Source organism: Hydra vulgaris, chromosome 12 (assembly GCF_038396675.1).
Source record: "Hydra vulgaris chromosome 12, alternate assembly HydraT2T_AEP".
In the NCBI taxonomy this organism is placed as follows: domain Eukaryota; kingdom Metazoa; phylum Cnidaria; class Hydrozoa; order Anthoathecata; family Hydridae; genus Hydra; species Hydra vulgaris.
In genome coordinates, this window is record NC_088931.1 from 72,918,599 (window position 1) to 72,990,687 (window position 72,089).

The 72,089-nt window shown below is 27.5% G+C and overlaps 2 protein-coding genes and 1 long non-coding RNA gene across 4 annotated transcripts in view; 2 read left to right on the forward strand and 1 right to left on the reverse strand.

Moving 5' to 3' along the window:
* Window positions 1–11,599, forward strand: part of LOC100192253 (uncharacterized) — a 36,622-nt gene extending 25,023 nt beyond the window's left edge. Inside the window, exons 16-22 of the mRNA XM_065814358.1 lie at window positions 1,227–1,271; window positions 3,705–3,725; window positions 3,953–4,039; window positions 5,285–5,392; window positions 5,488–5,556; window positions 11,182–11,220; window positions 11,369–11,599. Of these exons, the coding sequence (XP_065670430.1) occupies window positions 1,227–1,271; window positions 3,705–3,725; window positions 3,953–4,039; window positions 5,285–5,392; window positions 5,488–5,556; window positions 11,182–11,220; window positions 11,369–11,409 (410 nt within the window). The 3' untranslated portion in view covers window positions 11,410–11,599. The remainder of the gene's footprint in view (window positions 1–1,226; window positions 1,272–3,704; window positions 3,726–3,952; window positions 4,040–5,284; window positions 5,393–5,487; window positions 5,557–11,181; window positions 11,221–11,368) is intronic.
* A 12,055-nt stretch (window positions 11,600–23,654) lies between these two features.
* On the forward strand, window positions 23,655–41,733 carry LOC101236188 (uncharacterized). The gene is made up of 2 exons (XR_010642686.1): window positions 23,655–23,920; window positions 41,532–41,733. It is a non-coding gene; the product is annotated as an uncharacterized LOC101236188 (long non-coding RNA).
* Window positions 41,734–64,848: 23,115 nt separating this feature from the next.
* On the reverse strand, window positions 64,849–66,130 carry LOC105850153 (uncharacterized). 2 transcript variants are annotated; one of them, XM_065814359.1, is made up of 2 exons: window positions 66,005–66,130; window positions 64,849–65,777 (listed from the first exon to the last, which is right to left on the reverse strand). In XM_065814359.1, the coding sequence occupies exon 2, from the start codon at window positions 65,734–65,736 to the stop codon at window positions 64,894–64,896; it is 843 nt and encodes a 280-aa protein (XP_065670431.1). In that variant the 5' UTR covers window positions 65,737–65,777; window positions 66,005–66,130; the 3' UTR covers window positions 64,849–64,893. The 2 variants fall into 2 exon arrangements, with proteins under 2 accessions (XP_065670431.1, XP_065670432.1); XM_065814360.1 differs by having other exon boundaries at window positions 64,849–65,805; window positions 66,005–66,058.
* Window positions 66,131–72,089: the final 5,959 nt, after the last annotated feature.

Here is a 72,089-nt window from a genome sequence, read left to right on the forward strand (position 1 = left end):
TCTTGCTCTCTGTATTTTTTGAAAAACTTTTTGTTTGTACTTTTTGTCTTCTGATCCCAAAATAACTCTTTCTTGAGATTTAACTGTTGTAAGAAATTCAACATCTTCTTTTTTTTGCTCATTATCACGAAGCCGGTTCGTTTCTATTTTGTTTTGAGCATCTTGGTGAACAATATAAAAGTATTTTTTCATATCTTCAATAAACAGTTTTTCCTTTGCTTCATTTGATTGACATCCTTTTTTCTTCTGGAGTGTTCTATAAATATTATAGAGATCCAATATTTTAGCTTTAACTTTGTCTTTGCGTTGTATTGCAATTCCAGCTTTATCCCATTGATTTTGAATTTCCACTACAACTTTTTCAGCTATAGCACCATTACAACTGACATGTTTGGTTTGTTTCATCGACCTGTCCTTCAAAAAGAAAAAGAAACGCAGCACATCTCCCTTCAAAAGAATTCTTGTTGGTAGTAATTCAGTTAATGGTTTTCTCAATAACCAGATGTCAATATCTTTCCTCAGAACAGGTCTATTCATGATCGTTTTTAACAGTTCAAAACTAATGATTCTGTATTATAGTGTAATATATACACTATACAGCGCTACAAAATTTCACATAATATGTTTTAATCAAATCTGTTTGTCATATATTTTGTTGAAAAATTTTAAAATAAACAAAATATTTTTCAAACAAACAATACAGTCTGCTTCTGTCTGATGAGTAATTCTTGTTTAACTTCTTTCATTAAATTTTTTTCCTAAAAAAAAATTTAGAAAAAGTTTAGAAAAATATTTAGATTAGTTTAGAAAAAGGACTAACATAACTTTTAATAAGAAAATTCAGGGAGCTGGTGGCAAGGCTTAAACATGACTAAATGACGTAATATTTTGTATTTTATCACAAAATAAATGAATGAGAAAATTGCCAGGGAGCAAGATCCTGAGAGAAATTTTTTTTCACCATGCTTCTCTAGTGCGCCCTAATATATATATATATATATATATATATATATATATATATATATATATATATATATATATATATATATATATATATATATATATATATATATATATATATATATATGTATATATATATATATGTATGTATATATATATATATGTATGTATATATATATAGTATAATGTAAATAATGTTTGTAAAATACATATTAAAATATGTAAAATTAATTACATTGAAAATGTAATGAAAATTTCTATTGTAGAAAAAGGCGAGAAAGATACTACCCTGGCAAAAAAGTACACACAAGGTATTTATATCTTTAAGTTTTCATTTAATAATTTTTTATTTGAAATGAAATAACTAAGAATTTGACAAATGCACATTGGTGTATTAATAAAAAATAGTGTCATTTTGATAAAAGTTATCCTTAATTAAAACTTTGAAAATACATTTATATAATATTTTTTATATATTAATATGATGGATTACAACTGATGTTGGGAAGACATGATCTTTTGAATCTCTTAGCCTAAAGAGCTGGATTTTTTGGTATCTGGTTGGTTGGACTGGCTGGAGCATCTTTTTTATCTAAGTCATGGTCTTCATCATCCACTTCTTATAAATAAAAATGAAAGCATGAAACATCTTTCAAATAATTGAACTTTTTTAAAATTATAGACAAGTATTATATCTGCATAAATGACATCATTATTGATGAAGTTTGCTTAATGAAGGTCAAAAGATTCAGCTGGCAGGATCTGATTACTTTTATGATTGGTTTCCACATTTGTCTGTTGATCTTCATTTGAATGATTAATAAATATCTAAGCTCAAGTGCATAAAAATCACTGAAATGACACACAAATTATTCCTATGTGATCATTGTGCTTCATATGAAAGATGTGTTGAGTTGCTACTGCTTTTAGGTTCAGATCCATTTTTTGAAGCCTTCAAAAAAGAACTATTCAAAGGGCACATCACATAATCAGTAATTGATTCAAGCAATCGGTTAGTGATTTTTTTCATTTTCAACATCATCTTTTCTAATCATTTTATTTTAATTCAATTGGTTTAAAAAAATAGTAAAGTTGCAATTTCCTTATCATCGTCAAAAATGTTTAAATTTTTCCAAAGATGCAATGTTTCCTTTAACATAAATCTGAAACTCCTTCACTGCGTTTAAATGTCTCTAATGAAACTGTTGCAAAATTTAGAAAAAAAAGAGAATAATTTTTGTGTTTGTTTTGCAAACACCAATCTTGTTTTATATAAATAATATTTAAGATATTTTCTAGTTTCTTTTTGAAAGTATAGAAGAAATTTTCTTTTTAGACTTATTAATGTATTAATGACTTCTTAATGTATTACTGATTTATTTTTTTTATATTTTGTTTGTTTTAAAAATGTGGAAAAATCTGATGCCAACCTCTAACAGATTATGGTCTGCAAATTATTGCTGAGCTCATTTTTATTAATTCCGAGGGCTGTGTATGTATATATATGTATTTATGTATATATTTCTACACACACAAACTTATCTTTGTCTACTTAGCTTTCCATAAAATGTCATTAATTGCTTTGAAGATCAAAATGTCGACAGCTTTATATTCCTTAAGCTTCTTTAAAAAGCATAAATCTTGATTTGGTGCCTTGCATCGCAAGACTACATCCAAGTCATGGGTTTCACATATATAACTGAGATGAATAACAAAAAGTGCTTGTTTATCCTTGGTACTAATTTTGAGATAGGATTGCAACAAATAGATTTTTAAAGAGTAAATAGCTCTAGCCGCTTACCTTGCTTAATGCATCCCTTTAAGAGGTCTGATTTTAATTTTAGTCCAAGTAAATAATAGTTGGTTTAATCAGTTCCAATAATCGTCACGCAATATTTTTTACAGTCCTTGATTATAAAATGTCAACAGTTCTTCTATTGCTATATTCACCTGGTTTTTACTGTGGTCACCTGGTTTTCTATAAAAGGCTGGAAAGTGTTTTCTGAGGTTAAATGTGACACCAAGAAAGTTTACAATTTTTAAGTTGGTTTTTGCTATTTTTAGATTAAACTTCTCCTTAAAAAGATAAACAATTTTTTGATTCTCTTAGATTGTGGTCCATTAATACCGTGAAACAACCATCATCTCTATATAATCTAATGGAATGGATTGTAACCCATAACCTTTACTTGTTGTATGTAGAATATATATATATATATAATATAATATATAGACCAACTAACTCACATACTTCAGCCTCATTAAAACTTTCCTTAGAAATGTCAAAATTAGAATCTCCATATTTTTTGACTCCTATTTTATGGTTTTCAGTAAAAATTAATGATTTTCTTGAGTGACTTATAAGTCACTTATATCTTATATCTTTTGTTTTGTTTGAAATTTTTGTAAATTACTTAGATATGAATAAGTGACTCTTGAAGTAATTCTTAAAAAAAGACAGATTTGTTATCTGCTTATTTTTATTTAAGCTAAAAATGTATTTTATTTTTGAATTAAATTTGTCGTTACAACTGTTTTTAATGTCTGATGATTGCTTAAAGTGTCAAATTTTGAGTCATGTTTCAACCTAATTCATATTTATATATATACTATATATATATATTATATATATATATATATATATATATATATATATATATATATATATATATATATATATATATATATATATATATAGTATATATATACACACACACACAATAATAGAATATGTTTTATTTTAGCTGCAAGTGAAGCTGTTAATGGCAAGTAATTTATTATCATCTATTAATATATCTTATTCTATTAATATATTTGTTAATATTTTTTATTTGATATTAATTTGCATATTTTTGTTTGATACTAAAAATTTAGTATTATAAATGTTAAAAATTTATATTTAAAAAAATTAAAAAATTAGAATTATAGTCATAAAAATTTTTATGCTTTTGAAACTTTAAAAGAAAACTTTTTTTTGAAAACCTCATTATAGCCGCAGAAAAAGCTTTAGACAACCTTGCAGCTATTGGATATCCTGATGTCATTCCTCCTGTTAATGAGGCAAAATCTCAGCCAACAAGTATGTGTGCAATTTATTTTATAGCAATTTACACTAAAGTTACTTTGTGATGTCATCATTATGTCATACGTGAATTGTATTTATAATAATTACAATCGGTACTTATTTTGGTAGTATAATTTGACAGAGGGCAATATAAAATTTTATTTTTAGAGTATTTTTGATATCTAGGCGGTTCTAAATCAAATTTTTTAAAATTTATATCAAATGTTTAAAGTTATTATGTTTTTGAATAAAGTTCTTAGATAAAACCTATTTCTGTACCTTATCAATTTGTAACAAATTTACTGTTATAAGTGGTGTTGTCAATTAAATTTTAAGTTAAAATTATTTAACTTACATCAAATATTTAAAATGATTAAACATTTGATGTAAATTAAATAACTTTCTAAATGTTTCTGAATGAAGTTCTTAGATAAAACCTATTTGTGTATAAGTGGTGTTGTCAATTTATTTGTAACAGCTTTTGTTATAAGTGTTTTTTGTTTTGGGGTTTGCAATTCTGATTTTTATTAATTGTTTATCAATGTTTGCTATATCCTAATTAATTTGAAATTTAATTGCTTTGATGATGGTATAATATAATATAAAGAAAAATACAAAAAAAAATTTTCCATCATTGAAATCTAATTACATCGGAAATTTGAGTATATGAGTAAAATGAATAATAATACAGATATAATTTTTTGTCGTTTTTTAAGATATTGAAGCTTATACAATCTGTTATGCACAAACTAAAGTTTTACCCTGTTTTTCGGTTTTTGAGGTAACTTCCTACATAAAGCAAACTCTGAACATTTAAAAGACATGCTTATGTCAAATAATGATACTTTGCAATAAATTGTGATGATATGAGTCTGGGAACGAAATAAACTTTAAAATATTGGTCCTAAAACAATCATAGTTATGTTAACTTCATGCAATCATAGTTATGTTAACTTGTAAAAGCTCTCCATAACTTTGAACAATGTTTTGGCAAAATTTAAAACTGTTCAAATGTTATCAAATAAATTAAAAAGACTTTTATTGTAATTAAAAGTTTGTTTAAATTTTATAAATAGCTTGCCAGGCCTAAAGTATGTCTTAAGTATGTATTTATTTCCAAGGTCATTTCCATGGTTACTTTTTTGGTCATTTTTATAGTAAATGGATATTATTTATATATCAAATTGTAAAATTTTTAAAATATATAATATATAATTTGTTCAAAAATCTTTTAAGAAACTTTTTATTATAAAATTATAGATGAAAATAATGCAGTTAAAAAACACGATGTAAATTTTATTTTGAATAAAGAAGATGGATCAAATGAAGATGCTGAAAGTGGATCTGGTGTTTCTGAAACTAATACTGGTATTTAATTTTACCATTTTAAGTTTTTGTGATTTACTTTTTTTGTTTGCTTGTTTTTAACTAAAACTAAAAACTATTTTTACATCATTCAACAGAGAATGCCCAAGTAAAGTCAATTATTGAAGCACCTAGTAAGAGAGACCAACAGGGAGAGTTTATTGAAGGTATTGTTTTTATGTAGCTTCGGTAATAACAATAAATAGAAATTTATATATTTTGTAACATTTAAATAGTTAACGATATTGTAAAAATATTTTAAGGATATCCATTTGGCATGTTCTAGGTAAAAGTTATAAAAACACTAAAATAACAACAAAATTATGACAAATACAAAGTAAAAACTTCATTGAAGTTAGATCTTGATTTTTCAAATATGTTGTTCATAATTTAATTCTCAAATTTATAATCAAATGTTCTGAATTTTTTTAAATTTTGGTACTTTTTAGTTATATAAATTTTAATTTTAAATTCTATTTTGGTTAAGTTAAAAATTAATCCATAATTTTTTTGTTAATTCAAGTTAGCATCAGGGCCGAATTTAACACCCTCAGGGGCCCTAGGCTAAATTCAATTTTGGAGCCCTCAAAAATATTTTGAATGAAAAACCATTATATAGTATATATAACATTAAACTTTTTGTTGTTTGCTTTTGTATCTTTAATTCTTCAGTTTAGCGCTACAACTTTTATATAGGTTGATTCTGGAATTCATTTTAACTTTTTTTTGAATTATTCATTGAATTAAGAAAAAGTTTTTGTAAGTATGTATAAGATATATTAGCTTCTACTTCAAAAATATTTTACTAAAAGTGAAAAAAAACTTTCCGAAACTAATATAAGAAATACTAAAGATTGAATTTAAAATAACTTTTTGTAATTTTAAATTTACTGGTTGTTCAAAAGACATTCTCAGACTAATTTAATTCAATCTTTATTAAGTTCAAGTTATGTTAATATCTCATTTAAGAGCTAAAAATAATTTTTTTTTTTCAATTTTTTATGCTACCAATGATACAAAAAATCAGTTAAAATTGTTAGGTTTTATAGCTTTTATAACAGTTTTAAAAGTTGAACTGTTGACACATTTGGTGGTTGACACATTTGGTGGTTGACACATTTGGTGGTTTTTGACAATAAGTTTTCAAATATTATTGGAATCACGCCTATGTATTTACTATTTTTATGTATTTCCATAGCAACAAGTTTACTATTTTAATCACATATACAGCAATAAATAATTTAACTAAGGTTTCAGTATATATAGACAAAAAAAAAGTGTATTTAAACATAAAGATAACATTTGTCCAAATATTTATTTAAAATTGTTTTTTAATAGTAATAATAATAGTCAATAATAATAATCAGGGAAATTAACATCACTATTTTGTAATTTCTGTATTATTTCACTAAAAATTGCTCTTTATTCTTTGGCCATTTCTTCCTCTCTTTCTTCTTGCTACAAGTTCTTCCTTTTTGAACTGCAATCTAATTGGCATAGAAAAAAAAGAATGATGAAGGTTTTTGATTTCTCCAAATTGAACTAAATGTCTCACAAGATGATCTCAATGTATTCTCAAAAATGAAATTAAGTAGAACAAATGTTATTGCAAAAATGTGCAGAGCTCCTCTAAACAATATCACTGTTTGTACATGCTTTGCCCAGATACACTGTCAAAGCTCTATTTGCTGCTTAGGACTTATATTTTGTCTAAAGGTTCAATTAATTTTTATGTTTGAGATTTTATATTACCTAGCTGCAGTAATAGACAACTTGTACAATTCAACAGATCTTGCAAAGCTACCTTGAATTTTAATCTGGTAACTGTTTTATTCTCAGGATAGCATAGACCAGCGATGTGCAGAATTTTAAAAGAATTTTAAGATAAAAAGATTTCCTTACGAAAAAATTTTTTTTAAAGTATTTTAAATTGAAGTTGCTTTTATTTGAATTGAACTTGCTTATTAACCACTAAGTTAATAATAGCATTTAGTTACTATTAGTTACAGCATTAGTTACTAATAGTATAGTTAGCATTAGTTACTAAATAATTACAAAATACTAAATAAATAAAAAAATTATTACAAAGTAAAACAAATTTTTTCAATGAATTTCAATTAAGTTCGAATTAAAGTAAAAAAAAAATTACTTAATTTACTTTTATTTTTACAATCAAAAAATAATTCATCATTCAGCAGAAATTAAGACATAGCAGAAAGAATTCTTTTTGTAACATCAATTGTTTTGTAAAAGACCATAAGAAATTTCTTCTTGCATAATTACTTGGAGATTTACTAAAAAATTTTTAAGCACTAAGATTCTGAGCGTTACTGGTAAGTTTTTAAATCTGGTTTCAAGCTTGTTGTCGATATTCTAAACTACTCTAACAAATGTCTACTAGTTAGATTGGAAAGATACTTTGATTTAACAAATTTCATAATCGAAAATAAAGGCTCACATGTACATGTCGAACCAAAAATTGAAATGAGATTTATACTAAACTATTTTAGTCGACAATACTTAACTTCAGGGAATATCTTTCAAAAATCATGCGGTAGTGGTGTAGTGGTAAAGCGCTCGCTTCATAAGCGAGAGGTTCCGAGTTCGAACCCCACCACGTCCCTGGTAGTACCGCGCTCAACTTGTTTCTCCGCGCAGCGGCCTTGTTCGTCAAGGTTCGTGTTTCGGAGTTATAGAGTTGGGAGAGGGTTATAAACCACTATTAAGTAGCCTCCTCATCTGTAGTGGCCTTCTCGGCCTTGAGGAGGTGAATAACAAAAAAAAAACAAAAAAAAAACAAAGTTTGTGTTCTATGAGGCCTATGAAGATTTTCATCTTCTCGAATATCTAATAGTTCTATTTCGAATTGAGATGTTTCTTCAAGCATGTTTCCTCGAATTAGACAACCATCACTAATATATCAATTAATAATATCAATTAAAAAAAGATTTACTATAAATGCTAATGATGACATTTTTTTCCCTGGTATGATTCAATCTTATGATAATAAGATTGATTCATAATCATAATGATACTGAATCATATGATTAGGATTATGAATTATCTTTGTTTGAGGAAAATGATTAAAAGTTTTTAATCATTTTCCTCAAAAATCTCTCTGAAATTTTTTTTTTGAAAATTAAATATAGTCTGAGCAAGATCAGATTTTTTTCTCCTTTCTGATGTGGCAAATTCAGATTTTGTAAATGTTGCATTACATCAATTAAAAGTAAGAGATCTTGCAAAAAATTCACATCGTCAATGATTTCAAATGTCTTTTGCTTTTCAATCAAAAAAGATTTAATTAGTTGTAATAGTTATACAAACCTATAAAAAACGTCACTACTTGAAAGCCACTTACAACACAGTAAAACGACAAGTTCCTTGGTTTGTTATTGCCATTTTTTGCATTTAATCAAGTACAATTTACAATCTCCTTCACTGGTTTAAAAATAATTGGAAAATTAAAATGTTTTGCTGCTAAATGTTCTTAATTAATTGCACAATGTACTGGGATAAACTCTAAAAACATAGGATCACTTTTTAGTAAACCAATAAACCCAACTTTTCCGACTTTTGCTGATACACCATCTGTTGCAACACTAACAAGCTTGTTCTTAGGGGCATTGGTATTCACCAGATCAGGGTCATGGGTTTCCATTAAATCAATTTAACGAGTTGTGTTTTTCAGCTCTACCAAATCTAGCAATTTTTCTTTCACAATACATCTGATGTTACATATTTAAAAAATAACTGCCATTTGAAGTTTATCTTGGATATCTATTGATTCATCCAATGCTAAACTGAATGCTTCACATATTTTAAGTTGTTTAACAAATACTGTTTAACTTTGATACTAATCTCAGATATTCTTCTTTTAGTTGTTGGTCAAGAAATGGAAGTATCTGAAATTAACCTTTTGAATTTTGCTACTATTAGGATCTAAAACTGAGATCACATCTAAAAGATTTTGTTTCACAAATTCTTCATTGGTGTGAGAATGTTTACTTCTCACAATATTCTAAGCTATAATAAAACTTGCTTCTGTTGTAATATTGGATTCTTTGCTCCAGCAGATAAAATAATTATTTCTTGTTATTTAAATACTGTTTTGGACATTTAAATATTATTTTTTCTATGACATGAATCTATTGGGTATTACTCATAAAAATACATCCGTTTTGTTTCATAGTGGCGTTTAACATTACATGTCTTTAATGAGCAAGTTCTTTATTGCAAATTAAACAGTTTTTTTTCTTTTTCAATAAATGCGTAATATTCTGTTCAATCACCATGAAGTAATTTGTTATCAACTTCCTTTATTCATTTTTGAAACATTTTTCAAGCCTTCTGGCAATGTATAAATCATCTCGATTAATATTAAGTAATTATAAATCATCTCAATTATTATTAAGTAGTTATAAATCTTATGACTCTATCGAAAAAACTTTTGTTGTTTTTAATGAGTCATCAAGAGAGCCTGAAATAGTAGACGAAAAAAGTCGGACATCATTAGTACAAGAAGGTCAGATCCATTAGTAGATAAAGATGTTTGTATGTCATTAGATCTTGCAGTAATCTACTTATTGATTAAAAAACCCTTTATCCAACTGGACTCGCTTTTTAAAAATGGTATATGCTTTGTTTCTGTTTGATCATTCTTAATTTCCATTGGTTAATGAAAGTAAAAAAACTCATTTTAAAATAGGGATTTTCTTTTGTTTTATGATCATAGTAAAATAATGTCTGTTTGTAAAGTTCTACATCCTTGATCGGCTTCTTGATGAAATCCTCTGTTATGTTCAAATGAATCAATTTTATTACCCTTTCTAAAAACCGAAATAATGTCAAAAATAATGAACAAAATGTTTTTAAAAACTATCAACTGTATCAACATGTTGTTAAAAACTATTAAATACATCAAAAATTCTCGAAATTTTTATAGAAGCTATAAAACTTTACAATTTCAAGTAAATGAAAATAGAAAAAAATATATATTATTAGCAATCCGATCGTATAAATAAAAAATGAATTTCAAATATTTAAAATTTAAAATATATCATAAATATTTTTTACAAAGGCAGCTTGTTTGGTTAATTGTTATTTATAAAAATGTTTGATAATTTAGCATTAGTATTTATTTTATACGAATTATAAACATTGTGAATTTTAACATCCCAAAAAAGTTGTAGCTGAAAAATTATCAAAGTGAATAACTATATTCAGCCGATTTTTTTAGCATCAGGGATTGTCTTTAAATTACGCAACGCTAAATTTATATAAAAAACAGAAGTAGGAGATCTTAAGCTCTTTTACGCGGCGATTTTTATAAAAATATAAAACTAGATTTCGCATTTTCTTATGGTAATTTTTGGATGTTTTTTTCACTTTAATTAAGTAGAAGTTAAAATATCTTATAAGTTTTTTAACATTTTTTTTTGGATTTATGATTAGTTCAAACAAACAAACAAAAAAAGTTAAAATTAAAACTTTCGTATTTTTTGAATGAAAATTTATCACTAAAATAATGTCCTATTAATGAACATAAATAACGGATCTATTTTTAGATAATATAAGTAGTATAATTCATTAAAAAATAATTATTCGTTATTGTAATGCATAATGATTTGATGCAGCTGAATGCAATTAGAAAGTATACTCACAATTTTTTAATTAATACACTAAATTCAAAAAATAATACACTTTATTATGGTATTTAAGTTGGGAAATTTTCATTCGTTCCCCATTGTTTCTTTCTTTTTTATATCTTTACTTTTAAATCTTTTTTTTAGTTGCCAATAAAGCTGTAGATGAAGCACACGAAGCTCTTAGTAAGATGATAAATTTTGGACTTTAATATTAAAACCAATATTTTTACAGTTTTTTTAAATTAGTATTTCTAAATTATATTTATATTGTTGTTTAAAGTTTGAATTAAATTTATATTGTTGTTTAAAGTAACACATATTTTTTATTCAGTGAATGCAGTTCGAAAATTACCGAACAAAAGAAGTGTCTAAGCGTTTTAAGTCATTTTGTAAATTTGTAAACTGAGAGTTTTGTAAAAAAAAAGAAAAAAATTTTTTTTTGTAAGAGTAACTTATTTTTATTTATAATTTTCGATAACAATGTTAATTTTTCATAGTTTTGTTAAAGTTAATAACAATGATGTAATTTTCATACTGATGAAAAAAATAATGTCAAAAATAACTTTTTGTTGTTTATAAATATTTATATATGCGGAACTTTGTAAAGAGACCAAAGTATCCTCCCACGGTCCTTGCGCCTTTGCCTCACAATTTTGAGGGCCCAAAAATGAAAAGCCTTATTTTCAGACTTGCAGCAATTAAATTTTTTTAATAATATTTTAGGGATTTAGTTGGTACCAGAAAATCCAAAATGCCATGACTCCACTTACTCTTCTCAGGGGCGGATCTAGGATTTATTTCTCCTTTGAGGAAATTTTGTGTGTAAACATTACTTTTTTTTTATGTACGTAGAGTTCTTTACAAAATTCGGGTCATTATCTTTTCTATAAAAAATATTTATAAATTAAAATTATACCTATTCTCGTTCTTGAAATCCACAATGCACACTACTAAAAGTAAACAAAACAAATTTGATATTCAAAATTAATTGTAAAATGATTCTTATAACCTGAATATTACTAATCTTTGAATACAAATAGTTCAGTCAATTATAGTTTTGGGAATAAATTTGAGAAATTTTTATTCATTGAGTATATATTAAATTCAGAATATACGCTGATGTAGAGCATGGGCGTATATTCTGAATTTAATTTATATATTCTCCGCAGTAAAAAGATTGAAAGAGTATTTGTCTGGAAGGTATTTGTTTAAAGCACATGGACCACATCAAGGTGCCTTACAATTCACATGAACAATTTTTTATGCAGAACGATTGAAAGCATATGACAGAAAAATACACCATCAATTAGAAAACTAATATACTTACTGAGCATAGTTCACATTTTTAGATTAATAACAGATTTTAATAATGCCGCCTACAAAATGTTATTAAATTTTTTTTTTACTTATCACTGCTAATTATAATTTGTTGTTGAAATAAAACGTCACATTAACATACAATTTTATTAAGGTAAGAACCCGTAAAACATCAACCTAAAAAATACTTTCCAACGATAGCTGATAATACTAATCTTTAGAGGTAGTTACCAGATAGACTTGATCTAAAATAAATTCAAACAATTCAAACAAACCATTTACAAACAAACCTCACAATCCTTTAGACCTTATCCTTTAATCCTTTTTTTTAAAATATAAATAAAGGTAACTCGCAGGTAACACATAAATAACTGAACCAATAAAAAACATAACTTTTAAACGGGCCTTAAAACTTCTAAATTTTGGCACCAACCATTAATTGTATAATTTAAATAATAAACGCCTGATTAAGAAAAAAAATATAACTGACAGTTACATCTAGACATCAAGTCTTATGCAACATCAATCAGTTGTATTTTTTGTGGGAAAAAAGTTGCTTTTATTACAATTAACATCATGCAAAATCTATATTAAAAATATATGTTTACATATGCAAAAATCACAACAGCAATATTACAAAACTATGTTATCAGTTTGAAATTTATGAAGACAAGCATATGTTTTTATAACATATAAAAAATGTATACCTTCATATAAAAAAGTATATACCTATATAAAGAATATATATATGTTTACATATACAAAGATTGCAGCAGCAATATTGTTTACATATACAAATGAAAAATAAATTTATTTTAGGCCGCTTTACTGTAGGATTTCCAGAAAAACAAATATTGTTTACTTTTATGCAAATTCATAAAACTCCAGATAAATCAACAAATTATTTTAAGCAAAAAACTTATAGCTTTGGCAAATATTTTAAGCTATTTGCTGAAGATAAAAATTTTATCCAATTTTGAGCTTTTAAGGTATGGTTTTGAACAGAAGTTTTGCTTAAGATGAATGCAGGTTTTCTTATACAGAAAATATAAAGAATAAATGAAACTACATCGTTTTTCTCTAAATTAAATTTTCTCGTAAATTATAATAAATATTAGGCATCATAAAAGAACATCACATTGCTAAATGCAAAATCCTTATTCATTTTATCGGTTTGTTGATCAATTTTTTTCAAGTTAGAATTTAGATCCAGATCAGATTAGTCGGAACCACTTAGTTCCATACTACTCTAAACATTATTTAACTTTCCTAGTTAGAGTCACTTTAATCCACACCAAGTACCGAGATTAGATCAAGATAAATTTATTTTGTCTAATGCATGAAAAAGCTGTTTTTCCCAATCATAATTTGTAACTCTCCCGCGCTTGTCACAGTTAAGTTACCTCGTAAGCAACTCCGTAACAATGAATAATAAAAATGTCTGATAGAATTTTGAAATGTTAAGTAAATTACATATCTTAATAGTAATTAATAGTAATATAATGATTCTCCTTGGCGGCCGCCTAACATGCTGTACCCGAGATCCACCCCTGCTTCTATGTAAGACCTCCTAGTCCAATAATTCTTTGATCCAAGCCCTTCTACACCGTTAACTCTGGCGTCTAAATAAAAACATTTAATATAAATTAAAACAATTTAAAAACTTTTAATGTTTTAGCGTTATTTTTTTAGTGTGTAACAAAGGATGCGCTTGAGTCACCCTTTGTTACACACTAAATGATGATTTTAAATTCACATTTTTTAACCTAGGATATCTAACTAGCATTTCTATGGACTAAGAAATCACTCTTTGTAAATCCGTCATATTTTAAGGTCAACAAAGTTTACAACTTTAAAGAAAAATAACATTTGTGCCATCAGCACCGCCCATTTTTAGATTATTAGGGTCTTTAATAGTCTTGTCACAGAGCACCGCAGATAAGCATTTAACTAGAAAGCTCACGCTGCCTTTCTTAGTGATGTTGTGAATATGGCCCGAGTGAAAACTCTGATCATTCAGAGATCGAACTTCAGATCTCGAGATTTAAAAGCATTCTTATTTTAGGACCAAATTTTGTCAAAACAAGGGTTAAAAGATTTTTACGCTCTAAATATGCATGTTAATTGCTCTAAAAATGCTAAAATTTCCTGCATAACATCAATTTTTAAATCTGGAGATAAGTAAAATATTTTAATTACAGGCCTATATTTATCCAAAATAACACAATTCCATATTCCATAACTTGCAAGGTTCCTCAGGGCTCTATTCTCGAACCACTTTTGTTTCTATTGTACATAAACGACTAATAATTTTGTTTGCTGATTGTTCCAATCTTTTTTTTTTTCTTGGAGAGATTTTAAACACTTTTTAAAATAGTTAATAAACAGTTTTGTAAAGTTAATGAATGGTTCGTAAGTAACAAACTTTTACTAAATGTGGATAAAACAAAATATATACTTTTCCTAAAGTAAATAAATCAGAAAACATTCCTCTTAAATTACCAAATCTTATAGTTAATAATACTTATATTAAAAGGAAAACATACATAAATTTTTAGGAGTAAAACTGAATGAAAAGTTACTGTGGTATTTACATATAAATAGTATTGAAACAACACTCTCAAAAAATATCGCAATGATGTTTAAGGCTAAATCTTTTCTACTGAAACACCCCTGAAAAAATTATATTGCGACTTTATTCGCAGTTATTTGTCTTACTGTAATATTGTGTGGTACTAGCGATACAAAACTAAAAAGAATCTACAGCAAACAAAAACATGCGTGTAGAATCGTGTTTGGAACTTATAGAAATACTCGTTGCAAACCACTTTTACATACGCTCGGTTCTTTATAGTGTAAAAACTCAATTTACATTAAGTTTTATTGTTTATGTTTAAAAAAAATAGGATTGTCCCCAAAAATCTTTCAAACTTATCTTAATCATAAGTATTTAACAAAGTTTTCAGATAACAGCTTTGTTCTTCTTTGTTCTCAAACATAATTTAAAATTAATTTCTAATTCAATTAATTTTTCCTTATCTGTGGAAAAAATTCCCTTATATTGTCAACAAAAACAAGACTACATTGGATTACAATTTAAAAATGAATCAAAATGATTATTACTGTTCAGGGAATACATCCGACTTAAAATGTTTCTTTTAGAGTAAACCCAATCAGATAAAAACAAATTTATATGCAATATAAATTTGTTTTTATCTGTATTGAGTTTACTCTAAATATATATGCAATATAAATATTCTTTGATATTAAATGTATATGCAATATTTAAACATTCTTTAACGGCAAAATAAACTACACACACAAAAAAAAACGAGCTTTGATGTGTGTTTGGAATCATTATGCATATTTTTATCTGCATAAGGTATCATTTTATTTTCCAGAATTTAAATATACAGAAGAGTTTGATTTAGTATTAACTTTACATACTGTTCTAGAGCAGGATAAAGAACTTGGGGAGAGTTGCCATAATTGGAACAGCGCGCAGTGGAAAATAAAGGTTTGTTTTGGATCAAAAATCAATAACTTTTTTGTTATTAAAGGTTAAGTGTTGAAATTTTGCATAAATGTAAAATAGTATATGATGCTTCTAAAGAAATATATTTTATAAAAAAAAATTAAAATACAAATGTAAATAAAAATCAAAAAATTTAAATAAAAATGTAAATAAAGATCAAAAAATTCAAAACTTTTATTTTTTTATTTTATTTTTAAATAAACATGGTCTTTTTAATTATATGAAAAAACTTTGAAAGTATTCGAAACAGCAAAAAATACATAAAATACTTATTTAATTTGAAAATGTATTCATATTAAAATAAATATATAAAAAACATTTATACTAGCTTTTGCCTAAATTCTAGACTAAAAACAAACACGTACTTTTTGAACTTTTTAAAAAACATTTTCCTTTTTTTTTGCGCATTTTCTGAAAGTTGACAAATAGGCAGTACTGTAATATGTTTTATGATATTTTCTCCGTGAAGTAAAATTTTGTGTACTGAAGACGGCATATAGTTCAAGGTATAATTACTCACATAAATGTGGGCAGTTTCTGTAGCATATGTACCAAAACTTTCAGCATTTATGATAACACCTAAGAAGAGAGCTTGTAGAATTATGTAAAGTCACTTGATCAGATTTTTATTTGATCCAGTGATTTCAGAAGAGCAGCTTGCATTGTAAAAAAATTTCCTAGCAGTAGCAGCCATCATTGGTATACCCACATTTGTTTCGGTTTGTTGACGGTTAACCCTAGCTGCTGACGAAAACGTTTCTGTACCTAGGTCTTCTTTTTTTTCTTTTGTCATTTTTTTTCTTCACTTTTAGCTGACCATGTTTGGAAAGACATGTTGTAGAAAATATGTAGTATTTTTACATACACCGAATCCAGGCATGTAGTGTGGACAGTCCGTATTAATACGAACTTTCATTTTCGAGCCTAGCAGACACTTTAAAATTGTTCATTTGTCGTGTAGCTCCAACTATTGTACATGTAGACGCAAAAGGCGTATCCGTTAATACCTGAGCCACTTTTCCATCTATCATTGTTAAAAAAAGTTCATGTTTCACTAGTATTCCATTGTAATATTTGTTAAATATAGATGGTCGTAAAGAGTAAATTTGGATTTTAATTTCACCTACGACAACTAATAATAATACCAATAATAGAATGTATGTCCATCAAAAATAATTCTCAATAAAAAATAGACAAAATAACTTACGCAAAACTATTGTTATAAACAGATATAGTCTGAAACCACAATAAAAAGCGGTTTTCTGTTTTCCACTGTGCAGCGCCTTAATTGGAAAACTTGCATTTATTTTTGAATAAAAATGAGTTTAGGCTATATATTGCATTTTTTTAGTAAAACGCCTAATTTTCTACGTTTTGACACATTTTAAAAGTCATTCCTCAAAAAATGCATGTGCACCATTAGTTTAAAGTTTTTTTGCGTCATTTTTTTTTCGGTGATCTAATTTTGTGTTCTCACTATATTGATTGCGCTCGGTAAACTATACTGCTATAGGATATACGGTTTTTTGTGTTAAATTCGATGGGATTTAAAATACAAAATAACAATGTAAACTTATCTTACACGTTGCTGCATGATATTGCAGTGACAAAAAAGTCCAAAGTTTCCTTGATTGGAACTTTAACTTTTTCTTTATTTAATCAGTAATAAAAATAGATAGTAACAACCATAAACCTTAAAAATGATACTTTATTTAGTGATTTTTAATAAATAAATTAAGAGAACGTCATAACCGTTGAAGTTTTTATACAATTTTTTGTTTCTAGAATTTCAGTTTGTCAGGGTAATATTAATCCTATTTACGTTTTGAACTGATTAAATTTTCACTGTAAAGAAAAAAATCATTTTTAATCAATTTTTTTTTATTTTACTCCGATACTTTTAAAAAAAATAACCTGTTCTGATTAAGGAATCAAAGTGTACCAAATTTAGGGAACCAATTGCCTTGATTGGAATAAAATGGTATCTTTGCAAAAACAAATTTATTTCCAAAAACAGCGCAATCAATTAAGTCAAATTATGGTTAAACGTATAGTAGGGTTGTTTTTTCTGTATTAATCAAATCATAAATGTTTTCATAGTTAAGCCATATTTGGTTAATAAATATTTATTCCTAAAAGTGTTTCAATTAAGGCAACTCTCCCCTAATTGATTTTTATTGGATTATGTACCCTATATTTATATTGTATATATTTAATAATATTTTTATTGTTTTAATAATGTTTAAATAATGTAAAACTTAATTTAAATATTTTTTTGCAACGTCTAAAATGGACAACAATCCCCTCAATTTTCCCTTTTTTTCCCATTTATTACTCTTAGCACTTTGTTCAGATTTTAGAAAAAACTTTTCAATTGTTGCAAGACGAATACTCTTGAATAAAAAGGAAGGTTTCATTTTATTGACACGACACAAAACCTGAAAGTCTGGCCCTCAATGATTCATGAAACTAACTAAATAATTTCTCTAGTTTTCTCAGGTTTGTACGAGAAAACTGCTGCAAATTTAATTATCAATCCGTAAAATATTTATTATTATTTGTTTTTGTACAAACTGTTTTGTTTTAACATGGTGCTTTGATACATATTAATTATAATATTAGAATTATGTCAAAGAATGGACTATGGAACTAGGAAGTGAAAGTGATATAAGACATGAAGCAGTCTTATATTTGCCAATATTAATAAAAGAAAATCCTCAAATATCAACAAAAGTATATTAAAGGAAAATACAACAAATGAATGAGTACCAAAGTCTTCTATACAAACTAAACCTCTAAAAATCAATCTTACTTGCATTTTGTTGATAAAAAATTCAAAAAGTTCCAGTTTCATTTTTTTTCTTTCTATATGCACATAAACTACCTTAAACTGTGAAAACTAGCTACATTTTATTTCATAAAACAAGTCAATCAATGTTTCTACCTTTAAATATTCCAGAGTTGCTCCTTAACAACATAACAATTAGACGGGAAAAATAGATGAAAATTTATTATGGAGAAATCATATTGGGCACATTTAATCAAAAATATTATCTGCAACGAGTATTTTATATAAATCTTGCCCATTTCTTGATTTCTGTTCAAAAAAACAAGCTTTATTTTGGTCTAATTCATAGCCATCTCACATATGCTAATACAGCGTGGGCTAACATACACAAAACAAAATTAATGAAACTACAAGGCTTGCAAAACCGTGCTTGTGGGGCGATTTATTATCTACTAAGTAGAATAGACAATCCTTGTAATGCGATGACAAATATAAAAGTCTTAAACTTTTTTTTTTTTTTAATATTGTAATTTAGGTACCCCAAGAAGACCTAACGGTCTTGTCACAGAGCACCGCGGAAGTGCATTTAACCAGGAAGTTCACGCCTCCTTCCTTACCGTGGCTTGAAAAAACTAGGAAAAACTTAATTTATATCAGATACTTATTTTTATGTTCAAATATAAAAATCATATGCAACCGAATTCTTTAAATTAACTTTTTACATAGGCATAGATATGCGCCAAATGGTGCTGTTTAGGGAATCTGCAAAAACATTTTGCATATAAAACTTCAAAAAAACTTCAAAAAAATGTTTTTGAAAAACATTTTTTTTGAAGTTTTATACCCAAAAATGCTGAATCTCTTTTGATTTCCTTTTTTTTAGGTATTATAGTTTGGAAAAATAAATATATATAATAGTTATTATACCAAAATTTATATTAAAGTTTGTATCAATATTATATTAAATGTATTTTTATCAATCGGATAAGAAATAATTGTCACGATAATAAATGTTTCTTTATATGGTAAACCAGGGACGTGGTGGCCCAGTACGAGGGTACGAGGACTTGTACTGGTGCCTGATTCTGGCTCAGGAAACTGGGCCCCCAAAACGGAATTGGGCCCCCAATCCTCAAAGAGAAAGAGTTTATTTTTTTAGTTCTATAAGTTTCTATCAGGGCATTATTTATAGAACTAAATAATTAACTTTCTCTTTTTCAAAGAGAAAGTTATTTATTTAGTTCTATAAGTTTCTATCAGGGCATTTTTTTACAACATTTTATTTAACTTGCTCTCACGTCGGTTTGTTTGTGTGTTTGGTGTCCGCGCAAAACAAACACTAGGTCAGCGGTAATAATAAAAGAAATACGCTAAACTTTAGTTAAGCGTAAATAAAAAATCCGTTAGGAAGAGAAATTGAAACAAACAAAAAACAACAAACTTTGTTTAGCGTAAATAAATAAAATCGCTGTGGAATAATAATAAAAAACGTTGTTGACCTGAAATTGATAGATTTTATACTGTAAAAAAGTAAGTAATGCTTTAATCTTTACTTATAAATAGTAATTAAAAATAATAAAGTTTTTAAAGTAAATATCTTATAAACGTAGAAATATAAAGAAGATAGCTAAATATAAAAAAGAAAGCTAGAGACTGAAATTAATCGATTAGCTTGTCTTGTTCGAGAAAGAGAACGGAAATTTTGAGCCAGAGCAAATGAATCAGCTAAATAACGAGCATCTCGGCTAAAAAAACGAACAGAACGATATATTGACGCAAGGATGGGTGAAACAGAAGAAGGTTAGGCAATATTGCTAAACGAAAAGGATACCGAAAACAAGCATTGTAGTGACGAACGATTAAACGATGTTCTCCTCTTTATCTGATGAAATTAACTATCCCATGAACAGAAAAAAGAGAAAATTATTCAAATTTTAAAATTCAAAAAATAGAAAGTTAAAAACAATAGAAGAAAGTTCAAAACAATAGAAAACGAGATATAGAAATAGAAAGTTCAAAACAATAAAAGAAAGTTCAAAACAAGAGAAAGTTCAAAACAATAAATATATAAAATGCATGAATTTATTTGCTTTGCCGTGATAAATATGGTTAATATATGTCTGATAAATAAAATTGTGTGTTTAATGAATTTTTGCTATTACTTTCATTCACTACTACTCAATATGCTCCAGTCCACTCCCTATCAGTCCATGGAATTTATAAATAGTGCTACTATTTATAAATTCCATGGACCGATAATAGTTATAACTCAAAGAAACCAATGCCCTGGTTTCCATCATAGGGCATATTTTTAACTTTATATTTATTTATGTTTCAGGTGAAATAAAGGAAAAAAAAAGAAAGAGGCAACATGGAAATACTAATCTGGTGAATTGAAAGCAGCTGGTAATGATCCAAAACAATTAAAGTTAATGGCTGGTCTCGTCAATGCAAGTGCAACAAATACAGAGAAAAATATATCACAAGTAAGCCTATTATTGAAACAGAGCCAATCACAGAGATTAGAGACCAATCATCTGTACAAGAAACAGACAATAATCAAGATGTCATAATTGCAGCAGATAAAGGAGTAGAACTACAATATTCAGAAACATTCAGAAAATGAAATATTACTGAAACTGAGTTAGTGACTGTAGAAATGGGTAATTATGAAGTGCCTGTAACTGCAGCGTTGGACCTAACTCTTGCAGAAAAGATTATCAGAAGCAACCAGACAACGTTGTAAATGTCAATAAAAATGATCCAGCTAAATTACTAGAGCTAAAAATTGCAAAGATGATTGATAAAAAGCAATTTATTGTATTAGGGCCAAATCAGCCAACAAAACATTCAAGGTTATCTAAGTATTACACTGAATCAGCTAAAGTTAATGACATAGAAGATGTGCAGAAAAGATCATGGCTAACCTACTCTCTATCTCTAGACAAAGTTTTTTGCATTGTTTGCAAAGCAATCCAGATAATGCAAAAAATTTCTAATTTTTTACGTTTTTTTCATATTATACACAAAACAAGCTAATTCATACTATGACACAGATGGTCAAGAAGGATATTTCAGAAGAGATAAATAATTCAGTACTCTTTTCACTACCTGCTGATGGCACCACTGATATTACACTCTGTGAGCAAACTTCTATTGTATTACGTTATTTTACGCTTGCTGCAGAAGAGGCCGTTGTAAAAGAGCATTTGATTTCAATGGTTAAAACTGAAACAACTACTGGTGAAGAAATAAGTAAAAAAATCAAAGAAGAACTCAAATTAAATAACGTAGATATTTAAAAGTGTGTGGATATGTCTTTTGATGGTGCGAGCAATATGCAAGGAATAAACAAATGAGTTGCAACCCACTTGATGCAGTGTTCTCCCATGGCAATAAATATTTATTGTGGATCTCATGGAACAAATCTGGTTATGAAAGCTTGTGCAAAATCTTCTGTTGTTTCTGTTAATTTTTTGGAACAGAAAACAAGCCTGGTGATGTACAGAAATGAAAGACTTTTCTATACAGAAACTCAAGGAAACGAAATAATATATTTAAGAAGTGCGAATCTCTTTTTGAGGATGTGGATCAGTCTCTTGAACTGGCTGCTACCCACAGTGTTCGTTTCAGTTCCTTACAAAATGCTACAGACCGACTGCTGACACTATACTCTGCAGTAATCGATTGCCTTAAACAAATTTCAAATGACATAGAATTTAAAATGAATATTCGAAGTGAAGCACAAGGTCTTTTATCCCGATTTCAGTCATATGAAGCAATTGTGACTTATATCTCTTCAAAGAAATTTTTACTATCTTGGGTCCCCTAAATAAAATTCTTCAAGGAGAAACAGTTGATTTTTCCATTGCTATAATGTCTGTTGATGTATCACTGGAAAAGCTTCAAGTACTAAGGGACAGTACTAGCCAAAATGCTATTTTATCTACTGATAAAATTTCAAATGAAGCTCAGCTTGAACAGCAAGCATTTGTTGAGATAAGGATTCGCAAAAAGAAACGATTGAACTTCGATGAAACAGAAGATGAACGGCATACTCAGGCTAAAGATCAGTAGCTAGCAGAAGTGTTTTATACTGTAGTGGATTCAACAACTGCAATTCTTGTTGACAAAATTTCTTCACAGCGGAAATTTTGAGAAAGCATAGACATTTTTTATTGAAGAATATGATTGAGATATTAGTCATAATTTTCATAACTCTAATTCACAAGAAAAAATTCAATCAGTGCTTAAAAGATTCAAAATTGGTATCAGTTTAAATAAATTCGCTACTGAAATTTTTTGGAGATAACAAGAAAGGCTGCTGAGAAGGATAACAAAACTTTGCCTTCTTTCCTCACCATTTACAATTTTTTGCTGAAGATTATGTTAGATGCTGTATTCTCCTCACTTGCAGTTCTATGCAAGATATTCAGTACAATTCCAACAAATTCAGCAGAGTGTGAGAGAGTTTTCAGGAAACTGAAACTTGTCAAAACTTGTCCAGCAAATCGGTTGACATTAGAGCATGTTGGGAATTGTATTCTCTTGTCAACGGAACTTGAAAAATTTGGAATTTGACGCATTCAGACAAGAAAAAACTATGCTGATACGAATAAGTTACGCAATCTTTTGTATCCATTAAAAACTTTTTTTAGTATAAATATAATTTTCCTTGATCACGTATTTGTCTCTCGCTAAAGGTACTTCACTGGGCCCTTCTTCTGGAAATTCGTACCTGCTTTTCAGATGCCACCACGTCCCTGTAGTAAACTTAAAAGTAAAAAAAAAAAAAAAATTCCGTTCATGCTTACAACAAAACGCTTTTTATTTTAAATGTGTTATGATTTAATTATTTTTAATGTTGAACATTTTAAAAATACAAACACATTTAAAATAAAACGTGTTTTATTGTCACTTAGAACGGATATGAACGGAAAGTTGAAATAAAACTCAAAACCGAATACAAATGTTTTTAGCTAAGTTCGACTATTGCTAATGCACGAAAGAACAGAATCCGGTTAAAGTCGTGTAGTTATAATTGTAATAACAAAAAAGATAAGAATACTATTAAGTTGTAAATGGGTGATAGTTTTATAGCTCACAGTGGTGGTCGTCACCATTGTTATAGTTTTTTTGAAGACTTAATGCAATGCGTTAAAAAAGAAGGTGTAGATAAAGTACTTTACAAGTGTCACGAAAAGAGAGAAGACTACTTTGAATGTATGCTGGGAAACAAGAAGGTGATCTCTTATTTATGTACAGTTTTGCATTAAACTGTCAGCTTTTTTTAAGGATAGCTAAATCTGCATTTATTTATTGCACTTTACAGAAATTAAAACAACATTTATTATTCTGTGTATTTTTATAATTACAATTTAAATAACAATATGACATAATGTGTTGCATAATTTATTTAATACTTTTGTATTTATTGTAAAAATAACAGGTATTATTTAAATATCTGTTTTCCTCATTACAAGATTAGTAACTCATAAAGTAGCAAAAGATTTTTTGAAGTTTTTTCATTAAAAAAAGCAAACAGAAAACTACAAGATCTTACAATACAGTATTTGAGCACTTGCCCCAACACCATCTGATTGCCATAAAATATTTGGAATCATTAAATAAAGCCAATAAAGCTTTTTAACATCAGTGAAGGCAATTTACCAAGGAGAACAAGTTAATTTTCTTTGTGTTGAGCTAGTGTGTTACCCTGTGTGTACTGAAGCCCTGTGGTGTAAAAAGATGTATTGTGTGCTTCTGCCATGCATTTGTTTTATCAATTGAATCAAGTGTGATTCTAGTATGTTTCTGTAGGTATATGAATTGATTTGACAATTATAAAGCTCACATGTACCATGTTTTGTGTGGTAAAATCATTATTATGTATCTGCTAAGTCTCCACCACTTTGTTGTCTCACTTGTATATAGTATTTGCAATATATCTTAGTTGCGAATCTATATATATATTTATATATATATATATATAAATATATATATATATATATATTTATATATATATATATTTATATATATATATATATATATATATGAATATATATATATATATATATATATATATATATATATATATATATATATATATATATATATATATATATGTATATATATATTTTTTGTTATTCACCTCCTCAAGGCCGAGAAGGCCACTATAGATGAGGAGGCTACTTAATAGTGGTTATAACCCTCTCTCAACTCTATAACTCCGAAACACGAACCTTGACAAATTCCAGTCTCGCATATATATATATATATATATATATATATATATATATATATATATATATATATATATATATATATATATATTATATATATATATATATATGTATATATATATATATATATATATATATGTATATATATATATATATATATATATATATATATATATATATATATATATATATATATATATATATATATATATATATATGCAAGACCGGAATTTTTTTTTTATTACTTGAGGGTTAGGTTGGGGCTGCCTGCCCCAACCAAACCCTCAGTCCATGTAGCAGCACTCTGTTACGAGTTAGGCTATTTGTCAATCGATGTAGCAGTACTCTGTTGCGAGTCAGGCTGTTGTTTAGTCGATGTAGCAACACTCCCTTGTAGCAGCAGGTTATAAGATATTTGATGTAGCAGCACTTCCTTGTAGCAGCAGGCTTTATAGAAATAAAAGTATTTTATTTAAAAAAACTAAAAAAAAAAACATTGTTTATATTTTTAAAAACATTCAGGTCAATTAAATTTGTGTTATTGCGGGTTTTTTTTAAAAACAATTAATTTACAATTAAATTAATGGTTTTAACTTTATGCCAATACAGAAATGTTGGACAAAAGTCAAAAGTAATTAAAAGTGACATATTTGTTGTCAAAATAATCATTTTTTACCTTAACGTACTCCCAAATGCAACAATTTATAGAATTGAAAAAAAAGTGATTCTTATGCCAACAAATACGTCACTTTTAATTACTTTTGACTTTCGTCCAACATTTGTGTGTTGTCAGAAAGTTAAAACCATTAATTTAATTACAAATTAATCGTTTAAAAAAAAAACTGCAAAAACGCAAATTTATTTGACCAGAATGTTTTTAAAAACAATCTGAGTGTTTTTAAAACATTCTGAAAGTTTTTAATAATATAAACAATGTTTTTATTTTTATTTTTTTAATAAAATGTTTTTATTTTTCAGGGCTCAAATTAAGCGTATCGCGATTACTTTTGGCACCTTTGCGATTAGTTTTTTCTTAAAATTTGCTTTTTCGCGATCTTTCTTTTTTTCGTGATTATTCTTTTTTTATTTTAGAAGATTGATACTCTATTCGATTGATACTCTAATATTTAGTGTTCTTTTACAGTATAAAACTGCAGTGACTTCTGTAACGATAATTTTTTTTTTAAAGCGGAGCATAGAGTAAAAGAAAGAAAAATAAAAGATTTAGAAAATCAATTAGCAAAAATGTTCAAATGCAGGAAAAAGACCGATTGTTTAAGGAAGAAAAAAATTTATAAAAAACAAACAATTAAATACCTATTCGAATCAAGAAATAAAAGATTTTGATTGAAAAAAGAAATAAAAGTTAATTGATTGAAAAGTCACTTTCTTAACTCGAATTCTCAAGGGCTTTATTCCGATTTAGCTCATTCATTATGAAAAAATTTAATGATATTTTTATAAGTTTATTTTGCGAAGAATAGTGGAAGGCAATATAGACTCTAAATAGTTATTAAAAAAAAACTTTAAAGTTTGTTAGTACACCTAATTTTAAATTAATAGCAATTAATGGATACAGATAAGGACCACAGATGCAGATTATCTACAGTTAAAAAGTGGGAAAAACATTTTAATTGCGAGTTAGAATACGATTTAAATGGAAATGAAGTTATAAGATTAAGATGCAGTTTATGTAAACAATTTGAAAAACGGATAAGTCTAACAAAGTTGTTTTCCATGACCTGGATCAAACCAGGAACAATATCAATAAAAAAAGATTCACTGGTATCGCACTTAAGCGGTGCGCAACATAAAGAGGCCATGCGAATTCATCAACAAATAGCATTATGTTCAGTTTCATTATCTAACCATGTTATTCATAATACTCCAATCAGGCGTGGTTTATGTAAAATGGCCGTAAAAGACGCTGACTCGTTACGGAAAAAATTTAATATTGCGTATTACTTGGCAAAACTTAAATCAAAAATCAAAAAAAGTATTAGATCGTAAAAGATTATATTATTTAGACACATTTTTTTCTTTCGCTCTATTTTATTGAATGAAAAAAGTGAACGCTAACTTTTATTAAAAAATACATTGAATGAAAAGCAATAGATAGAAATATCATGGGAATTTGATAAGGTTACTTAGATAAGAAAACTTATTTAATAAGAATTTAATTATCATTCTTGTTTGTGATAGTGCGGCTTTTCGTGAAAATGTTAAGTTTTAACATTTTATCACAATAATGTTTTCGTCATTTTTAATAGTTTTTTATAACTGTTTCAAATTTATAGATCGTTTAGTTAGAGTTTTAAATAATTTTTTTTACTGTTAAAAATTTATAGAAAATTAAATATTCTGGTTGTTTTAAAAGTTTAAAATATGTAAATAAAATAGAAAATGAAATAATTAATTAAAAGAAGATTATATCAAGTTCATTGATTTTACAAAAATACAGCCGTTAGATTTAATGCAATATAATAATAGTAATAATGTAAATTATAACTAAAGCTACTTTACAACCGCTGAACGTAAATGTTATGACATCTTATGCAAAAATGAGACTTATTATATGCTATTATAGATAAGTTAAAATAAATAATGCCCCTCCCCTCCGGCGGGAGTGGAGGAGGGGTTATGAGCAACAAAAAAATCGCGATTAGATTTTTTAAGTTAATTCAAGCCCTGCTTTTATTTATTTTTACTGTAAATCATGCACAGAGTGTTGCTACATCGACTATCTTATAGCCTGACTCGCAACGGAGTGCTGCTACATCGACTGACAAATAGCCTGACTCGCAATGGAGTGCTGCTACATTGACTGACAAGTAGTCTGACTCGCAACGGAGTGTTGCTACATCAACTATCTTATAGCCTGACCCGCAAGGGAGTGCTGCTACATCGACTGAGGGTTTGGTTGGGGCAGGCAGTCTATCAAGTGATAAAAGAAAAATTCCAGTCTTGCATTTTAATTTTTACTTTTTGTCAACAAAATACGGAAAAACTTTATATATATATATATAAATATATATATATATAGATATATATATATATATATATATATATATACATATATATATATATATATATATATATATATATATATATATATATATATATATATAAATATATATATATATATGTATATATATTAGTGATGTACCGATAATACTTTTTTGGCCGATGCCGATACCGATGCCGATGGATCGGAAAAGGCCGATACCGATGCCGATACCGATGAATTAACTAACTATTAAAGTTTTGAACATATAAAGCCATAGAGCTTTAAATTGGGTAAATTTTTTCATGTAATCCATACTGGTAAACAAATACTTGGACCCAAATAAATAAACTTGCCTGTAAACAAAGTCAAAATAAACAATTTTTCTAAAAATTCTAAGTGATGCATAAAGTTTAGATTATTTATTATTTAATAATTATCAAAATGCAGGATAAAAGTATTAAAATGCCATCGGTAATGCATATCGGTAAATTAATAAAAAAAGGCCGATGCCGATACCGATTCCGATTGTACAAAAAGTGGCCGATTAAGCCGATGCCGATTAATCGGTACATCACTAATATATATACATATATATATATATATATATATATATATATATATATATATATATATATATATATATATATATATATATATATATATATATATATATATATATATATATATATATATATATATATATAGAGTGTTAGCCAGGAAAAAAATTGGAATTTTAAGTGCATCCAAAAAAACAAAAGGCCATTACATTTTTAAATTGCTTCTCTTCTTTGTTTGATATAGTAGAGAGAAAACAAGAACAAAAGATAATTGCTTGCAGTTAAAGTTTTAATGAATGAATTATTAAATTTATTCATTGAAACTTTGATCTATTTGAATTACATATATTGCTTGTAAATGAAGTTTTAAAAGGCTTAAATGATTAGTTACATATATTGTCTTTATTTATTTTTATTTTTATTTTTAAATTATAAATGTAAAAAAAAAAGCTAAATAGTATTTAATTTTTAACAAAACATTTTTGACGATTTCCAGGATTCTTTTGTAACTTTTCAAATTACTAAAACAATTTTTCAATTGAGGAGTCGTCAATCAAAATGTTTTTATCGGCAGTTGTCAATGATGACTGTTGATAAAGACACTATACATTATATGTAGGATTGCCGGAATTCTTATCATTAGCTAAGAATTCTTATCATTAGATTGCCATAATTTTTATCATTAGATAAATTTAAAAGTTAAAAAACTTATTTAAATCAATAGCTTTTAAATATAAGTTAAATGAAAGTTTTCAAAATCTTCAAAACTTTTAATCAAAAAACTTGGTTGGCTTGCCAATTTCCGTCAAATATAATATTTTTTAAAAGAACTTTTGTTGCAATATGCTACTTTAATTTAAATAAGTAACAAAGACATTTAAGGAACAGAGCGAGATTCTTTCACCGCACAAGGGCAGCAACTAAATTTAATCAACATTTTTGAATATCTAGTAAATTAGGTATTTAAATAAAAAAAAATTTTTTTTCAACTTACAAATATAATTAAATATCTACATAAATTTTGTATTTGTAAATTTAAAAAAAAAAATAATTTTGTATTTATAAATATTGGTTAATGTTTTCTAATATTATAATATTATTTGATTATCTTCTTTTATGTTTTATGCAAATATAACAAAGGTAATATGTTTCATTGCAAGTTTTATTTTTGATTTTTTTTTTTGTTGGTTTTTTCGGTTTACTTTACCAGCTAATTTATTTTACCGAAAGTATTAATAAATCTTTTATTAAAAAAACGTTATTAATTTATTTTAAAGTATAATAATTATTAATATGCAAAGATCTTTGTAACTTTCCTAGCTTAAGATAAACAGTAAAAATGTAAATAAAGAGTTTTTGAATAATAAAATTAAATTAATAAAAAATTATTAAACAAATTGAAAAATCTTAACTAAAGAATAACTGGCGTCAAATAAAAATTAAAAAAAAGTTTTTTTCAATTTTTGAATGAATGATCTTGCTTGTTGATGATGACTTGTTTTTACACATGAAAAAATCGATCAACTTAATTCATTTCCTCGATGTGCATACTAATTGCGTTTTTTACTCGTCTAGCGCAACACCATAAATCTAAGACTGGTTTAATTTTTTTTTACGATGATTTTAAGAACCTTTGGGAATTTTAAACCAATTGGGAATACTCCATTATACGCAGTACCATCAAGCTTTCTAACACTCTGATATACACACATATATATATACACATCTACGTAAATATATATGTGTGTGTATATGTATATATATATATATATATGCATATATGTGTATATACGTATATATATATATGTATATATATATATACGTATATATATATATACATATATGCATATATATACATGTATATATATATACATATATGTATATATACATATATATATATATATATATATATATATATATAACACATGTATGTATATATACATATATATACATATATTTATATATATACATGTATATATATACATATATGTATATATATACATATATGTATATATACATACATATATATACATACATATATATATATATATACATATGTGTGTGTATATATATATATATATTTATATATATATATATATATATATATATATATATATATATATATATATGTATATATATATATATATATATATATATATATATATATATATATATATATATAAATATATATATATATATGTACATACATATATGTATATATATACAAGTTTTTGGGGAAAGCGTGTGCAGTCTCACGCCTTGTTTGTCCATGTTTAAAGTAATTTTTTGGACAACTTGACCATGTTTTTATATAGAAACCATTTTAAGAATTTGCTGCAAAAAAAAGCTATAAGAAACTACAGAGAATAAAATAGCAATATTCAAAGAAAGGTATTTAATTACATTTGACGGAAATTGGCAAGCCAACCAAGTTTTTTGATTAAAAGTTTTGAAGATTTTGAAAACTTTCATTTAACTTATATTTAAAAGCTATTGATTTAAATAAGTTTTTTAACTTTTAAATTTATCTAATGATAAAAATTATGGCAATCTAATGATAAGAATACTATATGAAATTGAAAATCTAAATAAAAAGAATTAAAAAATTAAAAAAAGTAAAACTTTGTCAAAAAAAAAATATATACCTAAATATTTTACTGTTTTTGTTATCTTTTTGTTTAGGGCCTTTGTTATTTTCCACTTCCAAAATTAATACAAGTTGAAGAAAATAGCAAATAAGAATATATATAGAAAATAAAAACATTTTTTGATATACAATTTATTTGTGACTTTTGTCAGTCTGTATATTAAGGAAACACCTTATTATTTGTGCTAGAAATATGGACAATTTTAAAATTTGTTTTTCAAATGTTTTTGCTAAACTTTACTGTTTTAATTTATGCACTGGAAAGCAAGAAAACTTATTCTATTTGTTTGTAAAATTTTTGTTAATTTTTTAACAAGTTTTTCATGTAAAAAATAAAGTCATTAATACTAATATTCAAATATTCAAATATAAAATATTTGGTTGTTTTCACTACCCTTATTGAAATAGTCTGCACTTTCGTTGGATTCTCCAAAATGTGCGTTTAAACCCGATAGTATATTTCCTGATGAACTATTGTTATTGATGATGCTCCAAAAGCTTGTGGGCTAGTGCTTTGTAATTTAATAAACTTTTTTAGCGAAATTTTTAAGAGCCTATTTAAAACTTTTTTTTAAGTTTTTAATTTTTTAAAATTAAAAACACTTTTTCAAACAGCAATTGTTATGGGATCGTCCATAAATAACACAACACAAAATATTTTTAAAAAACAGAAATAGGAGATAACAAGCTCTTTTATGTGGCAATTTTCATTTAACTTAATGGGCTATTTTATTATTTTTTTAAAATTAGGACTCTGCAAGGTAAAACTTTTGATCTTTTTTGTTTTGTTTATTGTGAAAGTTTGCATTATGTAATTCATGGACGATCTCTAGTATTAACGTATTAACATTTATATTAACGTTGGAAATTTGGCTATATAAAGGAAACAATTTCAGACAGGCATCAAGTGTGGTAAATACATTGATACAATTAAACAACAAAATTCTTTTATTTGAATTTTTCCTCTATTACAAAGTTTATTATTCAAATAATATTTTTTACACATAAATAGCAAACAAATAAATTTATTTTCTTATTTTCCTATTATATAATTATTAAGAAAAAATGTCAAATATTTAAACAAGTAATATTTTTAAAAATAAAAACATTTTTAAAAGTAAAAAGACATGAAAACTAATAAAACATAAGAAAAAAATTAACAAAATTTCACATAGCTCTAGCATACATAGCAAATTAGTTTCTTAATTGTACGGGCAGATAAAATTGTGAATAAATTGCATACCAAAACTTTCAATTATTAAATTGTTATAAAATATATTTTTTTCTTCAACTTGTATTGAATTCGGTAGCTAAAAGTAACAACCACCCTAAAAAAACAAATACAAAAGTTATGTAGAAGAAAAAAAAAATTTTAATTTTCTTTTTTCAAGTTATTAAATTTTTCTAGTTTATTTAATTAAAATCTGATATTTTGTTACAATTTTGTTTTCTTTTTAAAAATTGTTCTTTTCTCAGTAGATAAGTTTAGCTTTTTGCCACAAATTATTGAAACACTTAAAAAGTTAAAAGATGTGAACTGTCATGGTCAGTGTGTCTAAAAAATTACTTTAAACATGAATGAACAAGGCATGTAACCACACGCGCTTTCCAGAAAGGCTTATATATATATATATATATATATATATATATATATATATATATATATATATATATATATATATATATATATATATATATATGTATATATACATATATTCATCTATATGTATTTATAAACATAGCGTAAATTTCAATCCAAGATGAAATATTTATTTCATTAGTAGGGTTTGTCAAGATTTAGGCAGTCCCAGCCATAACCCCTGACCAGGCTCTGGCTATGGTTTATCAAACCTGGCCCCAGCCCCAGTCAAATATTAGCCCCGGTTGTCTACTACTATCAAAATGAGATATTTCAATGATATCACTTGTCAACTCCCATGTTTTCATTGTTTTTTGCACACAAGTTTGCATATTTCAACTAAAACTGATTATTGTATGTGAATTAAAATTTACATGCAAATAATTCAGTATTTGCATGTAAATTTAGATTTAAAATATTGCAAGTTAATATTTGATGGTTTTTTTGTAATAAAAATATTTTTTTTAATATTAAATTGAATAATTCAAGCATCACAAATACTTAGTAATTCTATAAATTAAAGCTGTAGTTAGCTATTAAAGTTGTAATTAGTTAAAATTAAAGCTGTAATTAGCTAAAATAATTATTTGTGATGCGTCATACATGTGTAATTGAACAGCCTAGTTTAAAAAGTTATGTCAGAAAATGTTTCTTTTGAGAAAATTGAGCTTAAAGATTAAAAGTGGTTCTGAATTCAAGTGAAACATTGTATTTCATTTATGTTTGCTGAGATGTGTTTACAACAGACTGATATTTAACCATAAAATGTTGATGTTTTAAATTTTCTTTTTAGAGAGATATTTGACTATATAATGACTTAAGACTTTTTTTTGTTTGGTATTTTTCTCCCAGTTATTGACTTTTTTTTGTTTGGTAATTTACCCCCAGTTATTAATTTCTTGTTTGTTTGGTATTTTCACCTAATTTTTTAGTTTTTATTTGCATTATTAATACCATACTAGCAGTCTGGACCCTAAAATTAATATTTTTTTCCGACTTCAACTCCCCTCCCACCTCTTATTGCTTATGAGTTTTGATGTAGAAACTCTTAGGTGCTTAAGGGGGGAAGGGGCGTTTGGCGTATGTTTATTAATTTTTATTTAAAAATCAATAAATGTTTATTAAAAAAAATTGTTTCTTTTAAGTGTGCAGAGTTATGTAATTAAGTAGAGGCGTTAATATCTCAAATCTCTCCATCATAGATAAAGAAGGTGTTATCCTAACAATTTTCTACATGTATTTTCATGTTTTAAGACATTTTTTGAAAATTAAAAAACCTATTTATTAGATTTTAGAAATATTTTAGCAGTAGTGATCTGTGAAATGGGCCGTGGGAGTTTGTTTTTGCACGTACCATTTATATACTGATCTCGTTTGTAGTCTATTTATTTCAATAGGGGTTAGTATATGGTGGAAAATAATGATAGAAATATTTTCGGTTCTCAAATGTATTAAGCCATTCTTATCTGTTTATTGTACAGGCAATTAAAGTGTATATATTTGCAACCAAAATTAAAACATAATTAATGTCAATTTAGTTCTCTAAAACGCCCAAATATGTCATAAATCTAAAAGTAAAGAAATTGAAATATAAAAAAATATATAAATACATTAAAAAAAAACCCCAGGATATCGATATACCTGTTATCGAAAAGCGGTTGCCACATAATACCAGTTGTTGTCAGTGGTTTTGTTAGGGGGTGTGGTCTGCACCAGGTGACACCATAAGAGGGGTGATGCTAAAATGAATAAAAAGCAAATATGCCAGAATTTTTTTCTAAAGTTTCTGTTTTTTTTTTAGAAATTTCTAGGTATAGAGGACTTTTTAGTTTTAGTCTAGAGAAGTGACACCAAAAGTTTACCGCTCTGGGTGACACCAACCTCAGCGATGCCACTGGTTGTTGGTATTGCCAAATAGGGTAATATAATATTAAAGAGATCACAACTTAAAAGAAATCACAGCATTTGTTACAATAGCAGTTTCCATTAAAAAAATTAGATCCAAAATTTATTGCCAATAGTGGTGTTGCTTAAATATCTATCAATATAGTTATGCAATAGTAAATAAAGTTAATTAAAACAAAAACAAAAAATTTATATCACAAAATTAGAAAACAGATAAACTTTATGATAAGATCTTTTTGCAATGGTTTCAAAATAATTGTTAAAAAACTATTATGTTTAAAAGTGCTAACCTATTAACACCAGTAAAGAAAAAACAAAACAAATTGTGCAATAAACAAATGTAACAGTTTGCTATTTTTATAAATATTTAAAAGCAAAAGGTTGTCTTGGCTTTTAGTGAATGATTAGAAGCAATGAGTTCCAGTACTGAAACTAGTTATTTCTATTTATTATTTTTTATGATTTAAAACGATAAATAAGGAGTTACTTGACTATATTTAGTTACTCTCCAAACTTTTAGCATATGTATAAAATGTGAGACTAAATAATACATTTTTCTTTTACTAAAGCTGCTGTTTTTTCTAAAGGTAAAACTTAAAATTTTGTTTTAAAAAATATTTTGTTTACGTCTTATAAACATAAAAACTTTAATTACGCTAGGTTACCCTTCGTTGCTGACTTTCCACAATGATGTTCAACGTTAAGTTAATTTATTTAGTGTACAAGTGTACAATTTTTTAAATGTTTTAGTTAAGAACAAATCATGCATGTGCATTTTTCCGCCAACCAATCATTGATTTTTTTTAGAAGTAATGTTTTGAAAAGTTCTATTTTTAAGATAAATTACTTATAACCTTTTTTCAAAAAATTTGTATTAAAATACATAATTTAAAATTTATTCTATTAAGGTGCCAAAAAAATTTTTTCAGACTCCTAAATGTTTAGCGACAGGCCTGTATATATATACATAAAAATATATATACATATACATAAAATTTTATATATAAATACATTAAGTTTTAAATATATGTACGCAAAATTTTATATATATCAGGGCCTATTCTAGGAAAAAAGTTCGGACGGCAGCGGTACCCCCTCATTCCGGCAAACTTAAGCAGAAAAAATGGTGTTTTTTTCGTGAAAAAAACAATATTTGCTGTAAATAATGTTAAAAAAAAAAAGCCCTAAAATTTTAATTTGGGCAGCCCAAATATGGTTGGCACTATTGAAAACAGTCTAGAATAGTCCCTGTATATATATATGTATATATATACACATTAAAAAATATATATACATAAAATATGTAAATGTATAAATATATATAAATGTATAAATAAAAAATATATGCCATCATAAAAATTATATAAAAAGGATGAGGAGAATACTCTTTTTTACGTAGGAGAGCGCATCAAAAAAAAAATTTTTTTTAAATAAGTTTCAGTGCTGTACTCACTTATGAAAAAAAGAATATTCTGGTCAGCGTTTATATCTTTACATATATATACAAACACACAAACTTATTTTTAGCAGGCATTCTAAAAAAAAAATTGTGTATATATGTATTTATACAAAAAGATTTAATAATGGTTAAAAGTTTTATCCTGATTAAGAATTGTATAAAAACATAGGTCATAGAATGCTAATAAGTAATTTTATTCTTGAAGCTTTATTTTTGATTTGAAAATCTAATGATATGATTATCACTTATATTAATTCTGTTAATTTTATTAAATTTACTTTAAAAAGAAACAATTTAATTTTTATATTAAACTTACGGAAATTTGTCAAGCACATCAAAGTGTAGAAATCAAACAGAAAACTCACAATGTTTGACAGGTTTTATTGAAATACGTGAGCACCTGGTGCTTTCAAAAAAAAGTTACTTGATTGGATAAAATAAGACAATTTAATTTTATTATTTCAGCACACACGTTTTTTATTATATAAAATGTTTTATGAATACAATTTCGTTATGGTCCCAAATATATGCATACTAACTTGCCTATTAATTATGGGCAATTAGATTTGTTAATACCATATTTTTACCACATTAGATTTGTTAAAAATTTAATTGATGCATCTTCTTATGCAGTAATAGAAATTAAAAAATAATTTTATAGACGAAATTTTATAGATAATTAGAAATAATAATAAAAATAGAATATTAAAAGAATGTTTTGTAAATACACAAAATTTAATATTAAAGTCTTCAAGAATTAAATTATTTTTTTATGTATTATTAGAAAAAAAGTCTGAAGAAAAAGTAATGAATACCTACAAAGAAACAATACAAAGAAAAGTTATAAGCTACAAAGCTACAAAGTTATAAGCTATAAGTCATTAAGTTACAATAAGCTACTTTAAGTTATTACAATACTTTAATAAGCTATTTTATGTTACTTCAATAAGTTACTTACAATGAGCTGCAAGGTTATAGGTTATAATGTATAAAAAGTTATAAGCTCTAAAAGCTACAAAGAAAAGTTATAAAACTGACAAATAACTTTCAAATATCTAAATTCATTTATATCTCATTTTATATTCATTTATATTTAACTCATTCTTTTTTAGTTACTTTTTACTTTTTACTTACTTTCTTCATCTGTTTTCCTGTATTAAGTATTTCTATAAAAACCTAGTTAAAATTATTGATTTCAAAAAAGTTATATACTTTTCTGAAATCAATAATTTTAACTAGGGGAGTTCTATCATCCATCATGTTCTCCATTGTGTGCACACAATACTTTGCAAATAAGCAAACAAATACCAATTTTTGTTTTGTTAAAACAGTTATCCAAAAATAATTGTAATTTAAAAAATAATTTTGTGAACAGTTTTCTCGTATTATCAAGAAATTACTCCATTTGCTCCATTTGCAGCAAAATGTTCAGCATCAATACACATTTTTGCATGGTCGATTTCTGAAAAATTTCATGGACACACTTGTGTAGCTTAAGTTGTCTTTTGTAATACTTATTTTTGATATTAGCTAAAGGTAGAGGCAAACTTTTTTCAAAATCCATACAAAGTACTAATGTACCCGTGCTTTTTTTAGTGACTTATGAAGATTCATAAATTTGAATATTAAAAAATATCATTTGCTTTTGTCTGGAGTTTCTTAGTGGTATTAGTATCATTATTGGATTCAGCTGTCTTGCTTTGAGCATAATATTTTTCAGAAGTATTTAAGTATTTAACAAATGTTAATTCTGGGAAATCCAAATTTGATAATAAATTTATAGTTAAAGTTTCAAGATATAAATTGTACTTGCAAAGTTTTTTTAAATCTTGATTTTCATTTATAAATTGCCTATACATTGCAGGAATATTAGGTTGCAGAACATTTATTGAGGCATCAAAGTATTTAGTATGCTTATTGTCTTTTTTGCTTTAGTGGTTATCATGAGCTGGAAACTTAAAATGTGGTCACAAACACGTTTTTTTGTACTTTTTTATGTATATTTTTTTGTTTATTATGTTTTGATGTTGTCATGTTTACCTCTTACCTCTACATCCTGTTTTTGGGGCTTTGGTGAATATTGTTGTCAGATTTAACAGATACGCAGTTACGCAAGTAGGCATTCTGAGGCTCTTGATCTTTTAAATCAGCAAAAATACTTTTTTCCTTTTCTATAAACACCACCAGGTATTTACAATCTGCTATAAAAGCCTCTCTGTTCAGTTTTTCTTTATCACCATATGAGGTGTGCGCCTCCAATAAAGTACCTTAAAATATATTAATAAAAAAGAACCATCATTACCACCAAATTGTTTCAATTCTTCACAAATATTCATGGCCTTTGACTTTAGGTTTTGGCATCCCTTCACTCAATCACCTTTCTTTTGTACTTTATTTTTCTTTTTTTTAAGACTTAAGTTATACTAACTCTTGATTTATATAACTTAGTAAAAAACTTGATACCTTATTTTATTTCATTATATAAAGCTTTATTTTTTAAATATTTTCCTTTCATTAGTTAAAAAAAAAATAAAAATTTTGGACTTCCCTTCTTTCACACAAATTAACAAACTACTACAGGGCCAATGACACGGGTTTCGAAGTGGGGGGCACAATTGTAAATTATTTAAAAAAGTCTTAAATATCAAGAATTTTCTCAACAACAAAAAAAAAGGTTCTTTAGAAAAAAAGGTTGGAGGCAGGCAGGTTCTTGGGCCTTGATTATTGACATATCAAAGGGTATAGATAAGGTCTGGCATACTGATCTTCTCCATTAACTTGCATAAAATCTCCATAAGTTATTGAATCATCTTTTTTTAACCAGAGTATGAAACTTGTCCTTGTTGGATATCATTCTCCCTCTTTTCTAGTAACTTCTGGCGTACTACAAGGTTCAATCCTTGGTTCTATATTGTTTCTCATCTATATTAACCATTTTCCTGATATTTTTACCTTTAAAGTGGTTCAATTTGCTGATGACGTAACTATATACTTTGTTCTTGACAAAAAGTCATCATTTCTTGACCTGGCAGTGGCTTGTGAATTTTAACCCAAACAAAACTCATCTATTTACTACTAATATTTATTGCAGTATATATACTATTCCTATATTGATGAGTGTTAAAATTCTTGGTAAGTCCTTTATGTTATCTCAGATTATCATTCACTACTGACGTAAAGATATAGAATTTATTACAAAGTTAGCATCGGCTAAAGTTACCATTCTTTACCAAAGAAAATTTGCAAATGGACTTGCTCTAGTTGCTAAGTTTGGGACTCTGTCTTTTTAATGCAAAGTTGCATCTCTTTCCATTTTCTATAAATACTATCATGGTCACTAGAGTGGTCATTAAAACAATTATATAAAAATTTTAAAAATAGTCATTTTATAAAAAACATTGAGAAAAAAAATTATAATAAAATTTTTTTTTGTAAAAATGCATATTTTCAGTTTAAATAATGTCATTTTCTAGGCAGTGAAATCTAAAATAATAATTTTTTTTATAAAATGATGACTATTTTTAAAATTTTTATATAATTTTGCTTCTTTTGAGACCCAACATTATATACTTTTGAAAAACTATTTTTCTGATAATTATAGGGACCTATTTGATGTTTAAGGGTCTTGAGCTACCCCTAAAAATATTTTTTTTTTCAAAATTTTTTTAATTCTAGTATTTTTCTTTATATAAAACACATTTAGAGGGTGAGAGCAGACATTTAAAAAAAAGTCGTTTTAATGGACACCCTAATGGTCACTACTCAAATGAGCTATCATCTCTTGTCCCATCAACCAAAACTCAATCTCGTGTGACTCATTATTTTATTTACATCCTTTTACTGTTCCTTCATGCTTGATAGACTTTTATTCTTCTAGTTTTTTTCTTGAACATTTTGGACATTAGAACATCAATGCTTTAGAATCCTCTACCATCTTCTGGTTTCCTACATACACTTTACAAGTCTTATGTAAGTTGCTTTCTGGCTCTTTAACTCTTTTCATTGTTTTCTGTTAATTGCCAACTTAGTCACTAGCAGTGAAAAAAAAAGGGACTTTTTTAAAAAAAAAAATTTTTTAATGCAATATTATTTACATAGTACATCAATAAAAACCAGAAAAAAACGTGCACTTTTTAGTTTCATTTTGATAAAAATATGACTTTTTTGAAGTTTAATAGTGCATGCGCAAATTTTAAGTATTTTTTTGGTAATCTCTTATAAAAACTAATTTTGCTGACTCTTTAATTTCATAGATTAGCAGGAACCTGAATTTCTAGAATTAACCTGGCTTGAGAATTAGTTTATGATTTAATGCTGTTTGCTCGTTCAAAATAAATTCCATGAAAAGCCAAAAGAGAAGCATTTCCCTATTTCTGTTATTTATTTATTTTTTTTTCATAGTACTTGTGCTCACTGTGTCATAAATTGATCCACCGGTTGTACTTTATCCAGATTTAAAAAAGTATGCCATCATATAGGTATTTGTTGGGAAATTAAAAATTAAACATTTTAAAAATTCAGGGGTGGATTTTTAAATAAGGAGGGGGGGGGGGAAACAAACTAAAGAGTTTATAAAACTCTTTAGTTTGTTTTTCCCAGCATACACAACAAAAACTTTTTATATTCATTTTTATTTTGCTAAAATTATAGCAATATCATGAGTTTCAATGCAAGTTTTTAATATTTAAGAAATTGATTAAAGCAATCAAAATATTCAAATTTTAAAGCAATATACACGCAAAAAATTATCAATTAAACAAAATTTAATGCAACATTTAGTAAAACCTATAACTAGTTCATACTTATGGTATTTACTAATGGTAAAAAAAGTTGACGAAAAGTAAAACTTCTATTTTAATATTTTGGGCTTTAAAGTTTCTAGTCTTTATTTGGCATAAGAAAGAGTCAAAAAACATCCCATAAGATGCCAGTCTCTGTACCTTGCAAGGATCGCAGCGTATGTTTTTTTTCCTGGGAAAAGTAAAGGGGGGGATGTAAATTAAATTTTTAAATACGTTTGTATATTTGATGCTAAATTTATGTTTTATAATAAAATTTAACAAGTGGCGGGCCAAGGCCCCTTGACCCTTTTATTATCAATATTTTTACTTTTTATGACAGTGTGCTAGCTGTTAAAGCACGTATTAACAATATTCACATGAAAAAAAATGTTAAGGGCTCCTTTTTTGCTTTTATCACATAAGTTTTATCATAAAAACTATTTTTTATTAAAGATGACCTCAATCTCCATAAAAATGTGTATAAAAGAAGTTTAAACTTTTTTATTATTATATTGTAAGGGAGAGATGCCACGATACAATATTATTTTATAATAAAGTAAATTTTATTTCATATCAATTTTTATATTTCTTTTTTTAATTATTATCTTTTGTCATAGAGAACACGCGTTCATAAGATACTCAAACAACGCGATCAATTGATAAAAGAAGGAAAGTATCCAATACAATAGTGAGAAAACGAAATAACGCATGAAAGTTAAATTAAAAATTTCAAAGTGTTAAAGGGCAAACTACTAATGCAAGATTTTGTTTTTGAATTTTCTTCATGTAAATTAAAAGAAAAAAAATGTTGAAAAGTTACTTTTTTATCTTTGATTTAACTTTAATATGTTAAAAACCATTTAAACTTCGTGATTAGGCCTTCGAGTTCAATCGAATTACTACCTAAAGATCACTTGATCTAGTTGATCAACTGGATTGCTGAAGTTTGTCGAGTATTCAATCTAATACGAAATGATTCAAATTGAGAAGCCGTGGCGCAGTGGAGCAACCAGGGCGTTATAATAGAGTGTTTGCTACGGAATCAATAGGCTTAAGGTCCGATTATTGCTTTGACAATATTTGGTACATTGGCAAGGAAGGCGCCATGAAGTTTTTTGTTAAATGATTTTCCTCAGTGTTGTGACTAGATCGTTAGGTCTTTATGGATCACCTTAATAATCAAAATATATTAATAACAAATAATCAATCCTATATACTATATAAAAATATTTTAAAAAGAAGTGATACGAATTCCACCCCCAACTTTGGGTTGATTTGTTTGTGATAGATTTGAAAATATGCTAATGAGTTTTTATTTAAATTAATACAATATAATACAATAATCTGCAATGAGAAAAAATTAAATTTCTCATAAAGTCTGTCTAGCCGACTTTAGCAGATGCCTGTTTGGCGACAATGAACTTGTCATATCAGCTCTTGAACTCGTTGACGCTTCTTGAATCGATAACTTGATTTGGCAACTTATTCCATAAGAATACAATCCTGTTTGTAAAGAAGTAATATCTAGGTTGGTTTCTTGTAAATTGTCTCGACAGTCTCAATTTAGAGGCTCTAACATTACTTGCAGGTCCTTGTGCTAAAAGGGAATGTGGTATGGCATTGATAGGAAACCAATTTACTTCATTAAACCCCTTAAATGCTTTAAAATATTATATCATGTTCTCTCGTTGTCTTTTTTGTTCTAGAGTTTGTAGATAGAGATAAGTTAGACTTTGTAATCTAAATTTTAATTTGCTGGAACAAGTTTAGTTGATCTTTTCTGAAAGGCTTCTGGAGCCTTTATGTCTTTTTTTTTTTTGAAAAGGATTCCAAACAGATGCACAGTATTCCAAATGAGGTCGAACAAAGGTTTTAAACTCTAACAAAAATAGGCCCCGTCCGAGATTTGAATGTTCGCTTAAGCATACCTAGAACTATATTTGCTTTATTTATTGTACGTCTAATTTGGTAATTCCATTTTAATTTATTGTTAAAAATTACACCAAGATTTCGCTCAATTTTTATTGTTTCAAGGTTAAAAACAGCTCCACCATCATCGCTTCATAGTGAAGTAACAGTTATCTAGATTTATCAATGTTGAAGGACATCTCCCATAGCTTGGGCCAGTCTATGAGGGCGTCAAAGTTATTTTGGACTGATATAATATCCACATTGTTTTTAATCGTAGCAATAAGCTAGCTATCATCTGCAAAAAGCTTTCAAAAATTCTTCATTTCTAATATGTCATTTATATATATCAAAACCAGTAGTGGAACAATAACCGATCCTTGTGGTACCCCATTCGTTAACTTTGCCCAGCCAGAATACACACCACCCAAGACTACTCGCTGTCGTCTAATTTAAAAAAAATCAGAAATCCAAGCAATTAATTTTAAATCAAACTCATAACCATTAAGTTTTATATTCAGTAGTTCATGGCTTACTTTGTCAAAAGCTTTGGAAAAGTCCAGTAAGATTAGGACAGCCATAAAATTATGGCTGTTCTAATCTTACTGGACTTGTGCCTATGTAATTATATCTGACACCTATAAGAGGTTTGTGGCACAAGATTTACCATTAACAAATCCATGTTGGTGAATAGATAGCAGCTTGAGTTTAGTAAGGTGCTCCGTCATGTATTCTCTCACTAATCTCTCCATGATTTTACTTGCAATTGAAGTCAACGAGATTGGACGGTAATTTATTGGTTCAAGTTTATATCCTTTCTTGAAGATGGGTGAGATATTTACATCTTTCCATAGCGAGGGAACAATACCTGTTTCAAAAGATTTGATAAATATATAAGATAATGGAAAGTTCAGGTTCTTATAATATTTTGAAAGAACTAAAGGATGTAACTGGTCTACTCCAGGCGGTTTTGATTTGTCTAAGCTGCACAGTAGAGTGGCTACTCGAGTATTACTAAATAGAGTTTTATTGTCAACACAAGATATAGTTTGAGTTTTCGGTTTGAAAATCTGGCATTAATGTTCTATTATGGGTCTAAAAATATTTTTTTCAAAATCTTAAAAATAACCGCTTTAATTTATAGATAAACAGATTCTCCAAAATTTTTATAACTGCTAAACAGCGGCACCAAGGGATATGTGGCTACAACCCATTTTTTGTTTATTATTTTGACTAATAAAAGAATTTTATCGCGAGCGCGAAAATATCTATATAGATCGCATATCTATTTGCTGTTTTTTGCGTCTATCTACTTACTTTTTTTGATTATAATAATTTTAAGCTATGTTTATACGAATAAATAGCAATCTGTTTTTAACAAATAAAACTTTAATTTTATTTTAAAAGATTGCTTGCGTTTTTGTTTTGAGTTTTGGAGAAAAATTTTATAGAGAATGTATACGAGCAGTCTTTTATTTTTATTATTAAGAAAAAGGATTTTTTTCAAAGCTGAGATTTTCAATTTTAATTGGCAAAACATCTTTTCGATTTAGAAGTATTGCGCAAGCCGAATTTATCAAACCCATTGTTACAGCAGCTTCAATTTTCAACAATGCTTTTTTTTTTTTTTTTTTTTTCTCCTTTTATTTAGCCGTACAAATATTTACAAGTTCCGTGTTTTATAATATATATAAAAATGGCAAGGACGAGAAGAAGACAGATTTGCCTTATCACCAAGTGTTTTTTCTAGACATTTATATAAATACATTGTAACTAAAATTAAAAATTAAAAATGAGAGAAAAAAGCAAAATGCTTCAAAGAAGTTTATATAAAATGCAAAATAGTTAAAGTTTTTAAAAGTTGTTTTTAATAAAAGTTAAAGAAGTAGTTTATTCTCAATAACATGAAGATTAACTTACGGTCATGCAATGCTATATATATTCAAATTTCAAAGTTAAATTAAAGTAAAATTTTAATAAATTATTGAAGAATACCAAAACCAACAGCATAAAAAGAAAACATGAACAATGAAAACATAAAGGTTAATTTATAATCAGAAGACACTATATATACATATATATATATACACATATACATATATGTATATATACACATACATACACACACATATATACATAAACACACACATACACACATATACACATATACACACATATATACATATACACACACATACACACATACACACATATACACACCCATACACATATACACACACACATATATATATATATATATATATATATATATATATATATATATATATATATATATATATATATATATATATATATATACATATACACACACATACACATACATACTTTTTCATAATATAATTGAATATAATGTATATAATTAAAGACTTTAGACCTTTTCAGACAAACAAAGCATGCACTAATAGATAATTTTCGAATATAAAATTTTTATAGATAGATTTATCTAAATTATCTGTTTTTTCATTATTTAAAAGTAATAGTTTTAGCTTTTGTTTAAACTGTTCAAGAGTTGTAAGTGTTTTGATATCATTACTAATTATCTTATTCCATACATTAGGTCCTCTAATAGTTATTGAGAACTTGGTTGACTCATATATAGTTTTGAGTTGTACAAAGTTGTTACTTGAATATTTAGTCATGTATTTGTGTTGAATTTTATTAAATAATGGTTTGAAAATATTTGGTATTGTATTATTATTGGTTTTATACATAAAAATTAGCAGATGATATATATTTATTTGGTACAAGTTTAATATTTCTAGATTGTTGAACAATGGTCCAGAATGTGAGAAGCGGTGTGCATTTGATAATAATCTAATTGCATGTTTTTGTTTGCTAAATAGCTTTTTTGTCTTTGACTTATTGGTGCTGCACCAGGCAATGTTTGCATAATTCAGATAGGAATGAATAACTGAGTAATATATGTATTTCAAACATGATTGATCTAAGTATGGTTTTGCTTTATAGAGTAATCCGATATTTTTAGAAATTTTATTTTCAATCATGTTTATGTGGTCTTTCCATTTTATGTTTTCATCTAGAATTACACCTAGAAATTTCATTGAACATTCTCTTTTTACGATGTATTCTCCAATAATAAGTTTTGGAAGTGCAAGAGGTATTTTATCTTTTTTATGGAGGCGATGAAAAATAGTATAACTAGTTTTAGTTAAATTAATTGCAAGTTTATTCATATTTAACCATTCGGTTAGTTTTAGAAGTTCAATGTTGACCGTTTTAAATAATGTTGTTATATCACTGTGAGAATAAAATAAATTTGTGTCATCAGCAAATAAAATAGAATCTAGAATATTAGAAGCTTTGCTTAAATCATTAAAATAGATGCGGGAAAGAGAGCGAGTTTTAATGAAAAATATTATGGGTTTATTTTATTATTACTTTTTTTTTCTTTGTGATAAAGCATTACGATTGTTCAACTAAATAAAAGAATATTCGCTTGTTTTCAGATAGAAAACTTAAAGTAATGAGATTTGTAAAAACTTCTAAAGATTTTGTGTAAAATAGTTATATCTGGTCTTTGCCTTTCTCTAAACATACTTAATACACCCCAAAACTTGGACTTAATACTCCAAATTGTAATGGGAGTATTAAATCCAAATCTTTTAATAAAGAACTGAAAGGCCTATCTATCTGTATTAAGTAATACAACAGCAGCCTGTCATAAAGAAGATTACATCTATTTCAACTATGCAAGAAGTCCCTTCCAAAAACCTATAAACTCTTGAAGCCGTTTTCTAAATTTGTAGAGTCATTGGCAACTACTGAAAGGACGTTAAGCGTGATGAGGTGGATCAAGACATAGCTACGGTTACAAATAGGTCCAGTTGTGTTAATAAACTATATATTTGCAGTTTTACCAAATCAGGCATTTAAGACCATCAAAAGAAACCAAGCTGAACAACCTAACTGAAGCCAGATGTTTGGTCTTGAAAATAATAACATACTAAAAACCACCAACTAAACGAGATTCTACTATCCCAGATGAAATTCATTCATTTCAAGAAATGGATAAAATAAAAAACATTGATATGCTTCATGAATCTAACTCTCCAAATGGATTTAGTTTTCAAAGATATGAAAGTTTTGTTTTATATTATCGTTTGTTTTTTGTAGACTCTATTCCTTTTATTGAATCAATAAGTGTTGATAACAATTTGCATGTAAAACTGCATTATAAAAGTTGTCCACTTCCACTTCCTCATTGGTTTAGAACTATCAACAATTGAAAACTCACAAGTTTATCTATTTTAGACAATTTGGTGTCTTATATGCACAATCTTGTTGAAGAAAACTCCTATTATTTAGTTAATGAACTTTCAAAACTAATCTTTTTTAAATCTAAAGGTTGACCTTAATATTCTTCAAAAGTGTTACGTTTTGCACAAATGCAAAGATATTCATCATCTCAGGCTTAATCGCATCTTCTGGAACAACTTCCTTTACCATCAAAGTCACTATTAAAAAAGTTAGTATCAGGTGGAATTGATTCCATAAAATCATTAAAGTTATTGTTAAATGAGGACAAAATAAGCAATGGTTGTGTTATTCTTTTTGATGAAATGTATCTGCAGCAATCGTGTGAATACCACAGTGGTAGATTAACTGGACAAGATAAAGAGGGTAATCTCTACAAAGGAGTAATTGTCTTTATGATTTTTGGCCTTAAGAAATCAATACCTTATGTAATTAAAGCCATCCCAGAGACAAATATCACTGGAGATTTCATTAAAAATGAAATAGAGGAAAGTTTAAATACATTAAGATCTGCAGGTTTTAACATTCGAGCGTTGATTGCAGACAACTATCCAACAAATGTCTCAGCGTATTCAAAATTGTCTAGTATTCATGGGTCAGACAAGCCAGAAGAAAATTTCTTTATCACTTATAATGATCATAAAGTTTATTTAATGTATGACAGTGTTCATTTGCTTAAAAACTTAAGAAATAATTTGATTAATACTAAAAAGTTCATTCTCCCACCATTTTAGTTCACTGATTACGGTTTTAATATAAAAGTTTCTGCAGGGGATATCTCTTGGGCTTTGCTTCATAGAGTACATGAAAAAGGCAAAACTCTTTCAGCAAACTTAAGAAAGGCATATAAATTAGGGGAAAAAACTCTATATTCAGGTAACAATAAACAAGATGTCAACTTGGCACTAAATATATTCCATGAAACAACTTCAGCTGTAATTCAAAGTTATTTTCCTAATGAATACTCAGCATCAAAATTTTTAAAACTCTTTAATTTATGGTGGGTAGTATCCAACTCAAAAATGAAATACTCTAATAATATTATAGGAAATGCAGCTGTTATGGGGGATGGTAAGCCACAATTTTTACGTGCACTTGCTCACTGGGTTCAAGAGTGGCAAACTTTACAGTACAGTTCCACTGAAAGATATTGTCTCACAACTCAGACTTCTAATGCACTAGTAATAACATTGCAAAGTAATTCAAGTCTAATTGAAGATCTTCTATTTGAAGGATATAATTATGTTCTAACCTCACGTTTCCAAAGTGATCCATTAGAGCGACATTTTTCAAAGTATCGCCAAATGAGTGGTGGCAGGTTTCTAGTTGGATTACGCGAAGTAATTACTTCTGAGAAAATTTTGCAAATGAGATTATTATTAAAAGAGAACTTTGACTTTTGGCAACTGGATTTAAAACCTTTTCATTCAGAAGTGAATCTGAATTTTTAATTTTTTCCAATTTCAGAACTTTTTAATAATGAAATTCAGAAAAGTGAGTTAGATGAAGACGGTAAAGAGGTTACAATTTTTATTGCTGGATATATATGCAGAAAGTTACCTAAAAAATTGAAATGTGAATTGTGTACTTAATTGCTAAAAAGTGATGTCGTTGGCATTGATGCAGAATATATTGACCTAGTATCCAGAGGAGGTCTCTTAACCCCTCAAAGTTACTTGCAAGTCATGTTGTTAGTTGCTTTGCTATGCTTGATGCAGTGAAACAAAGTCTACTTACGTTGGAAACTCTTGAGATCAGAAAAGTTAGCGAAAATATTTTATATGAATATAATTTGAACCAAAAATTTCTTTGTGATAGTCATTTTGAGTGGGGACTTTCTCTTGTTAATCGAACAGTAATAAATATTTTTTATAATAATGAACAAAAGATTGTAAGTGGGAGTAAACATAAAGATACTGCATTATCTTTCAAAAGGAGACAAAGAGAAAAAATAAAATAAGAAATGTAGTGAATATATATATATATATATATATATATATATATATATATATATATATATATATATATATATATATATATATATATATATATATATATATATATATATACACAGTATCGGACAAAACGAGTGCAACCAAATAATGCTAATTTAGTTTCTTTATATAAAAGTGCTGCATTTTTTCAATTTAGAGAAATAACTATGTAACTGTTTAGAGACAAAGTTCTTCAAGTTTTATTCATCACAAAGTTTATTATTTGTACACGAAAATTAATAAATTAATCAAAAGTATGGAAAAAAGTTGATTTCCTTCTGGACAAAACAAATGCAACTCGACAAAATGTTGACCAAGCTGTATTTCGCTATCAATATTTCGTGGCGAATCCTTTGTTGTCGATCACAGCCTTGCATCTTCGAAGCATAGATTTGATCAGATGATCAATGAAACTTTGTGGAATCGCTGCCCAGGCCTTTTGGATTTGTTCAAACAGTTGATCCTTATTACGAACACCTTCACGATTAATTCTGCGGTTGACGATCTCCCACAGGTTCTCGATAGGGTTGAGATCCGGAGATTGAGGCGGCCAATCCATCACCGATAGGTGGTTGTCTTGAAACCACTGCTTGACTGCTTTTGCAGTGTGTTTTGGATCGTTGTCTTGCTGAAAAACCCATTTTATTGGCATATTCCATTCAGCATGAGGTAACATAACATATTTCAGGATATTTTTATACATGAAACGGTCCATTATTCCATTGTTTCGATGTATTGGACCTAGACCGTTAGCAGAAAAACACCCCCAGACCATTACATTGTTCCCACCATGCTTCACGGTCTTATGGCAGTAACGTAAATCAAGGCGTTTTTCGGCCGGTCGACGTACACGACAAATGACATCGCTCCCAATGATGTTGAACTTCGATTCATCACTGAACAGGACAGTTTGCCATTTCTGCACATTTCAGTCAGTACATGAGATGAGGCAAACAGGAGTCTTTTCTTCTGGTTTTTTAGTGAAATCAGCGGTTTCTTTGAAGGGCGTCGAGAAAACAATCCGGTTTTAATAGCACGTCGTCTGATTGTTTGGTCCGATACAGGCAGCTCTAATTGCTTTTGTATCTCGACTGATGATATCCAGGGATCCTTCTTGACGGATCTGACGATCATAGAATCCTCTTTAGAAGTGGTGGAACGTGGTCTTCCGCCTTTGTTATCTGCTGCCAACTTCCCCGAAGAACGATATTTAGAACATAGTCTTGATACGGTCCATTTTTTCACGCGATATTTATCACAAATACTTTTTTGTGACATTCCACTTACGTAATCGCCAATAATTTTATTTCTTAGTTCCAATCCAATACTGTCGGGAGCCATTTTTGCACTTGAAGTCATAAAAATAATAAAAATAAATAATCACGCTTCTCAAGGCTTACCGTGTTACATTTACCTTGTGATGATACAATAATAAGAACACAAAGTCTTGATTGGATGTGGACTGTATTGATGTAATGAAACATTTGTTGTATTTCACTTCTTGTATTGATGTTCTTCGATAAAACACTTTGATAAAACTCACTTCGATAAACTGTCTTGATAATACTGATTGATTGACTTCCATATACTGACTGAATTACATGTCGATTTACATGTCTCTTATATAGTAAAATGAACCTGTGTGAACCTGTTCTGGAATATTCTAGATGCTTCTTTTTGATGCTTCTGGAAGCTTTTGGATTCGTCTGGATGCTTCTGAATGTTTCTGGATATTTCTGGATGCTATTGGATGCTTCCAGATGCTTCTTCTGGAAACTTCTGGAAGCTTCTGGAAACTTCTGGAAACTTCTGGAAACATCTGGATACTTCCATTAATTATCAAAAAAATTCCGTGACGTTGACACGGACCAGACTTAAGAAAATGAAACAAACCAAAAAAGTTGCACTTGTTTTGTCCGCTGCAAAATGGCACTTGTCAACGAAATTCTGCCTGTGTGCTGTCACCTGTCAGCTGATTGCTCATGTCATGGCATGCTATGACTCCAGACTCCTGAACTGTTTGCTGTGGTAGTATAGTTCGTTTCGTTTTTAAGATATATAAAATTAGGAACACCTTTTAGCATTGTTCGATGTTGGTTGCAAATGTTTTGTCCAATACTTTATATATATAAATTGTTTATACAAATAAATTGTTTTAACTACAAACTTGTTTATAATTTCAATATCGTTAATATCTCAACTACAAATGCTATTTTATAAATGCATCTGTTATATTTTAAATGTTAAAAATTATATATTTGAAATGAACTGTAAAATATAGTTTTACTTAATACTTGATAATTGTATTACTAATTTAATATTTAACACAAATGAATTAGCCTAAAAAACATTAAATAAGGAATACTTAATAAACTTAAAACTTTGGAAACGTTAAGCATTACTTTTAAAACTATTTTACATTTTAAAACACAAAAACTTAAAATACTGAAAAACTGGCCTTCTAATTTTCGGCCTATTTATGCAATATATTCGGCCGTTTATAAAGTAGGTCATGCTCCAACTTTTTGTAAAGATGATAAGATCTTATATCAGGATGATATTTTCTATCATAAACAAACTAAATTTTTCAAGAATAAATAGTTAAAAACAGTTTATTAATGAGACAGAAAAAACTTATTAAGTTTTGGTGAAGTTAATAAACCGGGGGGCGATTCACTTTAATTCAGGAGGTAACCCACTATTATAGTAATACTTCTTGTGCATCCTTTAAATTTTCATTTTCTATAATAGGAGATCATTGTAAAAACTTGCCATCTATTTTATCCATATCTATGTCATTGAAATTTTTTCAAGTTTCTGTGTAACCAGAAATAAAAACATCTTTTGAAACGCCAATTGGAAAAAATTTGAAAATTTCACAAAAGTCCCTAACTTTCCTGTTTCCGCATTGGTTGATTTATTATCTGCTATCTTCTATTAATTTTACGTTTGAGGTCGTTTAGTTAAATCTTATTTTTGATTAAATATCTTTTTTTCACATCTGTTTTTTGGAGCACTTGTTTCAGATTGTAACCTGAAATTGTAAAACCTTTTTGAAAATTAAAAAAAAATCGATAGTTTAGAGATTTTTATTAACCGGTACGTCTGGCCCTTAAAAATTACGGGCCCCATACAATTACCTTTTCTGTCGTTGTGAAAGAAGCTTTTGACTATATGAAAGCCAGTGTAAAACCTAATTTGTGTTCTTCTAAAATAGTCGTGTTCACACTGCAAGAACTTAACCAATATAGATTAGCATTGCTATTTTTTCTTATATTTTGAAAAGACACTCGTGTGTCCGATCATTTATCTAGATTGAATTTCAATTTGTAAACACTATCTTTGAACGAGTTGAATGATTCAGCCCTTAAGGCGTCTAAAGGTAACGTATTCCATATATTGACGATGCGATTATTGAAGAAATTGAGTCTTTCCCTGCAGTTTTTTACTATTTGACGTTCAAGTTGAAGATAACGTCCACTCAAATTGTATCTCGATGCAATTTGCAAATTGGAGATCAATGGTGCGTAGACTTGAGAGTTCTCAAAAAATGATTTGGTCAATACCTTTTAAAAATTTAAACTGTTGAATCAGATCACATTTCCTTTCTTTAAGTTTAGTTAAGCCAAGATGACGGAGCCTTTCTTCATATGCCTAGTGCTTTATTTCCGTGATTGTTTTAGTGGCTTATGCTGTACTTGCTCTAGAATAGCAATGTATTTTTCCTTGTGTGGTGACCAAGCCTTGATAGCAAACTCTAGCAAATTTTGAGTTCATCTTTTATTTATTTCTTCTTCAAGCCACCAAATGTAATCTAGTAATAATTATGGTATTCTATTTACTTCTAATTTTAGCTACTTGCGTAATAATTTTAGTTAAGCAAATCTAAATATGGAAAAATGAAGATTACCAAAATACCAATGAACCTCTAAAATTGATTGATTCATAAATTATTTTTTAAACATGTTTTTATATTGAATATTGATGATACACCTCACGACTAAACTTCACTACTAAATAACATTAAAAAAATAATGCAGGCAAGTATTACATGTTGAGTATCCTCAACATGTTAAAAGGTTAATAAACAACAAAGCAAAAGCGTGGAGAGAATGAAAACAATTTTAGAAGTCGTTTTATCATCAAGTAAACCTGATAAACTTAAAAGAAAATCAATTTAAAATTTTCTGTTGCTATAAGAAAGTACTAGAGTAAATTATAGAAAGTAAATCATACTGCAAAAAACTAGAGGTGGTACATAAACACAACTTCTCTTTAATTTTTGAAATGGTAGACTTCAAGCGTATAATAAAATCACAGAGATTACTTAAACTTACCACGTTTACTAGTCAACGTCTAGAAACTCTTTTAAGCTATTTGATTGACACTTCATTTAAAATTTGTATCGTTATGCTGGAGAATAGCAAACATTACTCATTTATATAAAAGCTGACAGTTGCCGATAGCCGACAGTCGGTTTCAAATTAGAAGATGACAAATATTTATTTGGTAAGAACTTGGCATATTTAGCTTAGAAAATAGTGGTTGGCAATGTGTAAAACGGCTAACATTGGATATAACTCTGACTGCGTTGTTTTGCATATTAAGGAGTTTTTTTAAACTTATTCTCATTGATACTGCTTTTACGGACAAAAGAGGAATTTTAAAAAAGGAAATGACTCATGAATTGCCATTTCTAAAAGTACAAAAGTATGAAGTTCGGTTCAACAGTAGACGAATGGAAATCACTGAGGAAATGGCGGTATATGAATGTTAACGTTCATGCAATTGGTAAGTTTTATAATCTTGGCCTTTTTGAGTAAACGGAAAAGTTCCTATAGGTAGCTGTTTCGAAATTCTAAAGTCTAAACTGGCTTTGTTTAACCTTACTATAAAAGCGTGTGTTGTCAAAATTACTGAAGGTGCTGCAGTAATTGAACAATTTAGACAACATTCACAAATTGAGCATCAGTTATATATACCACACGGTATTCAACTAGCAGTACTTAAAGTTTTATACAAAAAAGATGAATTATCAAAGAAAAGTCTAAAAAGATGAATTATCAAAGAAAAGTCTTGATTTTATACTCATTAAGCATTTTTAAGCAACAACTTTTTTAAGTTTGTTGTTAACACTTTTGGTCCGCTAGTAGAAATTGAAAATTCAGTCGCTGAACGACTTTTGGGCTGAATGTAACTAATGTAATTGTTTGAGAACCTGGTTAAGTGGTTAAGTGGTTAAGTATCTGTTCTGATTTATTTTGAATAGCAATTAAAATATTTTTGGAGGATTTAGTAAACATTTATTATATTTGACTTAATAAATAATACTTGAGAATGTGTAAAACAGCCCACATTGAAAATGATTCTGATTGGATGGTTTTGTTTTTTAATTAGCTTTTTTCTACTTCTTCTTTTTTTTGTACTGCACCAAGCAATGTTTGTGTTATTTCGATGACAATGAATGAACAAGAAATAAAAAAGTGTTAGACAAAATGGATTTAAAAAATCTTTTGCTCTACAAAGTAAGCCTATATTCTTAGAGATTTTATTTTCGACTTTCATGTGATCTCTTTACGTCACATTTTGATCAAGAAGTACATCGAGAAATTTCAATGCAATTTCTCTTTTTGTGTCTTGATTGGGAATACAAAGTTTTGGAAGTTTTAAGGAAATTTTATCTTAATTGTGAAAATGATGGATTGTACATTTCGTTTTGGTTTTATTTAGTAAAAACTTGTTTGGATTAAATATTCGGTAAGATTTAATAGCTCTTTTTTACAGACTCAAACAGGCTATATCATTATTTGCATAGAATAGATTTTAGTAATCTGAAAATAAAATTGTATCTAGTTGAGTACTTTTCTTAAAACATTAATACAAATAAGAAATAGCAGTAATCCCAATATGTATCATCAAGAAATATCATATAATATTTCATATTGGTCGATTTACCATCTTTGTATGAAATTTATTGCTTTCTTTTTAACAAATAACTTTTAATCCACGCAGTATTTGATGTTTAATAACAATGATACCATAATAGTTTTCTAATTTTATTAACAAAATGTAATAATTGACAATAAATACAAATGTGTACAAACAATTTATGGTAATATGGAGATAATTATAGATGGATATGGTAAGTATGAAAGTATGGAGATAATAATGGAGATAGGTCTGTAATTAGAGAACTAAAGTATCTCCTGATTTTAGTATTGACATCACCCTTGCAACTTTAAATTTATTAGGAAAGATTCCTTGTTCTAAAGAGGGCCTAAATATATGCAAAAGCGGAATTTTTAAACAAGGTATTGCTTTAACAACTACCTTACTGCATAAGTTATTATTTTAATTACTACTAACATTATTCCTTGAATCCAAATGAAAAAAATGAATACAAAACCTTTATTTGGTTTAAGTAAGGAATCAAGTAATTCTATTTCTGTCTATCATATTATTGTTCATTATATTATTATTAGTTTAAGTATGATTTGAAGCGAGTTTCACTTTTTATTATTTTTGATGCTAATTTTGGGGCTAACAAATGCAATATAAAAAAGTAAAACTTAAATAACCGTGCTTTTACTCTAAAGCAACATAATTTTTAATAAACTCTAGTTCTATTGGACATTTATTGATTAAACCTTTCAACGCTAAAGCTAAATGATTTTCATATGCTCAAATAATAAAAAAATTTTTTCATGGAAATCGTACACAAAATATATATTTACCGATTACATACCGAAGAAACAAATTTCATCGTATGCAGACCCTTAGTTGCTAGTTATTGTTTTTGTGCTTTTTTTAATCAATAAATAACTACATGTTTTTTTTTTCATAGACATTTAAAACTTTTGAAACAGCCTCGGGTATCTAAGACAAAATATTAGGAAAAGTTTAAGTTGCATTTGTAACTAGAAAAATAGTTTCTGTTATGTCTCATAAAAACAATCTACACAGTAACTAGTTCTTTAGTTGAAACAAAAGAGCTAGTTACTGTGGGATAGTTATTAATTCTAGAATAAACCTGAGATGTGATTATTACTTCTTATATTTTTCAGCAAGATAACTCAAGTGGATTAACATAAAATATAAGAATCCAAAAATTCAAGATAATAAAGGCGCAAGCGTGTAATAGATGCAAGTTTTACAAGAAAGGAGTTGCAAAAGTTATAAGAGAGTATAACGCATGTCGCATTTGCTTTAATACTTTAATTTCGCGAGCATACGCAAGAAGCTAAACTGGCTGGTGCGTTAGTGCACAACGCAACGGGAACTAATCTCCTTTGTAATATTTCTGAGTGATTTTTGGGCGATTTGTAGCAACTGATATAAATGCTAATTTAATAATTAGTGATTAGTTTTTAACGTGAAGATATAATAGACATAATAAGATATAAGGAGAAAGAAGCCAAAAGTTGTTTAAAATTGTGTACAGTCTTTGTAGGATAATTATTCCAGCAACAAGTCAAAATGGTGCCTTTGCGTTGAAAAAGGAAATCTTTAAAATGTAGTTTGTAACCTTTAAAATCTGTAATCAAAATGGATTACTCTCTTAAAAGTTGACTGGATAAGTTTTTAAAAACAGTTCGAACTATCAAGTTGTAACCACAACAAAAATCATGATCTACGTAAATTAATCGTTTTTTGAATACTTCGATACTAGGTATAAATATCAAAGTTTTAGACAATCTTTACTACATGTTTAAACCTTATTTTATTGCTTCCCCGTTTAGTTATAAGTTTGTTACGTTCTTAAAGAACTTTTTTTTTGGAAAGGAATTTATTTTGTCTCTCCTGGATTTTATTTTGTTTTGTAGTATTTTGTTAGATTTAAAAGCAAATTGCTATATTTTAAGTATCGGGATATAAAATACCTTTTTGTAAATCCACCAAAAATACAATAAATACCTTATCTAGATTCTTATCAAAATTTTCTAATTCAGTTCTAATCTAGAAATTTATCCAAAAAGCTTTATTATAGTCGCTTCAAAAAACAAAACAAAAAAAAATAACAATAAACTAACTTTAAATATTGTTAACTTCCATTTTTTATTTGCAACACTTTGATTGCTTGTGACGTTTTAAAACAATATTATTGGATAGTTTTTTTAAGGTGGAATGGTCATTACATGAGTTTATATTAAATAATTGATTACAGTTTCAATAGTTTTTCAGTTTGACAGTTGAATTCTAGATTTTATTTTAACTTACGTGAAAGTACATCATAGATATTTAAGAAAAATGCAAAAAGCCTAGCAGTTCAGATGCAATTAGACTAATGCCAGTGATATCACTCTAGATCAGTCCCTGAGCTGGCACATAGTCTGCAACGATACCACAATTAATGTTTTATCTTTAATGACTTATTTTTTCGATATTGACAACAATTTTTAATTGTTCAAAAAGTTTGTTAAAGATAATATGCACAAATGCGTCAACGAGAAAATAAAAAAATGCAAACTTTTGGTTTGTATATTAGGCCCCAGACTTAATACACAACCCAGTGTTTGTTTTAAAACTCTATCTGATAGAGCAAACTGAGACATCATTCAAAATTCAATTATAAAAGTTCAAAAAAAAAAAAAGACCAAAGGGTTATTGAAAAGGTCTCTAGAATAAAATTTTACATTTGTAAAAATAGAAGTTTGCCACAATAAAAAATATCGTGGTTTTAATAATTAACTTTTAATTGAAATAAGATTTGTTTTTAAAATACATACCGCGTAGCAAACAATATTTGCGCAATATAGGGTGTTTTGTCCAACATTGGCCGAGATATGCAATATTTCGTCAATATTGACAATATTATTTGTCCAATATTGGAAAGCCAATATTGTTATTACTGAGCATTGGGATATTAATTAAAGCCAATCTTTCGCTAATATTGGCTTACCAATGTTGGCTTACCAATGTTGGCTCACCAATGTTAGCTTACCAATGTTGGCTTACCAATATTGGCTTACCAATGTTGGCTTACCAATGTTGGCTTACCAATGCACAGTGAAGCGAAATGGTCAAAAAGCGGCCAAAACTCAAAATTTTGTAAAGTAATAAACGTTTTTATTAAACTATTGCTCCAATTCAAAAACAAACTTAAAAAGTGGATAATTAAAAAATTTTTAAGTTGCAGACCCCTCCCTATACCCCCTCTTTTCTCCCCCTCCTCCCTTGAATTTTCAATTCAATTTTTTTTAATTTTTAGATTCTAGAAATTATTCTAAAAATATTTTCTAAGTGAAAAAATATTTACCTTTTGCATTAATATGTAATCCGTAATTATATATACTGATAAGTGAATTTTTACATGAAAAAGTTTAAATTTAAAAAAGATAACACTTATTAAGAAAAAAAATAACTATTCATCTCCTCTGCGGAGGTCCTGTACGTCAGGATCAAGGTAAAGACCAGAAGGCCCCCATTTCCATGTTCAACAAAATAATTGCAGTTTGGAACAAGGATTTTTCGTTTTCAACTCCTGTTGAAAGATCTGTGTCATCAAACCTTTGATTGTATACACTTTGAGATGAGACTCAATCCATACAAGCTTTCATATAGAATTTTCCTGTTGTTTCCGATCCATCTAGACACTCTGTATTAGATATGTTTATAATTCTTGATAAAGTGTGGTTCACCATTGACTGAATATAACATTTGGCAGATGTTTCTAAAATTTCCAAACTTTCTGGAAATATTTTCAATAAAGCAGTATAACCAAAATTTAGATATAAAGTATGTATAAATTGAATATCTGCGCTAAAATGTATACATTTCATACGGCATACGAGATATAAATGATCAGTAACTAGAATTTTCTCCTTTTCACTCAATGCTTTTATACTGGGCACCTGTCCAACTTTTTTGATCATTGTTGAACTAACACTAACTCCAATATAATTATAACTTCTTTTTCACTCACGCTTTTACAGCTGTATGTGTTCCAAAAAGTAACTAAGTTTTTTTGGGGTTTAGATGCGAAGTTATACAAGAGAAACCCTAATCGTTAAAAACATTCGGAAATCAGTCCTGTCCATTTTTACAACTAAATTATAACCTTTCTAACTGGACTATTGTCCCTTTTGATAATTACTTGCTTAATACTTACTCTAAAATAATTTTTTTTGCATTTTCACTTAGGGTTTGACGGCCTGATGTGTTCCAAATAGTGACTAGACTTTTGCTCTAGTTGCGAACATTAATAAGCACATAATACTATTGTCAAATGAGGATGTGTTACAAAGTATTACGGTGATCGGAGCTTGGGAACATGAAGAACTCAATTAACGGCCCCCTCCAACCCTTTGAGTGGGGGGACAGTATTTTAAACATAATTGTTTTCAAAACTTAAAATAAAATTTAATTTTATCAATAGAATTCAAATTTCATAAAAAAAATCTTTTGGCGTTCAGAAGTAATGACCACGTACAGTTTACAACCCTCATTGTGGGGGGAAAAATATTTTACACAGATTTTTACTTTTTATACTTATGCCCATAAATCCATTTCGAGCAAATTGGGGCAGCTGATTTTTTTTTTGGTATCCATGATAACATCCCCTAGGATAATAAAGTCATTTCAGGGTGGAACTCTGCGGAACTTTAGAAATATATTATTTTCAAAAACAATATTTATCAGAAAATTTATATTTTCAACTAATATTTTAATTACTCATTTGGCAAAAGCTATATTAAATATTTTAAGCTTTTTCTTTTGAAAAAGATAAAAGAATGCCTAAATAAAGCTTTATGATAAAAAAAATAAAAAAATCATCTGAGTAAAAAAAATAAAAATTAGAAAAGTAAGAAAAGTTCGCGAATTTTAGCAAACTTTTTTTACCTTCTACTAGGTAGGAAAAAATGCTTTTCTGACTAGGATTGTAGACATGAGAGAACCAAAATATATATTTTTCTTATCATTTGATATTTTTTCTAATAAGTTGTAAAAAAAAATTAATGAAAATGGTGTATTAAAAAAATTCCACTTACGGCCACTTTTTGAGCTTTTTGCTTCATAGTGCTATGTTGGCCAATATTAGTAACCCAATATTAGCGCAGTATTAGTTTTAATATTAATATGCCAATATTGTCATATATTTTTACATATATATATGTAAAAATATATGACAGTATATAAGTACTTATATATAAGTACGCGCGAGTAACTTTATCTAACATTAATGTTACGTTAAGGAGTGAAAAAAAGAATAGTCCATGCAATCTGATTTATAAAATATTTCAGTACGACAATAAGTGGTTAGCAATTTAATAGAATCTATCATGAAAAGAAATTGTTAAAATATTGTATCTGCCCACGTGTATCCACTGTAATTGGCAAATAAAACGCTTTTATCTTATATGATTTAAAAACACATTGGCATAAACATTTTAAACACATTGGGATGTTCAACAGTTCATAACTATATTTTTAATTATAATAAATATTCATATTTAAATAAAATTTTACGTATAAATATATATTATTTACAACCATAAAATATTAAATTGTAAATAATATTAAATGAATATTGACGATAGAATAAATAACGACAACAAAAACATATAACTAAAAAAAAATCAAAGAGATGAAAGTTCAAATAATTTCTTTAAAATTTATCTTCTTTGATTTTAAATAACATTCAAAATTCTAAGCGCAAAAAGCTAAAAATTTGAATTACTGGTTCTACGAAAAAATCCGTCGAAAAAAAATCCCCCCGGAAAATATTCTCCTTACTCAACGCCGTTAATGCATGTACTGGAAAATACACGAATTTTGCGTTTTTATAAAAAGGTTACGTTTCACTGCATTTTTTTAGCGCGAATAATTTTTTTTTTTTCTCCTAGCGCTTTAGTTTGTCTAAAATCAAACAAAGTTAAATTTTTTTTTAAATTACTTAAGTTTAGATATAAAATTTTGCTTTATGGTTGATGAACCATATTTTGGTATAAAATGGTGCTGCTCTCAATGAAGATAAAACATTAAATTGAGAAAACAACTTTTTCAAACAAGTTTTAAGTTATATTTTTAATTTCTAACCAGTCATATGTCTGCAAACATATTAAAGGTCGAAAAAAATTAGTTATTTCAAGTTTAAAATTTGTTTTTTCCATTTTATATGAAAGTTTTTATTAATACGAGTGTGAAGAACACACAAATTGACATACGACTAGTTAGACTTTTAAAGTTAAACCTTTTAAGGTTTATTTAAAAGTCTAAGCTCAAAATTTAAACATTACTGTGATGTGAACCACCCCAATTTTATAATGCCATAAAACTATTTAACTAAAATTCCGGTCTTTAAATTACCATAGATTAGTATATAAATTTTATTTGAATATATATATCTTTTTTATTTTTTTTGTTGAGAATATGTATACATATTTTCTTACTCCATCGCAAAAGATATGTTGAGTTTTAAACAATATATATAGATTTTGTTTAAACTTTACATATCTTTTAAAACTTAACATATCGTCGTTGGCCAGGTAATATCTCACTTGTGTAAAAAGCAAAATTTTACAGGAGACTGAAAAAACTATATATTTCAATGAAATGAGGTTTTAAAAGTAAGAGTAAAAAACAAATAACTACCAAATTATATAATTTTGTATTTTCTAAAAATATGTAAAAGATAAAAACAAGCTTTTAACAACAAGAACACCAATAACAAGTTATATAATTATTTTTTTAATTTTTTTGCAGACCGGAAAAAAAATATGTTTGTTATCACCGAGAACAAACAAGACAAAAAAGTTTGAGAACTTGCATTAACGGCGTTAAGTAGATAAAAATCCCTCCAAAAAAAAATCCCCCCTCCTCCCACCCTCAAATTTTTTTTTCATATTGCTTTGAAATTGATAGATTGCATGCCTCAACCAAAACCCTCACAATGTATCGGCACTCCTTGCATGTTCTACCTATTAAATATGGGCTGTAAAAAAAAATCCAGGTGGATTTTTTCCTGCTACCAAATTACTGATATAGAAAAATTCCTAATGAAATAGCATGTTTTTATACAATATGTTTTATGGTATATTTTATTATTTTAACTCTATGAAATTTAAAATTATTACCAATGTCTAAACAAACTTAAAAACAACTAAAACCACATGTTTGTTTGAAAATTATTTTATTTATAAATTTGAATTGAAAATTATAAACGTAAGCATTGTGCTTAGAAGTGATAATGATCTGAAATGTCCATTAAAGATTAAAGTTTATAAATTTTTTTGTGTATACATGTACAAAATTTTAAATAATGAACTTGTGTTGAGAGCCACAGTAACACTGAGAAAAACTTTACTATTGCGTAGATATAAGCAGTCTGTTTAAACTAATAATCAAAAACAACAATAATTACAATTCAATTGTAGTTTTTAACGGAAGTGGTTGTAAAAGTTCTATTCTGAAAAAGCCCAACGGCTACAAAACGTCCACTGGACATCTTAAGGAAGTTCTACGGACTAAAAACGTCTTAACTAGACGTCTTATATACGTTCTAGGGATGTTCTACGATCAAAAAAACGTCGTATTAACGTCCCAAGGACATCTGTGCCCGCTAAGGGAAATTTAAATCCAACTTTAATTTCTCAATCTATCAAAACCATCTTAATGTTCTCAAACCACTACCTTTTTTTAGCCTAAACTTGGCAGCAATAATCGTTTTGGCTGCTTTAAGTTTTTTATTTGTCGGTAAAATTTTTTGTTGATGTATAAATTGCTTGTAGATTTGATTGGATTTAGTGTATTTATTGGTATTGCTATTTAATTATTTAAAATTTGCTCAAGTTAACGCTAATGGTTTAACAGTTCAGTGTTGAATAAATCTAACCAATTGATTTTAAAGTCAATGTTTATTTGAGTTGTAGTATTTAAAAAAAATAACTTTTCATTTTAGTGTCGGTATCCATTGCAACTTAACCAAATTAAAGGTATACCTAATCAATATAAAAAATTATTTCGGCTTTTCTGCAGCAGATGATACTTGTAGTACAAACGTAGCAGGACCATCCTGGTTAGTGAAATGAAGGCATTAGACAGCAAACCTGCTTGTCCTACCCATTAGGCACACCAACGTTGGCACAAATTTAAATAACATTGTTATTTATGTTATACTAACGTTGGGTTAACGTTGTCGCTTATTAGGCAAGAGCCAACGTCAAACCTCTAACCTCTTGATTCTGAGCCAAAACTTAAGTTAAAATAAGCAAGAGAGATCACGCGCAGCGCTTTGATTAGTGTAAAGGTGTATCCATTTATTCTAGCTATTATGTAGTTTAAACCCTCGAATAGTACTTTGTTTATTATAATTTAAAATATATAACAAAAAATGTCAAAATTTAAAGTATTATAGAATTATAGATAAAAAAAAAATTTTTAAAAGTTTGTCAATTTTAGTTTTGAAAAACTTAGTTTATGGTGTTATAGTGTAAAACTTAGTTTATATGTTCTCCACACATATTTACAATGCCTAAAGAAAATTAAGAATGCCGTTATGCGCATGTACGTTTGACAGTGGGTTAAAATAATTGATTTAAAAGTTCGTGGTTTATAGTATAATGTGCTGGCTATTAACCCATGCATATGAATAATATACGCAAGTCCGTTGCACCACTGGGCTACTGGAGACTTACTTGTGGTTGTTTTTGAATATATTTATTAACTAACCAGAATAATGTAGTTGTAAGGAAAATCGCAAAAGACTACGAGAAGTCTTATCATTAAAACTTCTGAATCTTTGAAAAATATAATTAAGTTAATAGCGCTTCTTGTTATTTCTTAATAATAGATGTTTTATTGATTACTTTACTAATTTTACGTTTGTTTATTTTATCTAGTTAACGGAATTGCTTATTTTTAAATTAATCTTTATATTTACGGAATTTATCAAGGGGCTTAGCAATAAGACCTATTCGTCTTATTCTCACCCCTGCTACCTATATATCTTGTTATTAACACGCGGGTTGTATATATTTACACGTTTGTAAATATATACAATCCGTATGTTAACAACACGATTGTATTTTAAAAAAAAATGAATACAAAATAAACCAAATTTTTCTCACAACTATTCACACATTCAGCAATTGTAAGAAAATTCGTGGCAGAAATTTTTAATATATACCTGTGTTCAATAACTTTTCTTTTGACTTTTTTCCTCCAAAATTTCAGTAAACTTGTTTTGAATGGTAGGTGACAAGCAAGAAAAAGAAACTTGTTCAATAACTTTTCTATTGCTTTTTTCCCAGTTTAATTCTTAGAATGTATTCACCTAGCATTGGGTCATTACCCACTCTTGCTACCACCCTTGATACACAAGTGGCAAGGACCACCCAGTAGTGTAAATTAACAAATAATTTTTCCACCACTGATGGTAAAACTATTAACAAATTTAATTATTCCGTGAATAACCCTAATTTTATTAGATAAAGATATAATTAATTGAAAAAAATAATACAATAGAAATACAATTGAAACAATTTTTATAACATGATGTGTTAGAAGGGACCGGTCATAAATGTTCAATGAGAAAGGAAGCAAAATGATTTTGTTCAGTATTCAAAAACATATGCTTATTTTTACATTTTGTTTTATTTGTTATTTATCCAAGGTCGAGGGGGCCGCTACAGTTGAGAAAGCTACTTTTTTTTTTTTAATTGTGGTTACGACCCTCTCCCAACTTTATATTTTCTAAACACGAACCTTGTGGAATAAGGCCGCTTTGAAAAGAAAGAAGTTGATCACAACCGCATGTAATATGTATATATTACAATCATTAAATTTACAAAGAATATTTTAATGTCAGTTCTTCGTCAGGTTCAATTTTATATGAGGTATAAACCTCATTTCCTAATAGATAACAATTTGGGTTGATACTAGTTCGAATATAATGCATTTCAGGTTTAATGTCTTTTGAAAAAATGGCGACTAAAGTATCTGGTTCGATACCTTTCACAGCAACTAATCCTTTTTCTAATGAATTAAAGCGCTTCACGTAGCATTGTGAAGAAAACCATCGTTCTTTAAGGTCATCAATTCGACTTTTTACGTAAGAACTACTATAATCGTAATACTTTGCAACCCATTCAACATTTCTATATTGGTCAAACGATAATACACCACGACAGTTATTAGAACCACATAAACATTTTAAACCTGATGCAAAGCCTGATTCTGTTTCAAACATTTGGTAATCTATTGTTACCTCTTCACCAGCGCTGATGTTTTTCAGGGAAATAATAGCATTACCTTTATATCCGCAATTCGGATCACAACTGTGGTTAAAAAAAGCACAAATACAAAGTAATCTTTTTTCTTTCCATAAACGTGGAACCATAAAAATATCTTGATCAACCATAATTTGGTAATACATCAGAATGGGTTCATACTCAGGCATCGTGTTGCAGCAATCTATAATTTCTTCTTTGGTTTTAAGCATATCTTTGTCCGTATCGCGAATTGCGTAGTCGCATGTTAACTCATCGCACTCCAAAACAACTTGACCTTGTTCAATAGTTTGGGATGCAAACAAAGCTTTACTACCAGGACCATATTTTTCTTCAGCATTACAAAGAGCAATTTTCCTAATAGGGAGATTTTCGTTTTTTTCGTTTTTTTCTGTCATCTTCTTATGTATAGTTCAAAACTAATAACGTTCTTGTTTAGCTATTGTTATCAAGTCGAATAAAAAATTCTTAATCAAACAAACATAAAAGCTGATTACAAAAAAAATTAAAAGTTCAAATATAAATTATTTACTTAAAAATAATTTGAAATGGCGAGACAAATAGTGTTGATTTCATATAAAATAACTTAAATAATAATCTAAATTAAAATTAATAATTTATTAATTTAAGTATTGAAAATAACTATTAAAGATTTTCTTTTCTTACGTTATTATGTTTCCGGTTTTAGATAAAGTTGTATGCTTGCTAATGACATCTAAGTATCTTGTTAAAAAACCGTTCTAGCGCTAATGCGCAAGTGAAACTTGAGTAAACTTTGCGTAGCGTTATTTTAATTGCAAAATCAACATTTACAAAACTTTGTAAATGTTGATTTTGCAAATAAAATAACGAGTTAAACTTAAAGAATTTAACGAGTTAAACTTAAAGAATTAAGAACTAATAATTAAAGAATTTCATGTATTTTTTACTGAAACTCATTAACAAAATGTTAAACAATAAATTCTCAACAAAAATTTTTAATTCATTGTAACAGATTTTTTCATTTTCAATATTTTCTAATTTTTTTTTTTTTATAAAAAAAAAAAAAAAAGGCAACTAGAAATGTCTAAATTATTAAAGATAAAATATTTTAAAAGAAATTACTTTGAGCAATATTTCATCAAAACTAAAGCGTTTCTACCCAAACATAATTTTTGTAAAATTGTAAAAAATTATATTTTGACTCCAAGTGCAATATTCATTTTGTTGATTCTAATACTAAGAAATTAAAAACTAAATTTTCTGCTAATATAAGGAGGAAATTTTAAACTTTTACTTGAAGTCAATATAGAGCGTACCCAGACAGTAAAGATATACTGGTCCAATAATGGCTAGCTTATGCCAGCAAATTCATTAAAGGACCGATAAACTTCCGTTCTTGGATTGCCGGTTCTGGAAAGCTATAACAGGGCCATTGCCGAGCCTTAACAAAATTGCTTGAGCAGGGTAGCCGCAAAAAACCATTGAAGGTCAAACGAAAATTTGCAGAAGCGGGACGACGGGCATTCGACCGATGCTGGTGCATCTGTTGTAAAATAAAATTAGTATTGATTAGACTAGAGCTATAGCATTTGCGTTTACAGCGCAGATTTTCGCATCCATCTTGAAAATCGTTATTTTCACTTTTCATACAAATATATATGAGAACTTTATTGTTTAAAAAATATTTTCAGTTGAGAATCTATTCTATTTAATGTTAATAATGATAATGTGCATCTTTTTTGAAATATTTAAGATGCTTTAAAATGAAAAGTAAAGAAGAAAAATCATTTATTCTAAAAACTACGGACATGGATATTAGTCAAAGAAATAAACTTCTTATAACTAAACAAGAAAATCAATAAACTTAATTCAACCATTAGATTATTACAAGCACCTAAATTACTATAAACACCCAAATACAAAAAAATTTAAAACAGTTTAAAGTTAAAAGATTAAATCCAAACGGTTCTCCGCAACAAGGCATCACGGTCATCTTTGAGCTTCCGTATTCTTTACTCCTTATTTTTATTGATACATTCATTTGTATATATTTTATATATTGTATAAATATAAACAATAAATGTAACATAGTTAAAGGGAAAACAGAAAAGAAAAAAATATGGCTATTCGTTGTTCTGCCAGTTCTTGTCCTGTAGTGGCTAATTGCTGTTTTTCCATCACTGACTAGCCACGACTGATATATGAATAATCTTTGCCAACGTCAGCAGCCGCAGCTGGTCCAGTGCGGCAGCCTACCCCAGTGAAAAATAAAACCGCGTCCCACATGGGTTCCGTGTGGGATTGATGGGATTTATGTGGGACGGATTTTCCCATGTGGTATCCGTATGGAAATTTGTCATCTTAAACCCATGTGGGTAATCCCACATGGGTTACATGTGGGAACCATATGGTATTTACACACATGGGAAATCCCACGTGGGTTTCCTGTGGGATTTGCATGGGAATTAATTTGAAGGCTGGAAACTAAAAAAAAACTTTAAAAAAAAAACTAAAAAAGAATTTTTAAATTGACATTGCATTGCGTTACGTTTATATTGTGTGAAAATATTTTATATTAATATAGAGAATGGCAAGCAAGTATGTAAGTACCACGAATAATGTTTATCTCTCTTTATAGAAATAAGATTAAGATTTGTGCAAATAGACGTATTATTAGGATAATATAATAGTTATTTAAATATATAGATCTTGAGTAAATTATTTGCAAACAATTAACTGATGCAAGTTGAAATGTTGTCAAAAACCAATCTTGCATGCATGGGACACTGCAGTGTCCCATAAAGAAATGCAGGTTTGAAAGTCAAAGAATTCCAAATTTTCTTTATTAAAAAAAAAAAAAAATAGAATGGAGATGGGTTTCTGTAACTTTTTTATGCTCCAAAACTTTTAACTTTAGATATAATAAGGTCCTTAAGACTTAAGGGACTTACGAACTACATTGAGGAACAAAAACAGGATATTTACAGAAACTTTTCAATTTTTAATCTGGAGTACCACAGTGTTATTGGGATTAAAGCCTCTGGGTCCAGTTTTCAAAGTAATATGATCTAAAGTAATGTTTAAATAAAATAATATGCTTTAAAATGCATAGAGTAACTATCAGGAGTTATATGTATAACTATAATAGTTATACATATAACTCCTGATAGTTAACTATATGTATAACTAGTTATACCTATAACTTGTTATAAAAACTTATTTTTTAAGGTTATGCTTGAACAAATTAGTACCAATTAATTCAAATTCAAGATTTAGTTAAAGTTCAAGTTAAAGTTCTTATTTATTCATTGTTTTTGTTAATTTTATATTTATTTGTTCAAATTTATCAGTTAGTACTATTTTTTACTACAGTAAGAATGTTTATCATTGTTGAACGTGATTTTATTAGTAACTTAATTTTATTTTCAACATATTTTGACAACACCCTTTATATTTTAAATGATGATAGCTTTACTTTTCTATTGATGTTAAATTTATTACGTTTCAATAACTCAGATTGATTCTCAACTGAATTATTGTAAGCTTTGTAGGGGTTTGTTGTATATCAAATGGTGTTGTAAATAAAGTAAAACTTATATATATATATATATATATATATATATATATATATATATATATATATATATATATATATATATATATATATATATATATATATATATATATATATATATATATATATACATATATATTCGATCCCCACCACGTCCCTGGTAGTACCGCGCTCAACTTGTTTCTCCGCGCAGCGGCCTTGTTCGTCAAGGTTCGTGTTTCGGAGTTATAGAGTTGAGAGAGGGTTATAACCACTATTAAGTAGGCTCCTCGTCTGTAGTGGCCTTTTCGGCCTTGAGGAGGTGAATAACAAAGAAAAAAATATATATACATATATATATATATATATATATATATATATATATATATATATATATATATATATATATATATATATATATATATATATATATATATATATATATATATATTGTTATTCACCTCCCCAAGGCCGAGAAGGCCACTACAGATGAGGAGGCTACTTAATAGTGGTTATAACCCTCTCTCAACTCTATAACTCCAAAACACGAACCTTGACGAACAAGGCCGCTGCGCAGAGAAACAAGTTGATATATATATATATATATATATATATATATATATATATATATATATATATATATATATATATATAACATTAAAACAAAAAAATTGATACAAAGTTTCACTTTAAAACGAATACCATTAACATTGTGATGATAATAGCATTAGGAAACTAGTATTTATGTATTATTATTATACTATAAATAAATAGTTTTTTAATTTATTTTATAAAATAGAATTGTTAATATAATATAAAAAATGTATATACCATCAATTTTTTTCTGGTTCAATTATACATTTGTTCTCAATAGTACTAAAAGTAAAAAAAAAACATAACTTGTTCTTTCAGATAAACAAGCTAATTTCTGAATTTAAATTGTTTTTCCTATGATCCTCTACAGTTTTAAGCAACAAAAGCAAGAAGTTTTTAGACCACATTGTTGGTGTAACTACCTCTAAAACCTGCTCATAGATAGCATAAATTGTTTTACTTTTTTTTTTAATTCAATTTTTTAATTGACATTATTTTGGTCTCAACATCCCCTCCCCATTGTCAATTATTGTTAAGCTCACACTGCCCCTCTATCTACTGGCATCATTTATGGATGAAAACCCTTACAAAGCTTACAATAATTCAGTTAAAATTCAATCTGAGTTATTGAAAGTAATAAATTTAACATCAATAGAAAAGTAAAGCTGTCATTATTTAAAATGTTAAGGGTGTTGTCAAAATATGTTGAAAGTAAAATTAAGTTACTAATAAAATCACGTTCAACAATGATAAATATTCTTACTGAAGTAAGAATAAGTACTAGTTAGCAAATTTGAACAAATAAATATAAAACAGTCAAAAAATAATGAACAAATAAGAACTTGAACTAAATCTTGAATTTGAATTAATCGGTACTAATTTGTTCAATCATAACTTTAAAAAACAAGTTTATATAATAAATTTTATGTATAACTAGTTATACATATAGTTAACTATTTATATGTATATGTATAACTGCATGCATTTTAATGCATTTTAGTTAATTTATATATTACTTTAGATCATATTACTTTGAATACTGGACCCAGAGACTTTATTCCCAACTACACTGTGGTACTTTAGATTAAAAATTGAAAAGTTTCTGTAAATATCCTGTTTTTGTTTCTCAATGTACTTCGTAAGTCCCTTAAGTTTTTTGAACCTTATTATATATAAAGTTAAAAGTTTTGAAGCCTGAAAAAAGTTACAAAAACCTCCCTATCTCCCCCCTATTTTAATACTTTTTTTTATTAAAGAAAATTTGACTTTCAAACCAGCATTTCTTTGTGGGACACTGCAGTGTCCCATGCATACATGCTTGATTTTTGACAACATTTGAACTTGCATCAGTCAATTGTTTGCAGATAATATACTCAAAAACTATATTCAAATATCATTTGAACATGTTAGAGAATGTTAATATGATATTTGAACATCACAAATTTAATAATATTGTTGTGATATGTTATATAAATAATACCATAATAGATTATGATATGAAAATAAGATAGGATATGAAGGCAATGATCAAAGAATAAATTTACTTATAGAAATTTAGATGTTTGTTTATTAGTTTCAGAATATTATATTATGTGTGACCACGGCCTTCTATAATAACAGGCCTTGACATCGCGCAACAAAGTTGTTAAACTGAAGGCCAATTCCTAATACTGTGTTTACATTTTCATCTTTTAACATTAGACGAAAGTTTGTGTTCGCACTTTTTTAATAAATCTTTAAAATTTGATTGGTTTATAAATTAGATAACGCAACTTCAAGACGATAACGTTGTAAGGTTCAAGGCGTTACATTGTAAGGTAATAATATTGTCAAACTAACGATAAGTTTTTTTAATAATTAAAATGCCTTTAAAATGCTGTGTATCTCTTTGCAAGTCAAACTATCTCAACTACAATAAAAATATCAATTTATACAACTACAACTACAATATCAATTACAACTACAATAAAAATATCAATACTCAAATACAACAAAAATATCAATTTATAAATTCCCAAAGAATCTAGAGGAGAGAAAAAGATGTAGTGAAGCTATCCCAAGAACTGGTTTTATTGTTACAGACTATAAAGCAGTATGTCAACTGCATTGGCCAAATGAAGCACCTTTTGAAAGCAAATATGGGAAGCAACAACCTTTAAACCCACCATCTGTTTTTAAAAATATTCCGCCTAGTTGTTTAGCCACACCAGCAAGTAAAGTTAGAAAAACTGTAACTTCAAGCGGTTTTCGAAGCATTTTACCAGATGAGTTAAATGATTTTCTAAAAGAGGATGAACTTATATTTGACGATATTCAATCTTTTTTAAGTGATATCAACGATGTTATTGTTTTCCAGCTTAATAAAAAAGGTTTACACATACAATCAAAAATGTACAAACTTGGTGTTCTATTATTTATTTTAGTAATTTTCAATGATTATTCATTTGTAGCTAACCATAATGGCACAACTTGTAATATTTCATCTTTAGCTGTAAACAAATTAAAGTTAATAAAAACAAAATCAGCTTTATTTGAAGCAGTTAGATTTTTAAAAATAAAGAAAGTTCGCTTTAGTCAAATATTCTATTCGAACACCTTAATGCATGAGAAAAGTTAATGTTG

Coding starts and splice junctions, on each gene's coding strand:
- LOC105850153 (XM_065814359.1), bottom strand. CDS start 65,736: ATGACAGAAAAAAACGAAAAAAACGAAAATCTCCCTATTAGGAAAATT.